The sequence below is a fragment of the Macaca nemestrina genome, chromosome 11, assembly GCF_043159975.1.
Source record: "Macaca nemestrina isolate mMacNem1 chromosome 11, mMacNem.hap1, whole genome shotgun sequence".
Lineage (NCBI taxonomy): Eukaryota > Metazoa > Chordata > Mammalia > Primates > Cercopithecidae > Macaca > Macaca nemestrina.
The window spans coordinates 30,416,098-30,487,843 of record NC_092135.1 but is presented as its reverse complement, the minus strand read 5'-3'; positions in this window follow the sequence as shown (position 1 = coordinate 30,487,843).

The window sequence follows — 71,746 nt, the reverse complement described above, 5'->3', positions numbered from 1 at the left end:
TCTTTGCTAGCCCTATTTCTGTGGAATCTGAGAACAGATATTTCGGATCCCTTTGAAGACTATAGGGCCAAAGGAAAAATCCTCCGATAACAAAGAGAAAGAATCTTTCTGAGAAACTTCTTTGTATTCTGTGAAATCATCTCACAGAGTTACAGCTTTCCCCTCAAGAAGCCTTTCGCTAAGACAGTTCTTGTGGAATTGGCAAAGTGATATTTGGAAGCCCATAGAGGGCTATGGTGAAAAAGGAAATATCGTCAGATGAAATCTGGAAAGAAGCTTTCTGCGAAACTGCTTAGGGTTTTGTTAATTCATCTCACAGAGTTACATGTGTATTTCGAGGATCTCTTTGCTAGCTCTATTTCTGTGGAATCTGAGAACAGATATTTCGGATCCCTTTGAAGACTATAGAGCTAAAGGAAATATCCTCGGATAACAAAGAAAAAGAATCTTTCTGAGAAACTTCTTTGTGTTCTGTGAAATCATCTCACAGAGTTACAGCTTTCCCCTCAAGAAGCCTTTCGCTAAGACAGTTCTTGTGGAATAGGCAAAGTGATATTTGGAAGCCCATAGAGGGCTATGGTGAAAAAGGAAATATCGTCAGATGAAATCTGGAAAGAAGCTTTCTGAGAAACTACTTAGTGTTCTGTGAATTCATCTCACAGAGTTCCATGTGTATTTCGAGAATCTCTTTGCTAGCCCTATTTCTGTGGAATCTGATAACAGATATTTCGGATCCCTTTGAAGACTATAGGGCCAAAGGAAATATCCTCCGATAACAAAGAGAAAGAAGCTTTCTGAGAAACTTCTTTGTTTTCTGTGAAATCATCTCACAGAGTTACAGCTCTCCCCTGAAGAAGCCTTTCGCTAAGACAGTTCTTGTGGAATTGGCAAAGTGATATTTGGAAGCCCATAGAGGGCTATGGTGAAAAAGGAAATATCCTCAGATGAAATCTGGAAAGAAGCTTTCTGAGAAACTGCTTAGTGTTCTGTTAATTCATCTCACAGAGTTACATGTGTATTTCGAGGATCTCTTTGCTAGCCCTATTTCTGTGGAAACTGAGAAAAGATATTTCGGATCCCTTTGAAGACTATAGGGCCAAAGGAAAAATCCTCCGATAACAAAGAGAAAGAAGCTTTCTGAGAAACTTCTTTGTGTTCTGTGAAATCATCTCACAGAGTTACAGCTTTCCCCTGAAGAAGCCTTTCGCTAAGACAGTTCTTGTGGAATTGGCAAAGTGATATTTGGAAGCCCATAGAGGGCTATGGTGAAAAAGGAAATATCGTCAGATGAAATCTGGAAAGAAGCTTTCTGCGAAACTGCTTAGTGTTCTGTTAATTCATCCCACAGAGTTACATGTGTATTTCGAGGATCTCTTTGCTAGTCCTATTTCTGTGGAATCTGAAAACAGATATTTCGGATCCCTTTGAAGACTATAGGGCCAAAGGAAAAATCCTCCGATAACAAAGAGAAAGAAGCTTTCTGAGAAAGTTCTTTGTTTTCTGTGAAATCATCTCACAGAGTTACAGCTTTCCCCTCAAGAAGCCTTTCGCTAAGACAGTTCTTGTGGAACTGGCAAAGTGATATTTGGAAGCCCATAGAGGGCTATGGTGAAAAAGGAAATATCGTCAGATGAAATCTGAAAAGAAGTTTTCTGAGAAACTGCTTAGTGTTCTGTTAATTCATCTCACAGAGTTACATGTGTATTTCGAGGATGTCTTTGCTAGCCCTATTTCTGTGGAATCTGAGAACAGATATTTCGGATCCCTTTGAAGACTATAGGGCCAAAGGAAATATCCTCGGATAACAAAGAGAAAGAAGCTTTCTGAGAAACTTCTTTGTGTTCTGTGAAATCATCTCACAGAGTTACAGCTTTCCCCTCAAGAAGCCTTTCGCTAAGACAGTTCTTGTGGAATTGGCAAAGTGATATTTGGAAGCCCATAGAGGACTATGGTGAAAAAGGAAATATCGTCAGATGAAATCTGGAAAGAAGCTTTCTGCGAAACTGCTTAGTGTTTTTTTAATTCATCTCACAGAGTTACATGTGTATTTCGAGGATCTCTTTGCTAGCCCTATTTCTGTGGAATCTGAAAACAGATATTTCGGATCCCTTTGAAGACTATAGTGCCTAAGGAAATATCCTCGGATAACAAAGAGAAAGAAGCTTTCTGAGAAACTTCTTTGTGTTCTGTGAAATCATCTCACAGAGTTACAGCTTTCCCCTCAAGAAGCCTTTCGCTAAGACAGTTCTTGTGGAATTGGCAAAGTGATATTTGGAAGCCCATAGAGGGCTATGGTGAAATAGGAAATATCGTCAGATGAAATCTGGAAAGAAGCTTTCTGAGAAACTGCTTAGTGTTCTGTGAATTCATCTCACAGAGTTACATGTGTATTTCGAGGATCTCTTTGCTAGCCCTATTTCTGTGGAAACTGAGAAAAGATATTTCGGATCCCTTTGAAGACTATAGGGCCAAAGGAAAAATCCTCCGATAACAAAGAGAAAGAAGCTTTCTGAGAAACTTCTTTGTGTTCTGTGAAATCATCTCACAGAGTTACAGCTTTCCCCTCAAGAAGCCTTTCGCTAAGACAGTTCTTGTGGAATTGGCAAAGTGATATTTGGAAGCCGATAGAGGGCTATGGTGAAAAAGGAAATATCCTCAGATGAAATCTGGAAAGAAGCTTTCTGAGAAACTGCTTAGTGTTCTGTGAATTCATCTCACAGAGATACATGTGTATTTCGAGGATCTCTTTGCTAGCCCTATTTCTGTGGAATCTGAGAACAAATATTTCGGATCCCTTTGAAGACTATAGGGCCAAAGGAAATATCCTCCGATAACAAAGAGAAAGAAGCTTTCTGAGAAACTTCTTTGTGTTCTGTGAAATCATCTCACAGAGTTACAGCTTTCCCCTGAAGAAGCCTTTCGCTAAGACAGTTCTTGTGGAATTGGCAAAGTGATATTTGGAAGCCCATAGAGGGCTATGGTGAAATAGGAAATATCGTCAGATGAAATCTGGAAAGAAGCTTTCTGAGAAACTGCTTAGTGTTCTGTTAATTCATCTCACAGAGTTCCATGTTTATTTCGAGGATCTCTTTGCTAGCCCTCTTTCTGTGGAAACTGAGAAAAGATATTTCGGATCCCTTTGAAGACTATAGGGCCAAAGGAAAAATCCTCCGATAACAAAGAGAAAGAAGCTTTCTGAGAAACTTCTTTGTGTTCTGTGAAATCATCTCACAGAGTTACAGCTTTCCCCTGAAGAAGCCTTTCGCTAAGACAGTTCTTGTGGAATTGGCAAAGTGATATTTGGAAGCCCATAGTGGGCTATGGTGAAAAAGGAAATATCGTCAGATGAAATCTGGAAAGAAGCTTTCTAAGAAACTGCTTAGTGTTCTGTTAATTCATCTCACAGAGTTACATGTGTATTTTGAAGATGTCTTTGCTAGCCCTATTTCTGTGGAATCTGAGAACAGATATTACGGATCCCTTTGAAGACTATAGGGCCAAAGGAAATATCCTCGGATAACAAAGAGAAAGAAGCTTTCTGAGAAACTTCTTTGTGTTCTGTGAAATCATCTCACAGAGTTACAGCTTTCCCCTCAAGAAGCATTTCGCTAAGACAGTTCTTGTGGAATTGGCAAAGTGATATTTGGAAGCCGATAGAGGGCTATGGTGAAAAAGGAAATATCCACAGATGAAATCTGGAAAGAAGCTTTCTGAGAAACTGCTTAGTGTTCTGTGAATTCATCTCACAGAGTTACATGTGTATTTCGAGGATCTCTTTGCTAGCCCTATTTCTGTGGAATCTGAGAACAAATATTTCGGATCCCTTTGAAGACTATAGGGCCAAAGGAAATATCCTCCGATAACAAAGAGAAAGAAGCTTTCTGAGAAACTTCTTTGTGTTCTGTGAAATCATCTCACAGAGTTACAGCTTTCCCCTGAAGAAGCCTTTCGCTAAGACAGTTCTTGTGGAATTGGCAAAGTGATATTTGGAAGCCCATAGAGGGCTATGGTGAAAAAGGAAATATCGTCAGATGAAATCTGGAAAGAAGCTTTCTGCGAAACTGCTTAGTGTTCTGTTAATTCATCCCACAGAGTTACATGTGTATTTCGAGGATCTCTTTGCTAGTCCTATTTCTGTGGAATCTGAAAACAGATATTTCGGATCCCTTTGAAGACTATAGTGCCTAAGGAAATATCCTCGGATAACAAAGAGAAAGAAGCTTTCTGACAAACTTCTTTGTGTTCTGTGAAATCATCTCACAGAGTTACAGCTTTCCCGTCAAGAAGCCTTTCGCTAAGACAGTTCTTGTGGAATTGGCAAAGTGATATTTGGAATCCCATAGAGGGCTATGGTGAAATAGGAAATATCGTCAGATGAAATCTGGAAAGAAGCTTTCTGAGAAACTGCTTAGTGTTCTGTGAATTCATCTCACAGAGTTCCATGTGTATTTCGAGGATCTCTTTGCTAGCCCTATTTCTGTGGAAACTGAGAAAAGATATTTCGGATCCCTTTGAAGACTATAGGGCCAAAGGAAAAATCCTCCGATAACAAAGAGAAAGAAGCTTTCTGAGAAACTTCTTTGTGTTCTGTGAAATCATCTCACAGAGTTACAGCTTTCCCCTCAAGAAGCCTTTCGCTAAGACAGTTCTTGTGGAATTGGCAAAGTGATATTTGGAACCCCATAGAGGGCTATGGTGAAAAAGGAAATATCGTCAGATGAAATCTGGAAAGAAGCTTTCTGCGAAACTGCTTAGTGTTCTGTTAATTCATCTCACAGAGTTACATGTGTATTTCGAGGTTCTCTTTGCTAGTCCTATTTCTGTGGAATCTGAAAACAGATATTTCGGATCCCTTTGAAGACTATAGGGCCAAAGGAAATATCCTCGGATAACAAAGAGAAAGAAGCTTTCTGAGAAACTTCTTTGTGTTCTGTGAAATCATCTCACAGAGTTACAGCTTTCCCCTCAAGAAGCCTTTCGCTAAGACAGTTTTTGTGGAATTGGCAAAGTGATATTTGGAAGCCCATAGAGGGCTATGGTGAAAAAGGAAATATCGTCAGATGAAATCTGGAAAGAAGCTTTCTGAGAAACTGCTTAGTGTTCTGTTAATTCATCTCACAGAGTTACATGTGTATTTCGAGGATCTCTTTGCTAGCCCTATTTCTGTGGAATCTGAGAACAGATATTTCGGATCCCTTTGAAGACTATAGAGCCAAAGGAAATATCCTCGGATAACAAAGAGAAAGAAGCTTTCTGAGAAACTTCTTTGTGTTCTGTGAAATCATCTCACAGAGTTACAGCTTTCCCCTGAAGAAGCCTTTCGCTAAGACAGTTCTTGTGGAATTGGCAAAGTGATATTTGGAAGCCCATAGAGGGCTATGGTGAAAAAGGAAATATCCTCAGATGAAATCTGGAAAGAAGCTTTCTGAGAAACTGCTTAGTGTTCTGTTAATTCATCTCACAGAGTTACATGTGTATTTCGAGGATCTCTTTGCTAGCCCTATTTCTGTGGAAACTGAGAAAAGATATTTCGGATCCCTTTGAAGACTATAGGGCCAAAGGAAAAATCCTCCGATAACAAAGAGAAAGAAGCTTTCTGAGAAACTTCTTTGTGTTCTGTGAAATCATCTCACAGAGTTACAGCTTTCCCCTCAAGAAGCCTTTCGCTAAGACAGTTCTTGTGGAATTGGCAAAGTGATATTTGGAAGCCGATAGAGGGCTATGGTGAAAAAGGAAATATCCTCAGATGAAATCTGGAAAGAAGCTTTCTGAGAAACTGCTTAGTGTTCTGTGAATTCATCTCACAGAGATACATGTGTATTTCGAGGATCTCTTTGCTAGCCCTTTTTCTGTGGAATCTGAGGACAAATATTTCGGATCCCTTTGAAGACTATAGGGCCAAAGGAAATATCCTCCGATAACAAAGAGAAAGAAGCTTTCTGAGAAACTTCTTTGTGTTCTGTGAAATCATCTCACAGAGTTACAGCTTTCCCCTGAAGAAGCCTTTCGCTAAGACAGTTCTTGTGGAATTGGCAAAGTGATATTTGGAAGCCCATAGAGGGCTATGGTGAAATAGGAAATATCGTCAGATGAAATCTGGAAAGAAGCTTTCTGAGAAACTGCTTAGTGTTCTGTTAATTCATCTCACAGAGTTCCATGTGTATTTCGAGGATCTCTTTGCTAGCCCTCTTTCTGTGGAAACTGAGAAAAGATATTTCGGATCCCTTTGAAGACTATAGGGCCAAAGGAAAAATCCTCCGATAACAAAGAGAAAGAAGCTTTCTGAGAAACTTCTTTGTGTTCTGTGAAATCATCTCACAGAGTTACAGCTTTCCCCTGAAGAAGCCTTTCGCTAAGACAGTTCTTGTGGAATTGGCAAAGTGATATTTGGAAGACCATAGTGGGCTACGGTGAAAAAGGAAATATCGTCAGATGAAATCTGGAAAGAAGCTTTCTAAGAAACTGCTTAGTGTTCTGTTAATTCATCTCACAGAGTTACATGTGTATTTTGAAGATGTCTTTCCTAGCCCTATTTCTGTGGAATCTGAGAACAGATATTACGGATCCCTTTGAAGACTATAGGGCCAAAGGAAATATCCTCGGATAACAAAGAGAAAGAAGCTTTCTGAGAAACTTCTTTGTGTTCTGTGAAATCATCTCACAGAGTTACAGCTTTCCCCTCAAGAAGCCTTTCGCTAAGACAGTTCTTGTGGAATTGGCAAAGTGATATTTGGAAGCCGATAGAGGGCTATGGTGAAAAAGGAAATATCCACAGATGAAATCTGGAAAGAAGCTTTCTGAGAAACTGCTTAGTGTTCTGTGAATTCATCTCACAGAGTTACATGTGTATTTCGAGGATCTCTTTGCTAGCCCTATTTCTGTGGAATCTGAGAACAAATATTTCGGATCCCTTTGAAGACTATAGGGCCAAAGGAAATATCCTCCGATAACAAAGAGAAAGAAGCTTTCTGAGAAACTTCTTTGTGTTCTCTGAAATCATCTCACAGAGTTACAGCTTTCCCCTGAAGAAGCCTTTCGCTAAGACAGTTCTTGTGGAATTGGCAAAGTGATATTTGGAAGCCCATAGAGGGCTATGGTGAAAAAGGAAATATCGTCAGATGAAATCTGGAAAGAAGCTTTCTGCGAAACTGCTTAGTGTTCTGTTAATTCATCCCACAGAGTTACATGTGTATTTCGAGGATCTCTTTGCTAGTCCTATTTCTGTGGAGTCTGAAAACAGATATTTCGGATCCCTTTGAAGACTATAGTGCCTAAGGAAATATCCTCGGATAACAAAGAGAAAGAAGCTTTCTGAGAAACTTCTTTGTGTTCTGTGAAATCATCTCACAGAGTTACAGCTTTCCCGTCAAGAAGCCTTTCGCTAAGACAGTTCTTGTGGAATTGGCAAAGTGATATTTGGAATCCCATAGAGGGCTATGGTGAAATAGGAAATATCGTCAGATGAAATCTGGAAAGAAGCTTTCTGAGAAACTGCTTAGTGTTCTGTGAATTCATCTCACAGAGTTCCATGTGTATTTCGAGGATCTCTTTGCTAGCCCTATTTCTGTGGAAACTGAGAAAAGATATTTCGGATCCCTTTGAAGACTATAGGGCCAAAGGAAAAATCCTCCGATAACAAAGAGAAAGAAGCTTTCTGAGAAACTTCTTTGTGTTCTGTGAAATCATCTCACAGAGTTACAGCTTTCCCCTCAAGAAGCCTTTCGCTAAGACAGTTCTTGTGGAATTGGCAAAGTGATATTTGGAACCCCATAGAGGGCTATGGTGAAAAAGGAAATATCGTCAGATGAAATCTGGAAAGAAGCTTTCTGCGAAACTGCTTAGTGTTCTGTTAATTCATCTCACAGAGTTACATGTGTATTTCGAGGTTCTCTTTGCTAGTCCTATTTCTGTGGAATCTGAAAACAGATATTTCGGATCCCTTTGAAGACTATAGGGCCAAAGGAAATATCCTCGGATAACAAAGAGAAAGAAGCTTTCTGAGAAACTTCTTTGTGTTCTGTGAAATCATCTCACAGAGTTACAGCTTTCCCCTCAAGAAGCCTTTCGCTAAGACAGTTTTTGTGGAATTGGCAAAGTGATATTTGGAAGCCCATAGAGGGCTATGGTGAAAAAGGAAATATCGTCAGATGAAATCTGGAAAGAAGCTTTCTGAGAAACTGCTTAGTGTTCTGTTAATTCATCTCACAGAGTTACATGTGTATTTCGAGGATCTCTTTGCTAGCCCTATTTCTGTGGAATCTGAGAACAGATATTTCGGATCCCTTTGAAGACTATAGGGCCAAAGGAAATATCCTCGGATAACAAAGAGAAAGAAGCTTTCTGAGAAACTTCTTTGTGTTCTGTGAAATCATCTCACAGAGTTACAGCTTTCCCCTGAAGAAGCCTTTCGCTAAGACAGTTCTTGTGGAATTGGCAAAGTGATATTTGGAAGCCCATAGAGGGCTATGGTGAAAAAGGAAATATCCTCAGATGAAATCTGGAAAGAAGCTTTCTGAGAAACTGCTTAGTGTTCTGTGAATTCATCTCACAGAGTTACATGTGTATTTCGAGGATCTCTTTGCTAGCCCTATTTCTGTGGAATCTGAGAACAGATATTTCGGATCCCTTTGAAGACTATAGGGCCAAAGGAAAAATCCTCCGATAACAAAGAGAAAGAATCTTTCTGAGAAACTTCTTTGTATTCTGTGAAATCATCTCACAGATTTACAGCTTTCCCCTCAAGAAGCCTTTCGCTAAGACAGTTCTTGTGGAATTGGCAAAGTGATATTTGGAAGCCCATAGAGGGCTATGGTGAAAAAGGAAATATCGTCAGATGAAATCTGGAAAGAAGCTTTCTGCGAAACTGCTTAGGGTTTTGTTAATTCATCTCACAGAGTTACATGTGTATTTCGAGGATCTCTTTGCTAGCTCTATTTCTGTGGAATCTGAGAACAGATATTTCGGATCCCTTTGAAGACTATAGTGCCAAAGGAAATATCCTCCGATAACAAAGAAAAAGAAGCTTTCTGAGAAACTTCTTTGTGTTCTGTGAAATCATCTCACAGAGTTACAGCTTTCCCCTCAAGAAGCCTTTCGCTAAGACAGTTCTTGTGGAATAGGCAAAGTGATATTTGGAAGCCCATAGAGGGCTATGGTGAAAAAGGAAATATCGTCAGATGAAATCTGGAAAGAAGCTTTCTGAGAAACTACTTAGTGTTCTGTGAATTCATCTCCCAGAGTTCCATATGTATTTCGAGAATCTCTTTGCTAGCCCTATTTCTGTGGAATCTGATAACAGATATTTCGGATCCCTTTGAAGACTATAGGGCCAAAGGAAATATCCTCCGATAACAAAGAGAAAGAAGCTTTCTGAGAAACTTCTTTGTGTTCTGTGAAATCATCTCACAGAGTTACAGCTTTCCCCTCAAGAAGCCTTTCGCTAAGACAGTTCTTGTGGAATTGGCAAAGTGATATTTGGAAGCCCATAGAGGGCTACGGTGAAAAAGGAAATATCGTCAGATGAAATCTGGAAAGAAGCTTTCTGAGAAACTGCTTAGTGTTCTGTTAATTCATCTCACAGAGTTACATGTGTATTTCGAGGATCTCTTTGCTAGCCCTATTTCTGTGGAATCTGAGAACAGATATTTCGGATCCCTTTGAAGACTATAGGGCCAAAGGAAATATCCTCGGATAACAAAGAGAAAGAAGCTTTCTGAGAAACTTCTTTGTTTTCTGTGAAATCATCTCACAGAGTTACAGCTCTCCCCTGAAGAAGCCTTTCGCTAAGACAGTTCTTGTGGAATTGGCAAAGTGATATTTGGAAGCCCATAGAGGGCTATGGTGAAAAAGGAAATATCCTCAGATGAAATCTGGAAAGAAGCTTTCTGAGAAACTGCTTAGTGTTCTGTTAATTCATCTCACAGAGTTACATGTGTATTTCGAGGATCTCTTTGCTAGCCCTATTTCTGTGGAAACTGAGAAAAGATATTTCGGATCCCTTTGAAGACTATAGGGCCAAAGGAAAAATCCTCCGATAACAAAGAGAAAGAAGCTTTCTGAGAAACTTCTTTGTGTTCTGTGAAATCATCTCACAGAGTTACAGCTTTCCCCTGAAGAAGCCTTTCGCTAAGACAGTTTTTGTGGAATTGGCAAAGTGATATTTGGAAGCCCATAGAGGGCTATGGTGAAAAAGGAAATATCGTCAGATGAAATCTGGAAAGAAGCTTTCTGCGAAACTGCTTAGTGTTCTGTTAATTCATCCCACAGAGTTACATGTGTATTTCGAGGATCTCTTTGCTAGTCCTATTTCTGTGGAATCTGAAAACAGATATTTCGGATCCCTTTGAAGACTATAGGGCCAAAGGAAAAATCCTCCGATAACAAAGAGAAAGAAGCTTTCTGAGAAAGTTCTTTGTTTTCTGTGAAATCATCTCACAGAGTAACAGCTTTCCCCTCAAGAAGCCTTTCGCTAAGACAGTTCTTGTGGAACTGGCAAAGTGATATTTGGAAGCCCATAGAGGGCTATGGTGAAAAAGGAAATATCGTCAGATGAAATCTGAAAAGAAGTTTTCTGAGAAACTGCTTAGTGTTCTGTTAATTCATCTCACAGAGTTACATGTGTATTTCGAGGATGTCTTTGCTAGCCCTATTTCTGTGGAATCTGAGAACAGATATTTCGGATCCCTTTGAAGACTATAGGGCCAAAGGAAATATCCTCGGATAACAAAGAGAAAGAAGCTTTCTGAGAAACTTCTTTGTGTTCTGTGAAATCATCTCACAGAGTTACAGCTTTCCCCTCAAGAAGCCTTTCGCTAAGACAGTTCTTGTGGAATTGGCAAAGTGATATTTGGAAGCCCATAGAGGACTATGGTGAAAAAGGAAATATCGTCAGATGAAATCTGGAAAGAAGCTTTCTGCGAAACTGCTTAGTGTTTTTTTAATTTATCTCACAGAGTTACATGTGTATTTCGAGGATCTCTTTGCTAGCCCTATTTCTGTGGAATCTGAAAACAGATATTTCGGATCCCTTTGAAGACTATAGTGCCTAAGGAAATATCCTCGGATAACAAAGAGAAAGAAGCTTTCTGAGAAACTTCTTTGTGTTCTGTGAAATCATCTCACAGAGTTACAGCGTTCCCGTCAAGAAGCCTTTCGCTAAGACAGTTCTTGTGGAATTGGCAAACTGATATTTGGAAGCCTATAGAGGGCTATGGTGAAATAGGAAATATCGTCAGATGAACTCTGGAAAGAAGCTTTCTGAGAAACTGCTTAGTGTTCTGTGAATTCATCTCACAGAGTTACATGTGTATTTCGAGGATCTCTTTGCTAGCCCTATTTCTGTGGAAACTGAGAAAAGATATTTCGGATCCCTTTGAAGACTATAGGGCCAAAGGAAAAATCCTCCGATAACAAAGAGAAAGAAGCTTTCTGAGAAACTTCTTTGTGTTCTGTGAAATCATCTCACAGAGTTACAGCTTTCCCCTGAAGAAGCCTTTCGCTAAGACAGTTCTTGTGGAATTGGCAAAGTGATATTTGGAAGCCTATAGAGGGCTATGGTGAAAAAGGAAATATCGTCAGATGAAATCTGGAAAGAAGCTTTCTGAGAAACTGCTTAGTGTTCTGTTAATTCATCTCACAGAGTTACATGTGTATTTCGAGGATTTCTTTGCTAACCCTATTTCTGTGGAATCTGAGAACAGATATTTCGGATCCCTTTGAAGACTATAGGGCCAAAGGAAATATCCTCGGATAACAAAGAGAAAGAAGCTTTCTGAGAAACTTCTTTGTGTTCTGTGAAATCATCTCACAGAGTTACAGCTTTTCCCTCAAGAAGACTTTCGCTAAGACAGTTCTTGTGGAATTGGCAAAGTGATATTTGGAAGCCCATAGAGGGCTATGGTGAAAAAGGAAATATCGTCAGATGAAATCTGGAAAGAAGCTTTCTGCGAAACTGCTTAGTGTTCTGTTAATTCATCTCACAGAGTTCCATGTGTATTTCGAGGATCTCTTTGCTAGCCCTATTTCTGTGGAATCTGAAAACAGATATTTCGGATCCCTTTGAAGACTATAGGGCCAAAGGAAATATCCTCCGATAACAAAGAGAAAGAAGCTTTCTGAGAAACTTCTTTGTGTTCTGTGAAATCATCTCACAGAGTTACAGCTTTCCCCTCAAGAAGCCTTTCGCTAAGACAGTTCTTGTGGAATTGGCAAAGTGATATTTGGAAGCCCATAGAGGGCTATGGTGAAATAGGAAATATCGTCAGATGAAATCTGGAAAGAAGCTTTCTGAGAAACTGCTTAGTGTTCTGTTAATTCATCTCACAGAGTTCCATGTGTATTTCGAGGATCTCTTTGCTAGCCCTCTTTCTGTGGAAACTGAGAAAAGATATTTCGGATCCCTTTGAAGACTATAGGGCCAAAGGAAAAATCCTCCGATAACAAAGAGAAAGAAGCTTTCTGAGAAACTTCTTTGTGTTCTGTGAAATCATCTCACAGAGTTACAGCTTTCCCCTCAAGAAGCCTTTCGCTAAGACAGTTCTTGTGGAATTGGCAAAGTGATATTTGGAAGCCCATAGTGGGCTACGGTGAAAAAGGAAATATCGTCAGATGAAATCTGGAAAGAAGCTTTCTAAGAAACTGCTTAGTGTTCTGTTAATTCATCTCACAGAGTTACATGTGTATTTTGAAGATGTCTTTCCTAGCCCTATTTCTGTGGAATCTGAGAACAGATATTACGGATCCCTTTGAAGACTATAGGGCCAAAGGAAATATCCTCGGATAACAAAGAGAAAGAAGCTTTCTGAGAAACTTCTTTGTGTTCTGTGAAATCATCTCACAGAGTTACAGCTTTCCCCTCAAGAAGCCTTTCGCTAAGACAGTTCTTGTGGAATTGGCAAAGTGATATTTGGAAGCCGATAGAGGGCTATGGTGAAAAAGGAAATATCCACAGATGAAATCTGGAAAGAAGCTTTCTGAGAAACTGCTTAGTGTTCTGTGAATTCATCTCACAGAGTTACATGTGTATTTCGAGGATCTCTTTGCTAGCCCTATTTCTGTGGAATCTGAGAACAAATATTTCGGATCCCTTTGAAGACTATAGGGCCAAAGGAAATATCCTCCGATAACAAAGAGAAAGAAGCTTTCTGAGAAACTTCTTTGTGTTCTGTGAAATCATCTCACAGAGTTACAGCTTTCCCCTGAAGAAGCCTTTCGCTAAGACAGTTCTTGTGGAATTGGCAAAGTGATATTTGGAAGCCCATAGAGGGCTATGGTGAAAAAGGAAATATCGTCAGATGAAATCTGGAAAGAAGCTTTCTGCGAAACTGCTTAGTGTTCTGTTAATTCATCCCACAGAGTTACATGTGTATTTCGAGGATCTCTTTGCTAGTCCTATTTCTGTGGAATCTGAAAACAGATATTTCGGATCCCTTTGAAGACTATAGTGCCTAAGGAAATATCCTCGGATAACAAAGAGAAAGAAGCTTTCTGAGAAACTTCTTTGTGTTCTGTGAAATCATCTCACAGAGTTACAGCTTTCCCGTCAAGAAGCCTTTCGCTAAGACAGTTCTTGTGGAATTGGCAAAGTGATATTTGGAATCCCATAGAGGGCTATGGTGAAATAGGAAATATCGTCAGATGAAATCTGGAAAGAAGCTTTCTGAGAAACTGCTTAGTGTTCTGTGAATTCATCTCACAGAGTTCCATGTGTATTTCGAGGATCTCTTTGCTAGCCCTATTTCTGTGGAAACTGAGAAAAGATATTTCGCATCCCTTTGAAGACTATAGGGCCAAAGGAAAAATCCTCCGATAACAAAGAGAAAGAAGCTTTCTGAGAAACTTCTTTGTGTTCTGTGAAATCATCTCACAGAGTTACAGCTTTCCCCTCAAGAAGCCTTTCGCTAAGACAGTTCTTGTGGAATTGGCAAAGTGATATTTGGAACCCCATAGAGGGCTATGGTGAAAAAGGAAATATCGTCAGATGAAATCTGGAAAGAAGCTTTCTGCGAAACTGCTTAGTGTTCTGTTAATTCATCTCACAGAGTTACATGTGTATTTCGAGGTTCTCTTTGCTAGTCCTATTTCTGTGGAATCTGAGAACAGATATTTCGGATCCCTTTGAAGACTATAGGGCCAAAGGAAATATCCTCGGATAACAAAGAGAAAGAAGCTTTCTGAGAAACTTCTTTGTGTTCTGTGAAATCATCTCACAGAGTTACAGCTTTCCCCTGAAGAAGCCTTTCGCTAAGACAGTTTTTGTGGAATTGGCAAAGTGATATTTGGAAGCCCATAGAGGGCTATGGTGAAAAAGGAAATATCGTCAGATGAAATCTGGAAAGAAGCTTTCTGAGAAACTGCTTAGTGTTCTGTTAATTCATCTCACAGAGTTACATGTGTATTTCGAGGATCTCTTTGCTAGCCCTATTTCTGTGGAATCTGAGAACAGATATTTCGGATCCCTTTGAAGACTATAGGGCCAAAGGAAATATCCTCGGATAACAAAGAGAAAGAAGCTTTCTGAGAAACTTCTTTGTGTTCTGTGAAATCATCTCACAGAGTTACAGCTTTCCCCTGAAGAAGCCTTTCGCTAAGACAGTTCTTGTGGAATTGGCAAAGTGATATTTGGAAGCCCATAGAGGGCTATGGTGAAAAAGGAAATATCCTCAGATGAAATCTGGAAAGAAGCTTTCTGAGAAACTGCTTAGTGTTCTGTGAATTCATCTCACAGAGTTACATGTGTATTTCGAGGATCTCTTTGCTAGCCCTATTTCTGTGGAATCTGAGAACAGATATTTCGGATCCCTTTGAAGACTATAGGGCCAAAGGAAAAATCCTCCGATAACAAAGAGAAAGAATCTTTCTGAGAAACTTCTTTGTATTCTGTGAAATCATCTCACAGATTTACAGCTTTCCCCTCAAGAAGCCTTTCGCTAAGACAGTTCTTGTGGAATTGGCAAAGTGATATTTGGAAGCCCATAGAGGGCTATGGTGAAAAAGGAAATATCGTCAGATGAAATCTGGAAAGAAGCTTTCTGCGAAACTGCTTAGGGTTTTGTTAATTCATCTCACAGAGTTACATGTGTATTTCGAGGATCTCTTTGCTAGCTCTATTTCTGTGGAATCTGAGAACAGATATTTCGGATCCCTTTGAAGACTATAGTGCCAAAGGAAATATCCTCGGATAACAAAGAAAAAGAAGCTTTCTGAGAAACTTCTTTGTGTTCTGTGAAATCATCTCACAGAGTTACAGCTTTCCCCTCAAGAAGCCTTTCGCTAAGACAGTTCTTGTGGAATAGGCAAAGTGATATTTGGAAGCCCATAGAGGGCTATGGTGAAAAAGGAAATATCGTCAGATGAAATCTGGAAAGAAGCTTTCTGAGAAACTACTTAGTGTTCTGTGAATTCATCTCACAGAGTTCCATGTGTATTTCGAGAATCTCTTTGCTAGCCCTATTTCTGTGAAATCTGATAACAGATATTTCGGATCCCTTTGAAGACTATAGGGCCAAAGGAAATATCCTCCGATAACAAAGAGAAAGAAGCTTTCTGAGAAACTTCTTTGTGTTCTGTGAAATCATCTCACAGAGTTACAGCTTTCCCCTCAAGAAGCCTTTCGCTAAGACAGTTCTTGTGGAATTGGCAAAGTGATATTTGGAAGCCCATAGAGGGCTACGGTGAAAAAGGAAATATCGTCAGATGAAATCTGGAAAGAAGCTTTCTGAGAAACTGCTTAGTGTTCTGTTAATTCATCTCACAGAGTTACATGTGTATTTCGAGGATCTCTTTGCTAGCCCTATTTCTGTGGAATCTGAGAACAGATATTTCGGATCCCTTTGAAGACTATAGGGCCAAAGGAAATATCCTCGGATAACAAAGAGAAAGAAGCTTTCTGAGAAACTTCTTTGTTTTCTGTGAAATCATCTCACAGAGTTACAGCTCTCCCCTGAAGAAGCCTTTCGCTAAGACAGTTCTTGTGGAATTGGCAAAGTGATATTTGGAAGCCCATAGAGGGCTATGGTGAAAAAGGAAATATCCTCAGATGAAATCTGGAAAGAAGCTTTCTGAGAAACTGCTTAGTGTTCTGTTAATTCATCTCACAGAGTTACATGTGTATTTCGAGGATCTCTTTGCTAGCCCTATTTCTGTGGAAACTGAGAAAAGATATTTCGGATCCCTTTGAAGACTGTAGGGCCAAAGGAAAAATCCTCCGATAACAAAGAGAAAGAAGCTTTCTGAGAAACTTCTTTGTGTTCTGTGAAATCATCTCACAGAGTTACAGCTTTCCCCTGAAGAAGCCTTTCGCTAAGACAGTTTTTGTGGAATTGGCAAAGTGATATTTGGAAGCCCATAGAGGGCTATGGTGAAAAAGGAAATATCGTCAGATGAAATCTGGAAAGAAGCTTTCTGCGAAACTGCTTAGTGTTCTGTTAATTCATCCCACAGAGTTACATGTGTATTTCGAGGATCTCTTTGCTAGTCCTATTTCTGTGGAATCTGAAAACAGATATTTCGGATTCCTTTGAAGACTATAGGGCCAAAGGAAAAATCCTCCGATAACAAAGAGAAAGAAGCTTTCTGAGAAAGTTCTTTGTTTTCTGTGAAATCATCTCACAGAGTAACAGCTTTCCCCTCAAGAAGCCTTTCGCTAAGACAGTTCTTGTGGAACTGGCAAAGTGATATTTGGAAGCCCATAGAGGGCTATGGTGAAAAAGGAAATATCGTCAGATGAAATCTGAAAAGAAGTTTTCTGAGAAACTGCTTAGTGTTCTGTTAATTCATCTCACAGAGTTACATGTGTATTTCGAGGATGTCTTTGCTAGCCCTATTTCTGTGGAATCTGAGAACAGATATTTCGGATCCCTTTGAAGACTATAGGGCCAAAGGAAATATCCTCGGATAACAAAGAGAAAGAAGCTTTCTGAGAAACTTCTTTGTGTTCTGTGAAATCATCTCACAGAGTTACAGCTTTCCCCTCAAGAAGCCTTTCGCTAAGACAGTTCTTGTGGAATTGGCAAAGTGATATTTGGAAGCCCATAGAGGACTATGGTGAAAAAGGAAATATCGTCAGATGAAATCTGGAAAGAAGCTTTCTGCGAAACTGCTTAGTGTTTTTTTAATTTATCTCACAGAGTTACATGTGTATTTCGAGGATCTCTTTGCTAGCCCTATTTCTGTGGAATCTGAAAACAGATATTTCGGATCCCTTTGAAGACTATAGTGCCTAAGGAAATATCCTCGGATAACAAAGAGAAAGAAGCTTTCTGAGAAACTTCTTTGTGTTCTGTGAAATCATCTCACAGAGTTACAGCGTTCCCGTCAAGAAGCCTTTCGCTAAGACAGTTCTTGTGGAATTGGCAAAGTGATATTTGGAAGCCTATAGAGGGCTATGGTGAAATAGGAAATATCGTCAGATGAACTCTGGAAAGAAGCTTTCTGAGAAACTGCTTAGTGTTCTGTGAATTCATCTCACAGAGTTACATGTGTATTTCGAGGATCTCTTTGCTAGCCCTATTTCTGTGGAAACTGAGAAAAGATATTTCGGATCCCTTTGAAGACTATAGGGCCAAAGGAAAAATCCTCCGATAACAAAGAGAAAGAAGCTTTCTGAGAAACTTCTTTGTGTTCTGTGAAATCATCTCACAGAGTTACAGCTTTCCCCTGAAGAAGCCTTTCGCTAAGACAGTTCTTGTGGAATTGGCAAAGTGATATTTGGAAGCCTATAGAGGGCTATGGTGAAAAAGGAAATATCGTCAGATGAAATCTGGAAAGAAGCTTTCTGAGAAACTGCTTAGTGTTCTGTTAATTCATCTCACAGAGTTACATGTGTATTTCGAGGATTTCTTTGCTAACCCTATTTCTGTGGAATCTGAGAACAGATATTTCGGATCCCTTTGAAGACTATAGGGCCAAAGGAAATATCCTCGGATAACAAAGAGAAAGAAGCTTTCTGAGAAACTTCTTTGTGTTCTGTGAAATCATCTCACAGAGTTACAGCTTTTCCCTCAAGAAGACTTTCGCTAAGACAGTTCTTGTGGAATTGGCAAAGTGATATTTGGAAGCCCATAGAGGGCTATGGTGAAAAAGGAAATATCGTCAGATGAAATCTGGAAAGAAGCTTTCTGCGAAACTGCTTAGTGTTCTGTTAATTCATCTCACAGAGTTCCATGTGTATTTCGAGGATCTCTTTGCTAGCCCTATTTCTGTGGAATCTGAAAACAGATATTTCGGATCCCTTTGAAGACTATAGGGCCAAAGGAAATATCCTCCGATAACAAAGAGAAAGAAGCTTTCTGAGAAACTTCTTTGTGTTCTGTGAAATCATCTCACAGAGTTACAGCTTTCCCCTCAAGAAGCCTTTCGCTAAGACAGTTCTTGTGGAATTGGCAAAGTGATATTTGGAAGCCCATAGAGGGCTCTGGTGAAATAGGAAATATCGTCAGATGAAATCTGGAAAGAAGCTTTCTGAGAAACTGCTTAGTGTTCTGTGAATTCATCTCACAGAGTTACATGTGTATTTCGAGGATCTCTTTGCTAGCCCTATTTCTGTGGAAACTGAGAAAAGATATTTCGGATCCCTTTGAAGACTATAGGGCCAAAGGAAAAATCCTCCGATAACAAAGAGAAAGAAGCTTTCTGAGAAACTTCTTTGTATTCTGTGAAATCATCTCACAGAGTTACAGCTTTCCCCTCAAGAAGCCTTTCGCTAAGACAGTTCTTGTGGAATTGGCAAAGTGATATTTGGAAGCCCATAGAGGGCTATGGTGAAAAAGGAAATATCGTCAGATGAAATCTGGAAAGAAGCTTTCTGCGAAACTTCTTAGGGTTTTGTTAATTCATCTCACAGAGTTACATGTGTATTTCGAGGATCTCTTTGCTAGCTCTATTTCTGTGGAATCTGAGAACAGATATTTCGGATCCCTTTGAAGACTATAGGGCCAAAGGAAATATCCTCGGATAACAAAGAGAAAGAAGCTTTCTGAGAAACTTCTTTGTGTTCTGTGAAATCATCTCACAGAGTTACAGCTTTCCCCTCAAGAAGCCTTTCGCTAAGACAGTTCTTGTGGAATAGGCAAAGTGATATTTGGAAGCCCATAGAGGGCTATGGTGAAAAAGGAAATATCGTCAGATGAAATCTGGAAAGAAGCTTTCTGAGAAACTGCTTAGTGTTCTGTGAATTCATCTCACAGAGTTCCATGTGTATTTCGAGAATCTCTTTGCTAGCCCTATTTCTGTGGAATCTGAAAACAGATATTTCGGATCCCTTTGAAGACTATAGGGCCAAAGGAAATATCCTCGGATAACAAAGAGAAAGAGGCTTTCTGAGAAACTTCTTTGTGTTCTGTGAAATCATCTCACCGAGTTACAGCTTTTCCCTCAAGAAGACTTTCGCTTAGACAGTTCTTGTGGAATTGGCAAAGTGATATTTGGAAGCCCATAGAGGGCTATGGTGAAAAAGGAAATATCGTCAGATGAAATCTGGAAAGAAGCTTTCTGCGAAACTGCTTAGTGTTCTGTTAATTCATCTCACAGAGTTACATGTGTATTTCGAGGATCTCTTTGCTAGTCCTATTTCTGTGGAATCTGAAAACAGATATTTCGGATCCCATTGAAGACTATAGGGCCAAAGGAAATATCCTCCGATAACAAAGAGAAAGAAGCTTTCTGAGAAACTTCTTTGTGTTCTGTGAAATCATCTCACAGAGTTACAGCTTTCCCCTCAAGAAGCCTTTCGCTAAGACAGTTCTTGTGGAATTGGCAAAGTGATATTTGGAAGCCCATAGAGGGCTATGGTGAAAAAGGAAATATCCTCAGATGAAATCTGGAAAGAAGCTTTCTGAGAAACTGCTTAGTGTTCTGTTAATTCATCTCACAGAGTTCCATGTGTATTTCGAGGATCTCTTTGCTAGCCCTATTTCTGTGGAATCTGAAAACAGATATTTCGGATCCCTTTGAAGACTATAGGGCCAAAGGAAATATCCTCCGATTACAAAGAGAAAGAAGCTTTCTGAGAAACTTCTTTGTGTTCTGTGAAATCATCTCACAGAGTTACAGCTTTCCCGTCAAGAAGCCTTTCGCTAAGACAGTTCTTGTGGAATTGGCAAAGTGATATTTGGAAGCCCATAGAGGGCTATGGTGAAATAGGAAATATCGTCAGATGAAATCTGGAAAGAAGCTTTCTGAGAAACTGCTTAGTGTTCTGTGAATTCATCTCACAGAGTTACATGTGTATTTCGAGGATCTCTTTGCTAGCCCTATTTCTGTGGAAACTGAGAAAAGATATTTCGGATCCCTTTGAAGACTATAGGGCCAAAGGAAAAATCCTCGGATAACAAAGAGAAAGAAGCTTTCTGAGAAACTACTTTGTGTTCTGTGAAATCATCTCACAGAGTTACAGCTTTCCCCTCAAGAAGCCTTTCGCTAAGACAGTTCTTGTGGAATTGGCAAAGTGATATTTGGAAGCCCATAGAGGGCTGTGGTGAAAAAGGAAATATCGTCAGATGAAATGTGGAAAGAAGCTTTCTGCGAAACTGCTTAGTGTTCTGTTAATTCATCTCACAGAGTTACCTGTGTATTTCGAGGATCTCTTTGCTAGCCCTATTTCTGTGGAATCTGAGAACAGATATTTCGGATCCCTTTGAAGACTATAGGGCCAAAGGAAATATCCTCCGATAACAAAGAGAAAGAAGCTTTCTGAGAAACTTCTTTGTGTTCTGTGAAATCATCTCACAGAGTTACAGCTTTCCCCTCAAGAAGCCTTTCGCTAAGACAGTTCTTGTGGAATTGGCAAAGTGATATTTGGAAGCCCATAGAGGGCTATGGTGAAAAAGGAAATATCGTCAGATGAAATCTGGAAAGAAGCTTTCTGAGAAACTGCTTCGTGTTCTGTTAATTCATCTCACAGAGTTACATGTGTATTTCGAGGATCTCTTTGCTAGCCCTATTTCTGTGGAATCTGAGAACAGATATTTCGGATCCCTTTGAAGACTATAGGGCCAAAGGAAAAATCCTCCGATAACAAAGAGAATGAAGCTTTCTGAGAAACTTCTTTGTGTTCTGTGAAATCATCTCACAGAGTTACAGCTTTCCCCTCAAGAAGCCTTTCGCTAAGACAGTTCTTGTGGAATTGGCAAAGTGATATTTGGAAGCCCATAGAGGGCTATGGTGAAAAAGGAAATATCCTCAGATGAAATCTGGAAAGAAGCTTTCTGAGAAACTGCTTAGTGTTCTGTGAATTCATCTCACAGAGTTACATGTGTATTTCGAGGATCTCTTTCCTAGACCTATTTCTGTGGAAACTGAGAAAAGATATTTCGGATCCGTTTGAGGACTATAGGGCCAAAGGAAAAATCCTCCGATAACAAAGAGAAAGAAGCTTTCTGAGAAACTTCTTTGTGTTCTGTGAAATCATCTCACGGAGTTACAGCTTTCCCCTCAAGAAGCCTTTCGCTAAGACAGTTCTTGTGGAATTGGCAAAGTGATATTTGGAAGCCCATAGAGGGCTATGGTGAAAAAGGAAATATCGTCAGATGAAATCTGGAAAGAAGCTTGCTGCGAAACTGCTTAGTGTTCTGTTAATTCATCTCACAGAGTTACATGTGTATTTCGAGGATCTCTTTGCTAGTCCTATTTCTGTGGAATCTGAAAACAGATATTTCGGATCCCTTTGAAGACTATAGGGCCAAAGGAAATATCCTCCGATAACAAAGAGAAAGAAGCTTTCTGAGAAACTTCTTTGTGTTCTGTGAAATCATCTCACAGAGTTACAGCTTTCCCCTCAAGAAGCCTTTCGCTAAGACAGTTCTTGTGGAATTGGCAAAGTGATATTGGAAGCCCGTAGAGGGCTATGGTGAAAAAGCAAATATCCTCAGATGAAATCTGGAAAGAAGCTTTCTGAGAAACTGCTTAGTGTTCTGTTAATTCATCTCACAGAGTTACATGTGTATTTCGAGGATCTCTTTGCTAGCCCTATTTCTGCGGAATCTGAGAACAGATATTTCGGATCCATTTGAAGACTATAGGGCCAAAGGAAATATCCTCCGATAACAAAGAGAAAGAAGCTTTCTGAGAAACTTCTTTGTGTTCTGTGAAATCATCTCACAGAGTTACAGCTTTCCCCTCAAGAAGCCTTTCGCTAAGACAGTTCTTGTGGAATTGGCAAAGTGATATTTGGAAGCCCATAGAGGGCTACGGTGAAAAAGGAAATATCGTCAGATGAAATCTGGAAAGAAGCTTTCTAAGAAACTGCTTAGTGTTCTGTTAATTCATCTCACAGAGTTACATGTGTATTTCGAGGATCTCTTTGCTAGCTCTATTTGTGTGGAATCTGAGAACAGATATTTCGGATCCCTTTGAAGACTATAGGGCCAAAGGAAAAATCCTCCGATAACAAAGAGAAAGAAGCTTTCTGAGAAACTTCTTTGTGTTCTGTGAAATCATCTCACAGAGTTACAGCTTTCCCCTCAAGAAGCCTTTCGCTAAGACAGTTCTTGTGGAATTCGCAAAGGGATATTTGGAAGCCCATAGAGGGCTATGGTGAAAAAGGAAATATCGTCAGATGAAATCTGGAAAGAAGCTTTCTGAGAAACTGCTTAGTGTTCTGTGAATTCATCTCACAGAGTTACATGTGTATTTCGAGGATCTCTTTGCTAGCCCTATTTCTGTGGAATCTGAGAACAGATATTTCGGATCCCTTTGAAGACTATAGGGCCAAAGGAAATATCCTCCGATAACAAAGAAAAAGAAGCTTTCTGAGAAACTTCTTTGTGTTCTGTGAAATCATCTCACAGAGTTCCAGCTTTCCCCTGAAGAAGCCTTTCGCTAAGACAGTTCTTGTGGAATTGGCAAAGTGATATTTCGAAGCCCATAGAGGGCTATGGTGAAATAGGAAATATCGTCAGATGAAATCTGGAAAGAAGCTTTCTGAGAAACTGCTTAGTGTTCTGTGAATTCATCTCACAGAGTTCCATGTGTATTTCGAGGATCTCTTTGCTAGCCCTATTTCTGTGGAAACTGAGAAAAGATATTTCGGATCCCTTTGAAGACTATAGGGCCAAAGGAAAAATCCTCTGATAACAAAGAGAAAGAAGCTTTCTGAGAAACTTCTTTGTGTTCTGTGAAATCATCTCACAGAGTTACAGCTTTCCCCTCAAGAAGCCTTTCGCTAAGACAGTTTTTGTGGAATTGGCAAAGTGATATTTGGAAGCCCATAGAGGGCTATGGTGAAAAAGGAAATATCGTCAGATGAAATCTGGAAAGAAGCTTTCTGCGAAACTTCTTAGGGTTTCGTTAATTCATCTCACAGAGTTACATGTGCTTTTCGAGGATCTCTTTGCTAGCTCTATTTCTGTGGAATCTGAGAACAGATATTTCGGATCCCTTTGAAGACTATAGGGCCAAAGGAAATATCCTCGGATAACAAAGAGAAAGAAGCTTTCTGAGAAACTTCTTTGTGTTCTGTGAAATCATCTCACAGAGTTACAGCTTTCCCCTCAAGAAGCCTTTCGCTAAGACAGTTCTTGTGGAATAGGCAAAGTGATATTTGGAAGCCCATAGAGGGCTATGGTGAAAAAGGAAATATCGTCAGGTGAAATCTGGAAAGAAGCTTTCTGAGAAACTGCTTAGTGTTCTGTGAATTCATCTCACAGAGTTCCATGTGTATTTCGAGAATCTCTTTGCTAGCCCTATTTCTGTGGAATCTGAGAACAGATATTTCGGATCCCTTTGAAGACTATAGGGCCAAAGGAAATATCCTTCGATAACAAAGAGAAAGAAGCTTTCTGAGAAACTTCTTTGTGTTCTGTGAAATCATCTCACAGAGTTACAGCTTTCCCCTGAAGAAAGCTTTCGCTAAGACAGTTCTTGTGGAATTGGCAAAGTGATATTTGGAAGCCCATAGAGGGCTATGGTGAAAAAGGAAATATCGTCAGATGAAATCTGGAAAGAAGCTTTCTGAGAAACTGCTTCGTGTTCTGTGAATTCATCTCACAGAGTTACATGTGTATTTCGAGGATCTCTTTGCTAGCCCTATTTCTGTGGAATCTGAGAACAGATATTTCGGATCCCTTTGAAGACTATAGGGCCAAAGGAAAAATCCTCCGATAACAAAGAGAATGAAGCTTTCTGAGAAACTTCTTTGTGTTCTGTGAAATCATCTCACAGAGTTACAGCTTTCCCCTCAAGAAGCCTTTCGCTAAGACAGTTCTTGTGGAATTGGCAAAGTGATATTTGGAAGCCCATAGAGGGCTATGGTGAAAAAGGAAATATCCTCAGATGAAATCTGGAAAGAAGCTTTCTGAGAAACTGCTTAGTGTTCTGTGAATTCATCTCACAGAGTTACATGTGTATTTCGAGGATCTCTTTCCTAGACCTATTTCTGTGGAAACTGAGAAAAGATATTTCGGATCCGTTTGAGGACTATAGGGCCAAAGGAAAAATCCTCCGATAACAAAGAGAAAGAAGCTTTCTGAGAAACTTCTTTGTGTTCTGTGAAATCATCTCACGGAGTTACAGCTTTCCCCTCAAGAAGCCTTTCGCTAAGACAGTTCTTGTGGAATTGGCAAAGTGATATTTGGAAGCCCGTAGAGGGCTATGGTGAAAAAGCAAATATCCTCAGATGAAATCTGGAAAGAAGCTTTCTGAGAAACTGCTTAGTGTTCTGTTAATTCACCTCACAGAGTTACATGTGTATTTCGAGGATCTCTTTGCTAGCCCTATTTCTGCGGAATCTGAGAACAGATATTTCGGATCAATTTGAAGACTATAGGGCCAAAGGAAATATCCTCCGATAACAAAGAGAAAGAAGCTTTCTGAGAAACTTCTTTGTGTTCTGTGAAATCATCTCACAGAGTTACAGCTTTCCCCTCAAGAAGCCTTTCGCTAAGACAGTTCTTGTGGAATTGGCAAAGTGATATTTGGAAGCCCGTAGAGGGCTATGGTGAAAAAGCAAATATCCTCAGATGAAATCTGGAAAGAAGCTTTCTGAGAAACTGCTTAGTGTTCTGTTAATTCATCTCACAGAGTTACATGTGTATTTCGAGGATCTCTTTGCTAGCCCTATTTCTGCGGAATCTGAGAACAGATATTTCGGATCCATTTGAAGACTATAGGGCCAAAGGAAATATCCTCCGATAACAAAGAGAAAGAAGCTTTCTGAGAAACTTCTTTGTGTTCTGTGAAATCATCTCACAGAGTTACAGCTTTCCCCTCAAGAAGCCTTTCGCTAAGACAGTTCTTGTGGAATTGGCAAAGTGATATTTGGAAGCCCATAGAGGGCTACGGTGAAAAAGGAAATATCGTCAGATGAAATCTGGAAAGAAGCTTTCTAAGAAACTGCTTAGTGTTCTGTTAATTCATCTCACAGAGTTACATGTGTATTTCGAGGATCTCTTTGCTAGCTCTATTTGTGTGGAATCTGAGAACAGATATTTCGGATCCCTTTGAAGACTATAGGGCCAAAGGAAAAATCCTCCGATAACAAAGAGAAAGAAGCTTTCTGAGAAACTTCTTTGTGTTCTGTGAAATCATCTCACAGAGTTACAGCTTTCCCCTCAAGAAGCCTTTCGCTAAGACAGTTCTTGTGGAATTCGCAAAGGGATATTTGGAAGCCCATAGAGGGCTATGGTGAAAAAGGAAATATCGTCAGATGAAATCTGGAAAGAAGCTTTCTGAGAAACTGCTTAGTGTTCTGTGAATTCATCTCACAGAGTTATATGTGTATTTCGAGGATCTCTTTGCTAGCCCTATTTCTGTGGAATCTGAGAACAGATATTTCGGATCCCTTTGAAGACTATAGGGCCAAAGGAAATATCCTCCGATAACAAAGAAAAAGAAGCTTTCTGAGAAACTTCTTTGTGTTCTGTGAAATCATCTCACAGAGTTACAGCTTTCCCCTGAAGAAGCCTTTCGCTAAGACAGTTCTTGTGGAATTGGCAAAGTGATATTTCGAAGCCCATAGAGGGCTATGGTGAAATAGGAAATATCGTCAGATGAAATCTGGAAAGAAGCTTTCTGAGAAACTGCTTAGTGTTCTGTGAATTCATCTCACAGAGTTCCATGTGTATTTCGAGGATCTCTTTGCTAGCCCTATTTCTGTGGAAACTGAGAAAAGATATTTCGGATCCCTTTGAAGACTATAGGGCCAAAGGAAAAATCCTCTGATAACAAAGAGAAAGAAGCTTTCTGAGAAACTTCTTTGTGTTCTGTGAAATCATCTCACAGAGTTACAGCTTTCCCCTCAAGAAGCCTTTCGCTAAGACAGTTTTTGTGGAATTGGCAAAGTGATATTTGGAAGCCCATAGAGGGCTATGGTGAAAAAGGAAATATCGTCAGATGAAATCTGGAAAGAAGCTTTCTGAGAAACTGCTTAGTGTTCTGTTAATTCATCTCACAGAGTTACATGTGTATTTCGAGGATCTCTTTGCTAGCCCTATTTCTGTGGAATCTGAGAACAGATATTTCGGATCCCTTTGAAGATTATAGGGCCAAAGGAAATATCCTCGGATAACAAAGAGAAAGAAGCTTTCTGAGAAACTTCTTTGTGTTCTGTGAAATCATCTCACAGAGTTACAGCTTTCCCCTCAAGAAGCCTTTCGCTAAGACAGTTCTTGTGGAATTTGCAAAGTGATATTTGGAAGCCCATAGAGGGCTATGGTGAAAAAGGAAATATCCTCAGATGAAATCTGGAAAGAAGCTTTCTGCGAAACTTCTTAGGGTTTCGTTAATTCATCTCACAGAGTTACATGTGTATTTCGAGGATCTCTTTGCTAGCTCTATTTCTGTGGAATCTGAGAACAGATATTTCGGATCCCTTTGAAGACTATAGGGCCAAAGGAAATATCCTCGGATAACAAAGAGAAAGAAGCTTTCTGAGAAACTTCTTTGTGTTCTGTGAAATCATCTCACAGAGTTACAGCTTTCCCCTCAAGAAGCCTTTCGCTAAGACAGTTCTTGTGGAATAGGCAAAGTGATATTTGGAAGCCCATAGAGGGCTATGGTGAAAAAGGAAATATCGTCAGATGAAATCTGGAAAGAAGCTTTCTGAGAAACTGCTTAGTGTTCTGTGAATTCATCTCACAGAGTTCCATGTGTATTTCGAGAATCTCTTTGCTAGCCCTATTTCTGTGGAATCTGAGAACAGATATTTCGGATCCCTTTGAAGACTATAGGGCCAAAGGAAATATCCTCTGATAACAAAGAGAAAGAAGCTTTCTGAGAAACTTCTTTGTGTTCTGTGAAATCATCTCACAGAGTTACAGCTTTCCCCTGAAGAAAGCTTTCGCTAAGACAGTTCTTGTGGAATTGGCAAAGTGATATTTGGAAGCCCACAGAGGGCTATGGTGAAAAAGGAAATATCCTCAGATGAAATCTGGAAAGAAGCTTTCTGAGAAACTGCTTAGTGTTCTGTGAATTCATCTCACAGAGTTACATGTGTATTTCGAGGATCTCTTTGCTAGCCCTATTTCTGTGGAAACTGAGAAAATATATTTCGGATCCCTTTGAAGACTATAGGGCCAAAGGAAAAATCCTCCGATAACAAAGAGAAAGAAGCTTTCTGAGAAACTTCTTTGTATTCTGTGAAATCATCTCACAGAGTTACAGCTTTCCCCTCAAGAAGCCTTTCGCTAAGACAGTTCTTGTGGAATTGGCAAAGTGATATTTGGAAGCCCATAGAGGGCTATGGTGAAAAAGGAAATATCGTCAGATGAAATCTGGAAAGAAGCTTTCTGAGAAACTTCTTAGGGTTTCGTTAATTCATCTCACAGAGTTACATGTGCTTTTCGAGGATCTCTTTGCTAGCTCTATTTCTGTGAAATCTGAGAACAGATATTTCGGATCCCTTTGAAGACTATAGGGCCAAAGGAAATATCCTCGGATAACAAAGAGAAAGAAGCTTTCTGAGAAACTTCTTTGTGTTCTGTGAAATCATCTCACAGAGTTACAGCTTTCCCCTCAAGAAGCCTTTCGCTAAGACAGTTCTTGTGGAATAGGCAAAGTGATATTTGGAAGCCCATAGAGGGCTATGGTGAAAAAGGAAATATCGTCAGGTGAAATCTGGAAAGAAGCTTTCTGAGAAACTGCTTAGTGTTCTGTGAATTCATCTCACAGAGTTCCATGTGTATTTCGAGAATCTCTTTGCTAGCCCTATTTCTGTGGAATCTGAGAACAGATATTTCGGATCCCTTTGAAGACTATAGGGCCAAAGGAAATATCCTCCGATAACAAAGAGAAAGAAGCTTTCTGAGAAACTTCTTTGTGTTCTGTGAAATCATCTCACAGAGTTACAGCTTTCCCCTGAAGAAAGCTTTCGCTAAGACAGTTCTTGTGGAATTGGCAAAGTGATATTTGGAAGCCCACAGAGGGCTATGGTGAAAAAGGAAATATCCTCAGATGAAATCTGGAAAGAAGCTTTCTGAGAAACTGCTTAGTGTTCTGTGAATTCATCTCACAGAGTTACATGTGTATTTCGAGGATCTCTTTGCTAGTCCTATTTCTGTGGAATCTGAAAACAGATATTTCGGATCCCATTGAAGACTATAGGGCCAAAGGAAATATCCTCCGATAACAAAGAGAAAGAAGCTTTCTGAGAAACTTCTTTGTGTTCTGTGAAATCATCTCACAGAGTTACAGCTTTCCCCTCAAGAAGCCTTTCGCTAAGACAGTTCTTGTGGAATTGGCAAAGTTATATTTGGAAGCCCATAGAGGGCTATGGTGAAAAAGGAAATATCGTCAGATGAAATCTGGAAAGAAGCTTTCTGAGAAACTGCTTAGTGTTCTGTGAATTCATCTCACAGAGTTACATGTGTATTTCGAGGATCTCTTTGCTAGCCCTATTTCTGTGGAAACTGAGAAAAGATATTTCGGATCCCTTTGAAGACTATAGGGCCAAAGGAAAAATCCTCCGATAACAAAGAGAAAGAAGCTTTCTGAGAAACTTCTTTGTGTTCTGTGAAATCATCTCACAGAGTTACAGCTTTCCCCTCAAGAAGCCTTTCGCTAAGACAGTTCTTGTGGAATTGGCAAAGTGATATTTGGAAGCCCATAGAGGGCTGTGGTGAAAAAGGAAATATCGTCAGATGAAATGTGGAAAGAAGCTTTCTGCGAAACTGCTTAGTGTTCTGTTAATTCATCTCACAGAGTTACCTGTGTATTTCGAGGATCTCTTTGCTAGCCCTATTTCTGTGGAATCTGAGAACAGATATTTCGGATCCCTTTGAAGACTATAGGGCCAAAGGAAATATCCTCCGATAACAAAGAGAAAGAAGCTTTCTGAGAAACTTCTTTGTGTTCTGTGAAATCATCTCACAGAGTTACAGCTTTCCCCTCAAGAAGCCTTTCGCTAAGACAGTTCTTGTGGAATTGGCAAAGTGATATTTGGAAGCCCATAGAGGGCTATGGTGAAAAAGGAAATATCGTCAGATGAAATCTGGAAAGAAGCTTTCTGAGAAACTGCTTCGTGTTCTGTTAATTCATCTCACAGAGTTACATGTGTATTTCGAGGATCTCTTTGCTAGCCCTATTTCTGTGGAATCTGAGAACAGATATTTCGGATCCCTTTGAAGACTATAGGGCCAAAGGAAAAATCCTCCGATAACAAAGAGAATGAAGCTTTCTGAGAAACTTCTTTGTGTTCTGTGAAATCATCTCACAGAGTTACAGCTTTCCCCTCAAGAAGCCTTTCGCTAAGACAGTTCTTGTGGAATTGGCAAAGTGATATTTGGAAGCCCATAGAGGGCTATGGTGAAAAAGGAAATATCCTCAGATGAAATCTGGAAAGAAGCTTTCTGAGAAACTGCTTAGTGTTCTGTGAATTCATCTCACAGAGTTACATGTGTATTTCGAGGATCTCTTTGCTAGCCCTATTTCTGTGGAATCTGAGAACAGATATTTCGGATCCCTTTGAAGACTATAGGGCCAAAGGAAATATCCTCCGATAACAAAGAGAAAGAAGCTTTCTGAGAAACTTCTTTGTGTTCTGTGAAATCATCTCACAGAGTTACAGCTTTCCCCTCAAGAAGCCTTTCGCTAAGACAGTTCTTGTGGAATTGGCAAAGTGATATTTGGAAGCCCATAGAGGGCTATGGTGAAAAAGGAAATATCGTCAGATGAAATCTGGAAAGAAGCTTTCTGAGAAACTGCTTCGTGTTCTGTTAATTCATCTCACAGAGTTACATGTGTATTTCGAGGATCTCTTTGCTAGCCCTATTTCTGTGGAATCTGAGAACAGATATTTCGGATCCCTTTGAAGACTATAGGGCCAAAGGAAAAATCCTCCGATAACAAAGAGAATGAAGCTTTCTGAGAAACTTCTTTGTGTTCTGTGAAATCATCTCACAGAGTTACAGCTTTCCCCTCAAGAAGCCTTTCGCTAAGACAGTTCTTGTGGAATTGGCAAAGTGATATTTGGAAGCCCATAGAGGGCTATGGTGAAAAAGGAAATATCCTCAGATGAAATCTGGAAAGAAGCTTTCTGAGAAACTGCTTAGTGTTCTGTGAATTCATCTCACAGAGTTACATGTGTATTTCGAGGATCTCTTTCCTAGACCTATTTCTGTGGAAACTGAGAAAAGATATTTCGGATCCGTTTGAGGACTATAGGGCCAAAGGAAAAATCCTCCGATAACAAAGAGAAAGAAGCTTTCTGAGAAACTTCTTTGTGTTCTGTGAAATCATCTCACGGAGTTACAGCTTTCCCCTCAAGAAGCCTTTCGCTAAGACAGTTCTTGTGGAATTGGCAAAGTGATATTTGGAAGCCCGTAGAGGGCTATGGTGAAAAAGCAAATATCCTCAGATGAAATCTGGAAAGAAGCTTTCTGAGAAACTGCTTAGTGTTCTGTTAATTCATCTCACAGAGTTACATGTGTATTTCGAGGATCTCTTTGCTAGCCCTATTTCTGCGGAATCTGAGAACAGATATTTCGGATCAATTTGAAGACTATAGGGCCAAAGGAAATATCCTCCGATAACAAAGAGAAAGAAGCTTTCTGAGAAACTTCTTTGTGTTCTGTGAAATCATCTCACAGAGTTACAGCTTTCCCCTCAAGAAGCCTTTCGCTAAGACAGTTCTTGTGGAATTGGCAAAGTGATATTTGGAAGCCCATAGAGGGCTATGGTGAAAAAGGAAATATCGTCAGATGAAATCTGGAAAGAAGCTTTCTGAGAAACTGCTTAGTGTTCTGTGAATTCATCTCACAGAGTTACATGTGTATTTCGAGGATCTCTTTGCTAGCCCTATTTCTGTGGAAACTGAGAAAATATATTTCGGATCCCTTTGAAGACTATAGGGCCAAAGGAAAAATCCTCCGATAACAAAGAGAAAGAAGCTTTCTGAGAAACTTCTTTGTATTCTGTGAAATCATCTCACAGAGTTACAGCTTTCCCCTCAAGAAGCCTTTCGCTAAGACAGTTCTTGTGGAATTGGCAAAGTGATATTTGGAAGCCCATAGAGGGCTATGGTGAAAAAGGAAATATCGTCAGATGAAATCTGGAAAGAAGCTTTCTGCGAAACTTCTTAGGGTTTCGTTAATTCATCTCACAGAGTTACATGTGTATTTCGAGGATCTCTTTGCTAGCTCTATTTCTGTGGAATCTGAGAACAGATATTTCGGATCCCTTTGAAGACTATAGGGCCAAAGGAAATATCCTCGGATAACAAAGAGAAAGAAGCTTTCTGAGAAACTTCTTTGTGTTCTGTGAAATCATCTCACAGAGTTACAGCTTTCCCCTCAAGAAGCCTTTCGCTAAGACAGTTCTTGTGGAATAGGCAAAGTGATATTTGGAAGCCCATAGAGGGCTATGGTGAAAAAGGAAATATCGTCAGATGAAATCTGGAAAGAAGCTTTCTGAGAAACTGCTTAGTGTTCTGTGAATTCATCTCACAGAGTTCCATGTGTATTTCGAGAATCTCTTTGCTAGCCCTATTTCTGTGGAATCTGAGAACAGATATTTCGGATCCCTTTGAAGACTATAGGGCCAAAGGAAATATCCTCTGATAACAAAGAGAAAGAAGCTTTCTGAGAAACTTCTTTGTGTTCTGTGAAATCATCTCACAGAGTTACAGCTTTCCCCTGAAGAAAGCTTTCGCTAAGACAGTTCTTGTGGAATTGGCAAAGTGATATTTGGAAGCCCACAGAGGGCTATGGTGAAAAAGGAAATATCCTCAGATGAAATCTGGAAAGAAGCTTTCTGAGAAACTGCTTAGTGTTCTGTGAATTCATCTCACAGAGTTACATGTGTATTTCGAGGATCTCTTTGCTAGCCCTATTTCTGTGGAAACTGAGAAAATATATTTCGGATCCCTTTGAAGAGTATAGGGCCAAAGGAAAAATCCTCCGATAACAAAGAGAAAGAAGCTTTCTGAGAAACTTCTTTGTATTCTGTGAAATCATCTCACAGAGTTACAGCTTTCCCCTCAAGAAGCCTTTCGCTAAGACAGTTCTTGTGGAATTGGCAAAGTGATATTTGGAAGCCCATAGAGGGCTATGGTGAAAAAGGAAATATCGTCAGATGAAATCTGGAAAGAAGCTTTCTGCGAAACTTCTTAGGGTTTCGTTAATTCATCTCACAGAGTTACATGTGTTTTTCGAGGATCTCTTTGCTAGCTCTATTTCTGTGGAATCTGAGAACAGATATTTCGGATCCCTTTGAAGACTATAGGGCCAAAGGAAATATCCTCGGATAACAAAGAGAAAGAAGCTTTCTGAGAAACTTCTTTGTGTTCTGTGAAATCATCTCACAGAGTTACAGCTTTCCCCTCAAGAAGCCTTTCGCTAAGACAGTTCTTGTGGAATAGGCAAAGTGATATTTGGAAGCCCATAGAGGGCTATGGTGAAAAAGGAAATATCGTCAGATGAAATCTGGAAAGAAGCTTTCTGAGAAACTGCTTAGTGTTCTGTGAATTCATCTCACAGAGTTCTATGTGTATTTCGAGAATCTCTTTGCTAGCCCTATTTCTGTGGAATCTGAGAACAGATATTTCGGATCCCTTTGAAGACTATAGGGCCAAAGGAAATATCCTCCGATAACAAAGAGAAAGAAGCTTTCTGAGAAACTTCTTTGTGTTCTGTGAAATCATCTCACAGAGTTACAGCTTTCCCCTGAAGAAAGCTTTCGCTAAGACAGTTCTTGTGGAATTGGCAAAGTGATATTTGGAAGCCCACAGAGGGCTATGGTGAAAAAGGAAATATCCTCAGATGAAATCTGGAAAGAAGCTTTCTGAGAAACTGCTTAGTGTTCTGTGAATTCATCTCACAGAGTTACATGTGTATTTCGAGGATCTCTTTGCTAGTCCTATTTCTGTGGAATCTGAAAACAGATATTTCGGATCCCATTGAAGACTATAGGGCCAAAGGAAATATCCTCCGATAACAAAGAGAAAGAAGCTTTCTGAGAAACTTCTTTGTGTTCTGTGAAATCATCTCACAGAGTTACAGCTTTCCCCTCAAGAAGCCTTTCGCTAAGACAGTTCTTGTGGAATTGGCAAAGTGATATTTGGAAGCCCATAGAGGGCTATGGTGAAAAAGGAAATATCGTCAGATGAAATCTGGAAAGAAGCTTTCTGAGAAACTGCTTAGTGTTCTGTGAATTCATCTCACAGAGTTACATGTGTATTTCGAGGATCTCTTTGCTAGCCCTATTTCTGTGGAAACTGAGAAAAGATATTTCGGATCCCTTTGAAGACTATAGGGCCAAAGGAAAAATCCTCCGATAACAAAGAGAAAGAAGCTTTCTGAGAAACTTCTTTGTGTTCTGTGAAATCATCTCACAGAGTTACAGCTTTCCCCTCAAGAAGCCTTTCGCTAAGACAGTTCTTGTGGAATTGGCAAAGTGATATTTGGAAGCCCATAGAGGGCTGTGGTGAAAAAGGAAATATCGTCAGATGAAATGTGGAAAGAAGCTTTCTGCGAAACTGCTTAGTGTTCTGTTAATTCATCTCACAGAGTTACCTGTGTATTTCGAGGATCTCTTTGCTAGCCCTATTTCTGTGGAATCTGAGAACAGATATTTCGGATCCCTTTGAAGACTATAGGGCCAAAGGAAATATCCTCCGATAACAAAGAGAAAGAAGCTTTCTGAGAAACTTCTTTGTGTTCTGTGAAATCATCTCACAGAGTTACAGCTTTCCCCTCAAGAAGCCTTTCGCTAAGACAGTTCTTGTGGAATTGGCAAAGTGATATTTGGAAGCCCATAGAGGGCTATGGTGAAAAAGGAAATATCGTCAGATGAAATCTGGAAAGAAGCTTTCTGAGAAACTGCTTCGTGTTCTGTTAATTCATCTCACAGAGTTACATGTGTATTTCGAGGATCTCTTTGCTAGCCCTATTTCTGTGGAATCTGAGAACAGATATTTCGGATCCCTTTGAAGACTATAGGACCAAAGGAAAAATCCTCCGATAACAAAGAGAATGAAGCTTTCTGAGAAACTTCTTTGTGTTCTGTGAAATCATCTCACAGAGTTACAGCTTTCCCCTCAAGAAGCCTTTCGCTAAGACAGTTCTTGTGGAATTGGCAAAGTGATATTTGGAAGCCCATAGAGGGCTATGGTGAAAAAGGAAATATCCTCAGATGAAATCTGGAAAGAAGCTTTCTGAGAAACTGCTTAGTGTTCTGTAAATTCATCTCACAGAGTTACATGTGTATTTCGAGGATCTCTTTCCTAGACCTATTTCTGTGGAAACTGAGAAAAGATATTTCGGATCCGTTTGAGGACTGTAGGGCCAAAGGAAAAATCCTCCGATAACAAAGAGAAAGAAGCTTTCTGAGAAACTTCTTTGTGTTCTGTGAAATCATCTCACGGAGTTACAGCTTTCCCCTCAAGAAGCCTTTCGCTAAGACAGTTCTTGTGGAATTGGCAAAGTGATATTTGGAAGCCCGTAGAGGGCTATGGTGAAAAAGCAAATATCCTCAGATGAAATCTGGAAAGAAGCTTTCTGAGAAACTGCTTAGTGTTCTGTTAATTCATCTCACAGAGTTACATGTGTATTTCGAGGATCTCTTTGCTAGCCCTATTTCTGCGGAATCTGAGAACAGATATTTCGGATCCATTTGAAGACTATAGGGCCAAAGGAAATATCCTCCGATAACAAAGAGAAAGAAGCTTTCTGAGAAACTTCTTTGTGTTCTGTGAAATCATCTCACAGAGTTACAGCTTTCCCCTCAAGAAGCCTTTCGCTAAGACAGTTCTTGTGGAATTGGCAAAGTGATATTTGGAAGCCCATAGAGGGCTATGGTGAAAAAGGAAATATCGTCAGATGAAATCTGGAAAGAAGCTTTCTGAGAAACTGCTTAGTGTTCTGTTAATTCATCTCACAGAGTTACATGTGTATTTCGAGGATCTCTTTGCTAGCCCTATTTCTGTGGAAACTGAGAAAATATATTTCGGATCCCTTTGAAGACTATAGGGCCAAAGGAAATATCCTCTGATAACAAAGAGAAAGAAGCTTTCTGAGAAACTTCTTTGTGTTCTGTGAAATCATCTCACAGAGTTACAGCTTTCCCCTGAAGAAAGCTTTCGCTAAGACAGTTCTTGTGGAATTGGCAAAGTGATATTTGGAAGCCCACAGAGGGCTATGGTGAAAAAGGAAATATCCTCAGATGAAATCTGGAAAGAAGCTTTCTGAGAAACTGCTTAGTGTTCTGTGAATTCATCTCACAGAGTTACATGTGTATTTCGAGGATCTCTTTGCTAGCCCTATTTCTGTGGAAACTGAGAAAATATATTTCGGATCCCTTTGAAGAGTATAGGGCCAAAGGAAAAATCCTCCGATAACAAAGAGAAAGAAGCTTTCTGAGAAACTTCTTTGTATTCTGTGAAATCATCTCACAGAGTTACAGCTTTCCCCTCAAGAAGCCTTTCGCTAAGACAGTTCTTGTGGAATTGGCAAAGTGATATTTGGAAGCCCATAGAGGGCTATGGTGAAAAAGGAAATATCGTCAGATGAAATCTGGAAAGAAGCTTTCTGCGAAACTTCTTAGGGTTTCGTTAATTCATCTCACAGAGTTACATGTGTTTTTCGAGGATCTCTTTGCTAGCTCTATTTCTGTGGAATCTGAGAACAGATATTTCGGATCCCTTTGAAGACTATAGGGCCAAAGGAAATATCCTCGGATAACAAAGAGAAAGAAGCTTTCTGAGAAACTTCTTTGTGTTCTGTGAAATCATCTCACAGAGTTACAGCTTTCCCCTCAAGAAGCCTTTCGCTAAGACAGTTCTTGTGGAATAGGCAAAGTGATATTTGGAAGCCCATAGAGGGCTATGGTGAAAAAGGAAATATCGTCAGATGAAATCTGGAAAGAAGCTTTCTGAGAAACTGCTTAGTGTTCTGTGAATTCATCTCACAGAGTTCTATGTGTATTTCGAGAATCTCTTTGCTAGCCCTATTTCTGTGGAATCTGAGAACAGATATTTCGGATCCCTTTGAAGACTATAGGGCCAAAGGAAATATCCTCCGATAACAAAGAGAAAGAAGCTTTCTGAGAAACTTCTTTGTGTTCTGTGAAATCATCTCACAGAGTTACAGCTTTCCCCTGAAGAAAGCTTTCGCTAAGACAGTTCTTGTGGAATTGGCAAAGTGATATTTGGAAGCCCACAGAGGGCTATGGTGAAAAAGGAAATATCCTCAGATGAAATCTGGAAAGAAGCTTTCTGAGAAACTGCTTAGTGTTCTGTGAATTCATCTCACAGAGTTACATGTGTATTTCGAGGATCTCTTTGCTAGTCCTATTTCTGTGGAATCTGAAAACAGATATTTCGGATCCCATTGAAGACTATAGGGCCAAAGGAAATATCCTCCGATAACAAAGAGAAAGAAGCTTTCTGAGAAACTTCTTTGTGTTCTGTGAAATCATCTCACAGAGTTACAGCTTTCCCCTCAAGAAGCCTTTCGCTAAGACAGTTCTTGTGGAATTGGCAAAGTGATATTTGGAAGCCCATAGAGGGCTATGGTGAAAAAGGAAATATCGTCAGATGAAATCTGGAAAGAAGCTTTCTGAGAAACTGCTTAGTGTTCTGTGAATTCATCTCACAGAGTTACATGTGTATTTCGAGGATCTCTTTGCTAGCCCTATTTCTGTGGAAACTGAGAAAAGATATTTCGGATCCCTTTGAAGACTATAGGGCCAAAGGAAAAATCCTCCGATAACAAAGAGAAAGAAGCTTTCTGAGAAACTTCTTTGTGTTCTGTGAAATCATCTCACAGAGTTACAGCTTTCCCCTCAAGAAGCCTTTCGCTAAGACAGTTCTTGTGGAATTGGCAAAGTGATATTTGGAAGCCCATAGAGGGCTGTGGTGAAAAAGGAAATATCGTCATATGAAATGTGGAAAGAAGCTTTCTGCGAAACTGCTTAGTGTTCTGTTAATTCATCTCACAGAGTTACCTGTGTATTTCGAGGATCTCTTTGCTAGCCCTATTTCTGTGGAATCTGAGAACAGATATTTCGGATCCCTTTGAAGACTATAGGGCCAAAGGAAATATCCTCCGATAACAAAGAGAAAGAAGCTTTCTGAGAAACTTCTTTGTGTTCTGTGAAATCATCTCACAGAGTTACAGCTTTCCCCTCAAGAAGCCTTTCGCTAAGACAGTTCTTGTGGAATTGGCAAAGTGATATTTGGAAGCCCATAGAGGGCTATGGTGAAAAAGGAAATATCGTCAGATGAAATCTGGAAAGAAGCTTTCTGAGAAACTGCTTCGTGTTCTGTTAATTCATCTCACAGAGTTACATGTGTATTTCGAGGATCTCTTTGCTAGCCCTATTTCTGTGGAATCTGAGAACAGATATTTCGGATCCCTTTGAAGACTACAGGACCAAAGGAAAAATCCTCCGATAACAAAGAGAGTGAAGCTTTCTGAGAAACTTCTTTGTGTTCTGTGAAATCATCTCACAGAGATACAGCTTTCCCCTCAAGAAGCCTTTCGCTAAGACAGTTCTTGTGGAATTGGCAAAGTGATATTTGGAAGCCCATAGAGGGCTATGGTGAAAAAGGAAATATCCTCAGATGAAATCTGGAAAGAAGCTTTCTGAGAAACTGCTTAGTGTTCTGTAAATTCATCTCACAGAGTTACATGTGTATTTCGAGGATCTCTTTCCTAGACCTATTTCTGTGGAAACTGAGAAAAGATATTTCGGATCCGTTTGAGGACTATAGGGCCAAAGGAAAAATCCTCCGATAACAAAGAGAAAGAAGCTTTCTGAGAAACTTCTTTGTGTTCTGTGAAATCATCTCACGGAGTTACAGCTTTCCCCTCAAGAAGCCTTTCGCTAAGACAGTTCTTGTGGAATTGGCAAAGTGATATTTGGAAGCCCGTAGTGGGCTATAGTGAAAAAGCAAATATCCTCAGATGAAATCTGGAAAGAAGCTTTCTGAGAAACTGCTTAGTGTTCTGTTAATTCATCTCACAGAGTTACATGTGTATTTCGAGGATCTCTTTGCTAGCCCTATTTCTGCGGAATCTGAGAACAGATATTTCGGATCCATTTGAAGACTATAGGGCCAAAGGAAATATCCTCCGATAACAAAGAGAAAGAAGCTTTCTGAGAAACTTCTTTGTGTTCTGTGAAATCATCTCACAGAGTTACAGCTTTCCCCTCAAGAAGCCTTTCGCTAAGACAGTTCTTGTGGAATTGGCAAAGTGATATTTGGAAGCCCATAGAGGGCTATGGTGAAAAAGGAAATATCGTCAGATGAAATCTGGAAAGAAGCTTTCTGAGAAACTGCTTAGTGTTCTGTGAATTCATCTCACAGAGTTACATGTGTATTTCGAGGATCTCTTTGCTAGCCCTATTTCTGTGGAATCTGAGAACAGATATTTCGGATCCCTTTGAAGACTATAGGGCCAAAGGAAATATCCTCCGATAACAAAGAAAAAGAAGCTTTCTGAGAAACTTCTTTGTGTTCTGTGAAATCATCTCACAGAGTTACAGCTTTCCCCTGAAGAAGCCTTTCGCTAAGACAGTTCTTGTGGAATTGGCAAAGTGATATTTCGAAGCCCATAGAGGGCTATGGTGAAATAGGAAATATCGTCAGATGAAATCTGGAAAGAAGCTTTCTGAGAAACTGCTTAGTGTTCTGTGAATTCATCTCACAGAGTTCCATGTGTATTTCGAGGATCTCTTTGCTAGCCCTATTTCTGTGGAAACTGAGAAAAGATATTTCGGATCCCTTTGAAGACTATAGGGCTAAAGGAAAAATCCTCTGATAACAAAGAGAAAGAAGCTTTCTGAGAAACTTCTTTGTGTTCTGTGAAATCATCTCACAGAGTTACAGCTTTCCCCTCAAGAAGCCTTTCGCTAAGACAGTTTTTGTGGAATTGGCAAAGTGATATTTGGAAGCCCATAGAGGGCTATGGTGAAAAAGGAAATATCGTCAGATGAAATCTGGAAAGAAGCTTTCTGAGAAACTGCTTAGTGTTCTGTTAATTCATCTCACAGAGTTACATGTGTATTTCGAGGATCTCTTTGCTAGCCCTATTTCTGTGGAAACTGAGAAAATATATTTCGGATCCCTTTGAAGACTATAGGGCCAAAGGAAAAATCCTCCGATAACAAAGAGAAAGAAGCTTTCTGAGAAACTTCTTTGTATTCTGTGAAATCATCTCACAGAGTTACAGCTTTCCCCTCAAGAAGCCTTTCGCTAAGACAGTTCTTGTGGAATTGGCAAAGTGATATTTGGAAGCCCATAGAGGGCTATGGTGAAAAAGGAAATATCGTCAGATGAAATCTGGAAAGAAGCTTTCTGCGAACCTTCTTAGGGTTTCGTTAATTCATCTCACAGAGTTACATGTGTATTTCGAGGATCTCTTTGCTAGCTCTATTTCTGTGGAATCTGAGAACAGATATTTCGGATCCCTTTGAAGACTATAGGGCCAAAGGAAATATCCTCGGATAACAAAGAGAAAGAAGCTTTCGAGAAACTTCTTTGTGTTCTGTGAAATCATCTCACAGAGTTACAGCTTTCCCCTCAAGAAGCCTTTCGCTAAGACAGTTCTTGTGGAATAGGCAAAGTGATATTTGGAAGCCCATAGAGGGCTATGGTGAAAAAGGAAATATCGTCAGATGAAATCTGGAAAGAAGCTTTCTGAGAAACTGCTTAGTGTTCTGTTAATTCATCTCACAGAGTTCCATGTGTATTTCGAGAATCTCTTTGCTAGCCCTATTTCTGTGGAATCTGAGAACAGATATTTCGGATCCCTTTGAAGACTATAGGGCCAAAGGAAATATACTCCGATAACAAAGAGAAAGAAGCTTTCTGAGAAACTTCTTTGTGTTCTGTGAAATCATCTCACAGAGTTACAGCTTTCCCCTGAAGAAAGCTTTCGCTAAGACAGTTCTTGTGGAATTGGCAAAGTGATATTTGGAAGCCCACAGAGGGCTATGGTGAAAAAGGAAATATCCTCAGATGAAATCTGGAAAGAAGCTTTCTGAGAAACTGCTTAGTGTTCTGTGAATTCATCTCACAGAGTTACATGTGTATTTCGAGGATCTCTTTGCTAGCCCTATTTCTGTGGAAACTGAGAAAATATATTTCGGATCCCTTTGAAGACTATAGGGCCAAAGGAAAAATCCTCCGATAACAAAGAGAAAGAAGCTTTCTGAGAAACTTCTTTGTATTCTGTGAAATCATCTCACAGAGTTACAGCTTTCCCCTCAAGAAGCCTTTCGCTAAGACAGTTCTTGTGGAATTGGCAAAGTGATATTTGGAAGCCCATAGAGGGCTATGGTGAAAAAGGAAATATCGTCAGATGAAATCTGGAAATAAGCTTTCTGCGAAACTTCTTAGGGTTTCGTTAATTCATCTCACAGAGTTACATGTGTATTTCGAGGATCTCTTTGCTAGCTCTATTTCTGTGGAATCTGAGAACAGATATTTCGGATCCCTTTGAAGACTATAGGGCCAAAGGAAATATCCTCGGATAACAAAGAGAAAGAAGCTTTCTGAGAAACTTCTTTGTGTTCTGTGAAATCATCTCACAGAGTTACAGCTTTCCCCTCAAGAAGCCTTTCGCTAAGACAGTTCTTGTGGAATAGGCAAAGTGATATTTGGAAGCCCATAGAGGGCTATGGTGAAAAAGGAAATATCGTCAGATGAAATCTGGAAAGAAGCTTTCTGAGAAACTGCTTAGTGTTCTGTGAATTCATCTCACAGAGTTCCATGTGTATTTCGAGAATCTCTTTGCTAGCCCTATTTCTGTGGAATCTGAGAACAGATATTTCGGATCCCTTTGAAGACTATAGGGCCAAAGGAAATATCCTCGGATAACAAAGAGAAAGAAGCTTTCTGAGAAACTTCTTTGTGTTCTGTGAAATCATCTCACAGAGTTACAGCTTTCCCCTCAAGAAGCCTTTCGCTAAGACAGTTCTTGTGGAATAGGCAAAGTGATATTTGGAAGCCCATAGAGGGCTATGGTGAAAAAGGAAATATCGTCAGATGAAATCTGGAAAGAAGCTTTCTGAGAAACTGCTTAGTGTTCTGTGAATTCATCTCACAGAGTTCTATGTGTATTTCGAGAATCTCTTTGCTAGCCCTATTTCTGTGGAATCTGAGAACAGATATTTCGGATCCCTTTGAAGACTATAGGGCCAAAGGAAATATCCTCCGATAACAAAGAGAAAGAAGCTTTCTGAGAAACTTCTTTGTGTTCTGTGAAATCATCTCACAGAGTTACAGCTTTCCCCTGAAGAAAGCTTTCGCTAAGACAGTTCTTGTGGAATTGGCAAAGTGATATTTGGAAGCCCACAGAGGGCTATGGTGAAAAAGGAAATATCCTCAGATGAAATCTGGAAAGAAGCTTTCTGAGAAACTGCTTAGTGTTCTGTGAATTCATCTCACAGAGTTACATGTGTATTTCGAGGATCTCTTTGCTAGTCCTATTTCTGTGGAATCTGAAAACAGATATTTCGGATCCCATTGAAGACTATAGGGCCAAAGGAAATATCCTCCGATAACAAAGAGAAAGAAGCTTTCTGAGAAACTTCTTTGTGTTCTGTGAAATCATCTCACAGAGTTACAGCTTTCCCCTCAAGAAGCCTTTCGCTAAGACAGTTCTTGTGGAATTGGCAAAGTGATATTTGGAAGCCCATAGAGGGCTATGGTGAAAAAGGAAATATCGTCAGATGAAATCTGGAAAGAAGCTTTCTGAGAAACTGCTTAGTGTTCTGTGAATTCATCTCACAGAGTTACATGTGTATTTCGAGGATCTCTTTGCTAGCCCTATTTCTGTGGAAACTGAGAAAAGATATTTCGGATCCCTTTGAAGACTATAGGGCCAAAGGAAAAATCCTCCGATAACAAAGAGAAAGAAGCTTTCTGAGAAACTTCTTTGTGTTCTGTGAAATCATCTCACAGAGTTACAGCTTTCCCCTCAAGAAGCCTTTCGCTAAGACAGTTCTTGTGGAATTGGCAAAGTGATATTTGGAAGCCCATAGAGGGCTGTGGTGAAAAAGGAAATATCGTCATATGAAATGTGGAAAGAAGCTTTCTGCGAAACTGCTTAGTGTTCTGTTAATTCATCTCACAGAGTTACCTGTGTATTTCGAGGATCTCTTTGCTAGCCCTATTTCTGTGGAATCTGAGAACAGATATTTCGGATCCCTTTGAAGACTATAGGGCCAAAGGAAATATCCTCCGATAACAAAGAGAAAGAAGCTTTCTGAGAAACTTCTTTGTGTTCTGTGAAATCATCTCACAGAGTTACAGCTTTCCCCTCAAGAAGCCTTTCGCTAAGACAGTTCTTGTGGAATTGGCAAAGTGATATTTGGAAGCCCATAGAGGGCTATGGTGAAAAAGGAAATATCGTCAGATGAAATCTGGAAAGAAGCTTTCTGAGAAACTGCTTCGTGTTCTGTTAATTCATCTCACAGAGTTACATGTGTATTTCGAGGATCTCTTTGCTAGCCCTATTTCTGTGGAATCTGAGAACAGATATTTCGGATCCCTTTGAAGACTACAGGACCAAAGGAAAAATCCTCCGATAACAAAGAGAGTGAAGCTTTCTGAGAAACTTCTTTGTGTTCTGTGAAATCATCTCACAGAGATACAGCTTTCCCCTCAAGAAGCCTTTCGCTAAGACAGTTCTTGTGGAATTGGCAAAGTGATATTTGGAAGCCCATAGAGGGCTATGGTGAAAAAGGAAATATCCTCAGATGAAATCTGGAAAGAAGCTTTCTGAGAAACTGCTTAGTGTTCTGTAAATTCATCTCACAGAGTTACATGTGTATTTCGAGGATCTCTTTCCTAGACCTATTTCTGTGGAAACTGAGAAAAGATATTTCGGATCCGTTTGAGGACTATAGGGCCAAAGGAAAAATCCTCCGATAACAAAGAGAAAGAAGCTTTCTGAGAAACTTCTTTGTGTTCTGTGAAATCATCTCACGGAGTTACAGCTTTCCCCTCAAGAAGCCTTTCGCTAAGACAGTTCTTGTGGAATTGGCAAAGTGATATTTGGAAGCCCGTAGTGGGCTATAGTGAAAAAGCAAATATCCTCAGATGAAATCTGGAAAGAAGCTTTCTGAGAAACTGCTTAGTGTTCTGTTAATTCATCTCACAGAGTTACATGTGTATTTCGAGGATCTCTTTGCTAGCCCTATTTCTGCGGAATCTGAGAACAGATATTTCGGATCCATTTGAAGACTATAGGGCCAAAGGAAATATCCTCCGATAACAAAGAGAAAGAAGCTTTCTGAGAAACTTCTTTGTGTTCTGTGAAATCATCTCACAGAGTTACAGCTTTCCCCTCAAGAAGCCTTTCGCTAAGACAGTTCTTGTGGAATTGGCAAAGTGATATTTGGAAGCCCATAGAGGGCTATGGTGAAAAAGGAAATATCGTCAGATGAAATCTGGAAAGAAGCTTTCTGAGAAACTGCTTAGTGTTCTGTGAATTCATCTCACAGAGTTACATGTGTATTTCGAGGATCTCTTTGCTAGCCCTATTTCTGTGGAATCTGAGAACAGATATTTCGGATCCCTTTGAAGACTATAGGGCCAAAGGAAATATCCTCCGATAACAAAGAAAAAGAAGCTTTCTGAGAAACTTCTTTGTGTTCTGTGAAATCATCTCACAGAGTTACAGCTTTCCCCTGAAGAAGCCTTTCGCTAAGACAGTTCTTGTGGAATTGGCAAAGTGATATTTCGAAGCCCATAGAGGGCTATGGTGAAATAGGAAATATCGTCAGATGAAATCTGGAAAGAAGCTTTCTGAGAAACTGCTTAGTGTTCTGTGAATTCATCTCACAGAGTTCCATGTGTATTTCGAGGATCTCTTTGCTAGCCCTATTTCTGTGGAAACTGAGAAAAGATATTTCGGATCCCTTTGAAGACTATAGGGCTAAAGGAAAAATCCTCTGATAACAAAGAGAAAGAAGCTTTCTGAGAAACTTCTTTGTGTTCTGTGAAATCATCTCACAGAGTTACAGCTTTCCCCTCAAGAAGCCTTTCGCTAAGACAGTTTTTGTGGAATTGGCAAAGTGATATTTGGAAGCCCATAGAGGGCTATGGTGAAAAAGGAAATATCGTCAGATGAAATCTGGAAAGAAGCTTTCTGAGAAACTGCTTAGTGTTCTGTTAATTCATCTCACAGAGTTACATGTGTATTTCGAGGATCTCTTTGCTAGCCCTATTTCTGTGGAAACTGAGAAAATATATTTCGGATCCCTTTGAAGACTATAGGGCCAAAGGAAAAATCCTCCGATAACAAAGAGAAAGAAGCTTTCTGAGAAACTTCTTTGTATTCTGTGAAATCATCTCACAGAGTTACAGCTTTCCCCTCAAGAAGCCTTTCGCTAAGACAGTTCTTGTGGAATTGGCAAAGTGATATTTGGAAGCCCATAGAGGGCTATGGTGAAAAAGGAAATATCGTCAGATGAAATCTGGAAAGAAGCTTTCTGCGAACCTTCTTAGGGTTTCGTTAATTCATCTCACAGAGTTACATGTGTATTTCGAGGATCTCTTTGCTAGCTCTATTTCTGTGGAATCTGAGAACAGATATTTCGGATCCCTTTGAAGACTATAGGGCCAAAGGAAATATCCTCGGATAACAAAGAGAAAGAAGCTTTCGAGAAACTTCTTTGTGTTCTGTGAAATCATCTCACAGAGTTACAGCTTTCCCCTCAAGAAGCCTTTCGCTAAGACAGTTCTTGTGGAATAGGCAAAGTGATATTTGGAAGCCCATAGAGGGCTATGGTGAAAAAGGAAATATCGTCAGATGAAATCTGGAAAGAAGCTTTCTGAGAAACTGCTTAGTGTTCTGTTAATTCATCTCACAGAGTTCCATGTGTATTTCGAGAATCTCTTTGCTAGCCCTATTTCTGTGGAATCTGAGAACAGATATTTCGGATCCCTTTGAAGACTATAGGGCCAAAGGAAATATACTCCGATAACAAAGAGAAAGAAGCTTTCTGAGAAACTTCTTTGTGTTCTGTGAAATCATCTCACAGAGTTACAGCTTTCCCCTGAAGAAAGCTTTCGCTAAGACAGTTCTTGTGGAATTGGCAAAGTGATATTTGGAAGCCCACAGAGGGCTATGGTGAAAAAGGAAATATCCTCAGATGAAATCTGGAAAGAAGCTTTCTGAGAAACTGCTTAGTGTTCTGTGAATTCATCTCACAGAGTTACATGTGTATTTCGAGGATCTCTTTGCTAGCCCTATTTCTGTGGAAACTGAGAAAATATATTTCGGATCCCTTTGAAGACTATAGGGCCAAAGGAAAAATCCTCCGATAACAAAGAGAAAGAAGCTTTCTGAGAAACTTCTTTGTATTCTGTGAAATCATCTCACAGAGTTACAGCTTTCCCCTCAAGAAGCCTTTCGCTAAGACAGTTCTTGTGGAATTGGCAAAGTGATATTTGGAAGCCCATAGAGGGCTATGGTGAAAAAGGAAATATCGTCAGATGAAATCTGGAAATAAGCTTTCTGCGAAACTTCTTAGGGTTTCGTTAATTCATCTCACAGAGTTACATGTGTATTTCGAGGATCTCTTTGCTAGCTCTATTTCTGTGGAATCTGAGAACAGATATTTCGGATCCCTTTGAAGACTATAGGGCCAAAGGAAATATCCTCGGATAACAAAGAGAAAGAAGCTTTCTGAGAAACTTCTTTGTGTTCTGTGAAATCATCTCACAGAGTTACAGCTTTCCCCTCAAGAAGCCTTTCGCTAAGACAGTTCTTGTGGAATAGGCAAAGTGATATTTGGAAGCCCATAGAGGGCTATGGTGAAAAAGGAAATATCGTCAGATGAAATCTGGAAAGAAGCTTTCTGAGAAACTGCTTAGTGTTCTGTGAATTCATCTCACAGAGTTCCATGTGTATTTCGAGAATCTCTTTGCTAGCCCTATTTCTGTGGAATCTGAGAACAGATATTTCGGATCCCTTTGAAGACTATAGGGCCAAAGGAAATATCCTCCGATTACAAAGAGAAAGAAGCTTTCTGAGAAACTTCTTTGTGTTCTGTGAAATCATCTCACAGAGTTACAGCTTTCCCCTGAAGAAAGCTTTCGCTAAGACAGTTCTTGTGGAATTGGCAAAGTGATATTTGGAAGCCCACAGAGGGCTATGGTGAAAAAGGAAATATCGTCAGATGAAATCTGGAAAGAAGCTTTCTGAGAAACTGCTTAGTGTTCTGTGAATTCATCTCACAGAGTTACATGTGTATTTCGAGGATCTCTTTGCTAGCCCTATTTCTGTGGAATCTGAAAACAGATATTTCGGATCCCTTTGAAAACTATAGGGCCAAAGGAAATATCCTCCGATAACAAAGAGAAAGAAGCTTTCTGAGAAACTTCTTTGTGTTCTGTGAAATCATCTCACAGAGTTACAGCTTTCCCCTCAAGAAGCCGTTCGCTAAGACAGTTCTTGTGGAATTGGCAAAGTGATATTTGGAAGCCCATAGAGGGCTATGGTGAAATAGGAAATATCGTCAGATGAAATCTGGAAAGAAGCTTTCTGAGAAACTGCTTAGTGTTCTGTTAATTCATCTCACAGAGTTACATGTGTATTTCGAGGATCTCTTTGCTAGCCCTATTTCTGTGGAAACTGAGAAAAGATATTTCGGATCCCTTTGAAGACTATAGGGCCAAAGGAAAAATCCTCCGATAACAAAGAGAAAGAAGCTTTCTGAGAAACTTCTTTGTGTTCTGTGAAATCATCTCACAGAGTTACAGCTTTCCCCTGAAGAAGCCTTTCGCTAAGACAGTTCTTGTGGAATTGGCAAAGTGATATTTGGAAGCCCATAGAGGGCTATGGTGAAAAAGGAAATATCGTCAGATGAAATCTGGAAAGAAGCTTTCTGAGAAACTGCTTAGTGTTCTGTTAATTCATCTCACAGAGTTACATGTGTATTTCGAAGATGTCTTTGCTAGCCCTATTTCTGTGGAATCTGAGAACAGATATTACGGATCCCTTTGAAGACTATAGGGCCAAAGGAAATATCCTCGGATAACAAAGAGAAAGAAGCTTTCTGAGAAACTTCTTTCTGTTCTGTGAAATCATCTCACAGAGTTACAGCTTTCCCCTCAAGAAGCCTTTCGCTAAGACAGTTCTTGTGGAATTGGCAAAGTGATATTTTGAAGCCGATAGAGGGCTATGGTGAAAAAGGAAATATCCTCAGATGAAATCTGGAAAGAAGCTTTCTGAGAAACTGCTTAGTGTTCTGTGAATTCATCTCACAGAGTTACATGTGTATTTCGAGGATCTCTTTGCTAGCCCTATTTCTGTGGAATCTGAGAACAAATATTTCGGATCCCTTTGAAGACTATAGGGCCAAAGGAAATATCCTCCGATAACAAAGAGAAAGAAGCTTTCTGAGAAACTTCTTTGTGTTCTGTGAAATCATCTCACAGAGTTACAGCTTTCCCCTGAAGAAGCCTTTCGCTAAGACAGTTCTTGTGGAATTGTCAAAGTGATATTTGGAAGCCCATAGAGGGCTATGGTGAAAAAGGAAATATCGTCAGATGAAATCTGGAAAGAAGCTTTCTGCGAAACTGCTTAGTGTTCTGTTAATTCATCCCACAGAGTTACATGTGTATTTCGAGGATCTCTTTGCTAGTCCTATTTCTGTGGAATCTGAAAACAGATATTTCGGATCCCTTTGAAGACTATAGGGCCAAAGGAAATATCCTCCGATAACAAAGAGAAAGAAGCTTTCTGAGAAACTTCTTTGTGTTCTGTGAAATCATCTCACAGAGTTACAGCTTTTCCCTCAAGAAGCCTTTCGCTAAGACAGTTCTTGTGGAATTGGCAAAGTGATATTTGAAGGCCGATAGAGGGCTATGGTGAAAAAGGAAATATCCTCAGATGAAATCTGGAAAGAAGCTTTCTGAGAAACTGCTTAGTGTTCTGTGAATTCATCTCACAGAGTTACATGTGTATTTCGAGGATCTCTTTGCTAGCCCTATTTCTGTGGAATCTTAGAACAGATATTTCGGATCCCTTTGAAGACTATAGGGCCAAAGGAAAAATCCTCCGATAACAAAGAGAAAGAAGCTTTCTGAGAAACTTCTTTGTGTTCTGTGAAATCATCTCACAGAGTTACAGCTTTCCCCTGAAGAAGCCTTTCGCTAAGACAGTTCTTGTGGAATTGGCAAAGTGATATTTGGAAGCCCATAGAGGGCTATGGTGAAAAAGGAAATATCGTCAGATGAAATCTGGAAAGAAGCTTTCTGAGAAACTGCTTAGTGTTCTGTTAATTCATCTCACAGAGTTACATGTGTATTTCGAGGATCTCTTTGCTAGCCCTATTTCTGTGGAATCTGAAAACAGATATTTCGGATCCCTTTGAAGACTATAGGGCCAAAGGAAATATACTCCGATAACAAAGAGAAAGAAGCTTTCTGAGAAACTTCTTTGTGTTCTGTGAAATCATCTCACAGAGTTACAGCTTTCCCGTCAAGAAGCCTTTCGCTAGACAGTTCTTGTGGAATTGGCAAAGTGATATTTGGAAGCCTATAGAGGGCTATGGTGAAATAGGAAATATCGACAGATGAAATCTGGAAAGAAGCTTTCTGAGAAACTGCTTAGTGTTCTGTGAATTCATCTCACAGAGTTACATCTGTATTTCGAGGATCTCTTTGCTAGCCCTATTTCTGTGGAAACTGAGAAAAGATATTTCGGATCCCTTTGAAGACTATAGGGCCAAAGGAAAAATCCTCCGATAACAAAGAGAAAGAAGCTTTCTGAGAAACTTCTTTGTGTTCTGTGAAATCATCTCACAGAGTTACAGCTTTCCCCTCAAGAAGCCTTTCGCTAAGACAGTTCTTGTGGAATTGGCAAAGTGATATTTGGAAGCCCATAGAGGGCTATGGTGAAAAAGGAAATATCGTCAGATGAAATCTGGAAAGAAGCTTTCTGAGAAACTGCTTAGTGTTCTGTTAATTCATCTCACAGAGTTACATGTGTATTTCGAGGATCTCTTTGCTAGCCCTATTTCTGTGGAATCTGAGAACAGATATTTCGGATCCCTTTGAAGACTATAGGGCCAAAGGAAATATCCTCGGATAACAAAGAGAAAGAAGATTTCTGAGAAACTTCTTTGTGTTCTGTGAAATCATCTCACAGAGTTACAACTTTTCCCTCAAGAAGCCTTTCGCTAAGACAGTTCTTGTGGAATTGGCAAAGTGATATTTGGAAGCCCATAGAGGGCTATGGTGAAATAGGAAATATCATCAGATGAAATCTGGAAAGAAGCTTTCTGCGAAACTGCTTAGTGTTCTGTTAATTCATCTCACAGAGTTACATGTGTATTTCGAGGATCTCTTTGCTAGTCCTATTTCTGTGGAATCTGAAAACAGATATTTCGGATCCCTTTGAAGACTATAGGGCCAAAGGAAATATCCTCGGATAACAAAGAGAAAGAAGCTTTCTGAGAAACTTCTTTGTGTTCTGTGAAATCATCTCACAGAGTTACAGCTTTCCCCTCAAGAAGCCTTTCGCTAAGACAGTTCTTGTGGAATTGGCAAAGTGATATTTGGAAGCCCATAGAGGGCTATGGTGAAAAAGGAAATATCCTCAGATGAAATCTGGAAAGAAGCTTTCTGAGAAACTGCTTAGTGTTCTGTGAATTCATCTCACAGAGTTCCATGTGTATTTCGAGGATCTCTTTGCTAGCCCTATTTCTGTGGAATCTGAAAACTGATATTTCGGATCCCTTTGAAAACTATAGGGCCAAAGGAAATATCCTCCGATAACAAAGAGAAAGAAGCTTTCTGAGAAACTTCTTTGTGTTCTGTGAAATCATCTCACAGACTTACAGCTTTCCCCTCAAGAAGCCTTTCGCTAAGACAGTTCTTGTGGAATTGGCAAAGTGATATTTGGAAGCCCATAGTGGGCTATGGTGAAATAGGAAATATCGTCAGATGAAATCTGGAAAGAAGCTTTCTGAGAAACTGCTTAGTGTTCTGTTAATTCATCTCACAGAGTTACATGTGTATTTCGAGGATCTCTTTGCTAGCCCTATTTCTGTGGAAACTGAGAAAAGATATTTCGGATCCCTTTGAAGACTATAGGGCCAAAGGAAAAATCCTCCGATAACAAAGAGAAAGAAGCTTTCTGAGAAACTTCTTTGTGTTCTGTGAAATCATCTCACAGAGTTACAGCTTTCCCCTCAAGAAGCCTTTCGCTAAGACAGTTCTTGTGGAATTGGCAAAGTGATATTTGGAAGCCCATAGAGGGCTATGGTGAAAAAGGAAATATCGTCAGATGAAATCTGGAAAGAAGCTTTCTGAGAAACTGCTTAGTGTTCTGTTAATTCATCTCACAGAGTTACATGTGTATTTCGAAGATGTCTTTGCTAGCCCTATTTCTGTGGAATCTGAGAACAGATATTACGGATCCCTTTGAAGACTATAGGGCCAAAGGAAATATCATCGGATAACAAAGAGAAAGAAGCTTTCTGAGAAACTTCTTTGTGTTCTGTGAAATCATCTCACAGAGTTACAGCTTTCCCCTCAAGAAGCCTTTCGCTAAGACAGTTCTTGTGGAATTGGCAAAGTGATATTTGGAAGCCGATAGAGGGCTATGGTGAAAAAGGAAATATCCTCAGATGAAATCTGGAAAGAAGCTTTCTGAGAAACTGCTTAGTGTTCTGTGAATTCATCTCACAGAGTTACATGTGTATTTTGAGGATCTCTTTGCTAGCCCTATTTCTGTGGAATCTTAGAACAAATATTTCGGATCCCTTTGAAGACTATAGGGCCAAAGGAAATATCCTCCGATAACAAAGAGAAAGAAGCTTTCTGAGAAACTTCTTTGTGTTCTGTGAAATCATCTCACAGAGTTACAGCTTTCGCCTCAAGAAGCCTTTCGCTAAGACAGTTCTTGTGGAATTGGCAAAGTGATATTTGGAAGCCCATAGAGGGCTATGGTGAAATAGGAAATATCCTCAGATGAAATCTGGAAAGAAGCTTTCTGAGAAACTGCTTAGTGTTCTGTGAATTCATCTCACAGAGTTCCATGTGTTTTTCGAGGATCTCTTTGCTAGTCCTATTTCTGTGGAAACTGAGAAAAGATATTTCGGATCCCTTTGAAGACTATAGGGCCAAAGGAAAAATCCTCCGATAACAAAGAGAAAGAAGCTTTCTGAGAAACTTCTTTGTGTTCTGTGAAATCATCTCACAGAGTTACAGCTTTCCCCTCAAGAAGCCTTTCGCTAAGACAGTTTTTTTGGAATTGGCAAAGTGATATTTGGAAGCCCATAGAGGGCTATGGTGAAAAAGGAAATATCGTCAGATGAAATCTGGAAAGAAGCTTTCTGAGAAACTGCTTAGTGTTCTGTTAATTCATCTCACAGAGTTACATGTGTATTTCGAGGATCTCTTTGCTAGCCCTATTTCTGTGGAATCTGAGAACAGATATTTCGGATCCCTTTGAAGACTATAGGGCCAAAGGAAATATCCTCGGATAACAAAGAGAAAGAAGCTTTCTGAGAAACTTCTTTGTGTTCTGTGAAATCATCTCACAGAGTTACAGCTTTCCCCTGAAGAAGCCTTTCGCTAAGACAGTTCTTGTGGAATTGGCAAAGTGATATTTGGAAGCCCATAGAGGGCTATGGTGAAAAAGGAAATATCCTCAGATGAAATCTGGAAAGAAGCTTTCTGAGAAACTGCTTAGTGTTCTGTTAATTCATCTCACAGAGTTACATGTGTATTTCGAAGATGTCTTTGCTAGCCCTATTTCTGTGGAATCTGAGAACAGATATTACGGATCCCTTTGAAGACTATAGGGCAAAGGAAATATCATCGGATAACAAAGAGAAAGAAGCTTTCTGAGAAACTTCTTTGTGTTCTGTGAAATCATCTCACAGAGTTACAGCTTTCCCCTCAAGAAGCCTTTCGCTAAGACAGTTCTTGTGGAATTGGCAAAGTGATATTTGGAAGCCGATAGAGGGCTATGGTGAAAAAGGAAATATCCTCAGATGAAATCTGGAAAGAAACTTTCTGAGAAACTGCTTAGTGTTCTGTTAATTCATCTCACAGATTTACATGTGTATTTCGAGGATCTCTTTGCTAGCCCTATTTCTGTGGAATCTGAGAACAGATATTTCGGATCCCTTTGAAGACTATAGGGCCAAAGGAAATATCCTCCGATAACAAAGAGAAAGAAGCTTTCTGAGAAACTTCTTTGTGTTCTGTGAAATCATCTCACAGAGTTACAGCTTTCCCCTGAAGAAGCCTTTCGCTAAGACAGTTCTTGTGGAATTGGCAAAGTGATATTTGGAAGCCCATAGAGGGCTATGGTGAAAAAGGAAATATCGTCATTTGAAATCTGGAAAGAAGCTTTCTGCGAAACTGCTTAGTGTTCTGTTATTTCATCTCACAGAGTTCCATGTGTATTTCGAGGATCTCTTTGCTAGCCCTATTTCTGTGGAATCTGAGAACAGATATTTCGGATCCCTTTGAAGACTATAGGGCCAAAGGAAAAATCCTCCGATAACAAAGAGAATGAAGCTTTCTGAGAAACTTCTTTGTGTTCTGTGAAATCATCTCACAGAGTTACAGCTTTCCCCTCAAGAAGCCTTTCGCTAAGACAGTTCTTGTGGAATTGGCAAAGTGATATTTGGAAGCCCATAGAGGGCTATGGTGAAAAAGGAAATATCCTCAGATGAAATCTGGAAAGAAGCTTTCTGAGAAACTGCTTAGTGTTCTGTGAATTCATCTCACAGAGTTACATGTGTATTTCGAGGATCTCTTTCCTAGACCTATTTCTGTGGAAACTGAGAAAAGATATTTCGGATCCGTTTGAGGACTATAGGGCCAAAGGAAAAATCCTCCGATAACAAAGAGAAAGAAGCTTTCTGAGAAACTTCTTTGTGTTCTGTGAAATCATCTCACGGAGTTACAGCTTTCCCCTCAAGAAGCCTTTCGCTAAGACTGTTCTTGTGGAATTGGCAAAGTGATATTTGGAAGCCCGTAGAGGGCTATGGTGAAAAAGCAAATATCCTCAGATGAAATCTGGAAAGAAGCTTTCTGAGAAACTGCTTAGTGTTCTGTGAATTCATCTCACAGAGTTACATGTGTATTTCGAGGATCTCTTTGCTAGCCCTATTTCTGCGGAATCTGAGAACAGATATTTCGGATCCATTTGAAGACTATAGGGCCAAAGGAAATATCCTCCGATAACAAAGAGAAAGAAGCTTTCTGAGAAACTTCTTTGTGTTCTGTGAAATCATCTCACAGAGTTACAGCTTTCCCCTCAAGAAGCCTTTCGCTAAGACAGTTCTTGTGGAATTGGCAAAGTGATATTTGGAAGCCCATAGAGGGCTATGGTGAAAAAGGAAATATCGTCAGATGAAATCTGGAAAGAAGCTTTCTGAGAAACTGCTTAGTGTTCTGTGAATTCATCTCACAGAGTTACATGTGTATTTCGAGGATCTCTTTGCTAGCCCTATTTCTGTGGAATCTGAGAACAGATATTTCGGATCCATTTGAAGACTATAGGGCCAAAGGAAATATCCTCCGATAACAAAGAAAAAGAAGCTTTCTGAGAAACTTCTTTGTGTTCTGTGAAATCATCTCACAGAGTTACAGCTTTCCCCTGAAGAAGCCTTTCGCTAAGACAGTTCTTGTGGAATTGGCAAAGTGATATTTCGAAGCCCATAGAGGGCTATGGTGAAATAGGAATTATCGTCAGATGAAATCTGGAAAGAAGCTTTCTGAGAAACTGCTTAGTGTTCTGTAAATTCATCTCACAGAGTTACATGTGTATTTCGAAGATGTCTTTGCTAGCCCTATTTCTGTGGAATCTGAGAACAGATATTACGGATCCCTTTGAAGACTATAGGGCCAAAGGAAATATCCTCGGATAACAAAGAGAAAGAAGCTTTCTGAGAAACTTCTTTGTGTTCTGTGAAATCATCTCACAGAGTTACAGCTTTCCCCTCAAGAAGCCTTTCGCTAAGACAGTTCTTGTGGAATTGTCAAAGTGATATTTGGAAGCCCATAGAGGGCTATGGTGAAAAAGGAAATATCGTCAGATGAAATCTGGAAAGAAGCTTTCTGCGAAACTGCTTAGTGTTCTGTTAATTCATCCCACAGAGTTACATGTGTATTTCGAGGATCTCTTTGCTAGTCCTATTTCTGTGGAATCTGAAAACAGATATTTCGGATCCCTTTGAAGACTATAGGGCCAAAGGAAATATACTCCGATAACAAAAAGAAAGAAGCTTTCTGAGAAACTTCTTTGTGTTCTGTGAAATCATCTCACAGAGTTACAGCTTTCCCGTCAAGAAGCCTTTCGCTAAGACAGTTCTTGTGGAATTGGCAAAGTGATATTTGGAAGCCTATAGAGGGCTATGGTGAAATAGGAAATATCGACAGATGAAATCTGGAAAGAAGCTTTCTGAGAAACTGCTTAGTGTTCTGTGAATTCATCTCACAGAGTTACATCTGTATTTCGAGGATCTCTTTGCTAGCCCTATTTCTGTGGAAACTGAGAAAAGATATTTCGGATCCCTTTGAAGACTATAGGGCCAAAGGAAAAATCCTCCGATAACAAAGAGAAAGAAGCTTTCTGAGAAACTACTTTGTGTTCTGTGAAATCATCTCACAGAGTTACAGCTTTCCCCTCAAGAAGCCTTTCGCTAAGACAGTTCTTGTGGAATTGGCAAAGTGATATTTGGAAGCCCATAGAGGGCTATGGTGAAAAAGGAAATATCGTCAGATGAAATCTGGAAAGAAGCTTTCTGAGAAACTGCTTAGTGTTCTGTGAATTCATCTCACAGAGTTCCATGTGTATTTCGAGGATCTCTTTGCTAGCCCTATTTCTGTGGAATCTGAGAACAGATATTTCGGATCCCTTTGAAGACTATAGGGCCAAAGGAAATATCCTCGGATAACAAAGAGAAAGAAGATTTCTGAGAAACTTCTTTGTGTTCTGTGAAATCATCTCACAGAGTTACAGCTTTTCCCTCAAGAAGCCTTTCGCTAAGACAGTTCTTGTGGAATTGGCAAAGTGATATTTGGAAGCCCATAGAGGGCTATGGTGAAATAGGAAATATCATCAGATGAAATCTGGAAAGAAGCTTTCTGCGAAACTGCTTAGTGTTCTGTTAATTCATCTCACAGAGTTACATGTGTATTTCGAGGATCTCTTTGCTAGTCCTATTTCTGTGGAATCTGAAAACAGATATTTCGGATCCCTTTGAAGACTATAGGGCCAAAGGAAATATCCTCGGATAACAAAGAGAAAGAAGCTTTCTGAGAAACTTCTTTGTGTTCTGTGAAATCATCTCACAGAGTTACAGCTTTCCCCTCAAGAAGCCTTTCGCTAAGACAGTTCTTGTGGAATTGGCAAAGTGATATTTGGAAGCCCATAGAGGGCTATGGTGAAAAAGGAAATATCGTCAGATGAAATCTGGAAAGAAGCTTTCTGAGAAACTGCTTAGTGTTCTGTGAATTCATCTCACAGAGTTCCATGTGTATTTCGAGGATCTCTTTGCTAGCCCTATTTCTGTGGAATCTGAAAACAGATATTTCGGATCCCTTTGAAAACTATAGGGCCAAAGGAAATATCCTCCGATAACAAAGAGAAAGAAGCTTTCTGAGAAACTTCTTTGTGTTCTGTGAAATCATCTCACAGAGTTACAGCTTTCCCCTCAAGAAGCCTTTCGCTAAGACAGTTCTTGTGGAATTGGCAAAGTGATATTTGGAAGCCCATAGTGGGCTATGGTGAAATAGGAAATATCGTCAGATGAAATCTGGAAAGAAGCTTTCTGAGAAACTGCTTAGTGTTCTGTTAATTCATCTCACAGAGTTACATGTGTATTTCGAGGATCTCTTTCCTAGCCCTATTTCTGTGGAAACTGAGAAAAGATATTTCGGATCCCTTTGAAGACTATAGGGCCAAAGGAAAAATCCTCCGATAACAAAGAGAAAGAAGCTTTCTGAGAAACTTCTTTGTGTTCTGTGAAATCATCTCACAGAGTTACAGCTTTCCCCTCAAGAAGCCTTTCGCTAAGACAGTTCTTGTGGAATTGGCAAAGTGATATTTGGAAGCCCATAGAGGGCTATGGTGAAAAAGGAAATATCGTCAGATGAAATCTGGAAAGAAGCTTTCTGAGAAACTGCTTAGTGTTCTGTTAATTCATCTCACAGAGTTACATGTGTATTTCGAAGATGTCTTTGCTAGCCCTATTTCTGTGGAATCTGAGAACAGATATTACGGATCCCTTTGAAGACTATAGGGCCAAAGGAAATATCATCGGATAACAAAGAGAAAGAAGCTTTCTGAGAAACTTCTTTGTGTTCTGTGAAATCATCTCACAGAGTTACAGCTTTCACCTCAAGAAGCCTTTCGCTAAGACAGTTCTTGTGGAATTGGCAAAGTGATATTTGGAAGCCGATAGAGGGCTATGGTGAAAAAGGAAATATCCTCAGATGAAATCTGGAAAGAAACTTTCTGAGAAACTGCTTAGTGTTCTGTGAATTCATCTCACAGAGTTACATGTGTATTTCGAGGATCTCTTTGCTAGCCCTATTTCTGTGGAATCTGAGAACAGATATTTCGGATCCCTTTGAAGACTATAGGGCCAAAGGAAATAACCTCCGATAACAAAGAGAAAGAAGCTTTCTGAGAAACTTCTTTGTGTTCTGTGAAATCATCTCACAGAGTTACAGCTTTCCCCTGAAGAAGCCTTTCGCTAAGACAGTTCTTGTGGAATTGGCAAAGTGATATTTGGAAGCCCATAGAGGGCTATGGTGAAAAAGGAAATATCGTCAGATGAAATCTGGAAAGAAGCTTTCTGCGAAACTGCTTAGTGTTCTGTTATTTCATCCCACAGAGTTACATGTGTATTTTGAAGATGTCTTTGCTAGTCCTATTTCTGTGGAATCTGAAAACAGATATTTCGGATCCCTTTGAAGACTATAGGGCCAAAGGAAATATCCTCGGATAACAAAGAGAAAGAAGCTTTCTGAGAAACTTCTTTGTGTTCTGTGAAATCATCTCACAGAGTTACAGCTTTCCCCTCAAGAAGCCTTTCGCTAAGACAGTTCTTGTGGAATTGGCAAAGTGATATTTGGAAGCCGATAGAGGGCTATGGTGAAAAAGGAAATATCCTCAGATGAAATCTGGAAAGAAGCTTTCTGAGAAACTGCTTAGTGTTCTGTGAATTCATCTCACCGAGTTACATGTGTATTTCGAGGATCTCTTTGCTAGCCCTATTTCTGTGGAATCTGAGAACAGATATTTCGGATCCCTTTGAAGACTATAGGGCCAAAGGAAATATCCTCCGATAACAAAGAGAAAGAAGCTTTCTGAGAAACTTCTTTGTGTTCTGTGAAATCATCTCACAGAGTTACAGCTTTCCCCTCAAGAAGCCTTTCGCTAAGACAGTTCTTGTGGAATTGGCAAAGTGATATTTGGAAGCCCATAGAGGGCTATGGTGAAAAAGGAAATATCGTCAGATGAAATCTGGAAAGAAGCTTTCTGAGAAACTGCTTAGTGTTCTGTTAATTCATCTCACAGAGTTACATGTGTATTTCGAGGATCTCTTTGCTAGCCCTATTTCTGTGGAATCTGAAAACAGATATTTCGGATCCCTTTGAAGAGTATAGTGCCTAAGGAAATATCCTCGGATAACAAAGAGAAAGAAGCTTTCTGAGAAACTTCTTTGTGTTCTGTGAAATCATCTCACAGAGTTACAGCTTTCCCGTCAAGAAGCCTTTCGCTAAGACAGTTCTTGTGGAATTGGCAAAGTGATATTTGGAAGCCCATAGAGGGCTATGGTGAAAAAGGAAATATCCTCAGATGAAATCTGGAAAGAAGCTTTCTGAGAAACTGCTTAGTGTTCTGTGAATTCATCTCACAGAGTTCCATGTGTATTTCGAGGATCTCTTTGCTAGCCCTATTTCTGTGGAAACTGAGAAAAGATATTTCGGATCCCTTTGAAGACTATAGGGCCAAAGGAAATATCCTCCGATAACAAAGAGAAAGAAGCTTTCTGAGAAACTTCTTTGTGTTCTGTGAAATCATCTCACAGAGTTACAGCTTTTCCCTCAAGAAGCCTTTCGCTAAGACAGTTCTTGTGGAATTGGCAAAGTGATATTTGGAAGCCGATAGAGGGCTATGGTGAAAAAGGAAATATCCTCAGATGAAATCTGGAAAGAAGCTTTCTGAGAAACTGCTTAGTGTTCTGTGAATTCATCTCACAGAGTTACATGTGTATTTTGAGGATCTCTTTGCTAGCCCTATTTCTGTGGAATCTTAGAACAGATATTTCGGATCCCTTTGAAGACTATAGGGCCAAAGGAAATATCCTCCGATAACAAAGAGAAAGAAGCTTTCTGAGAAACTTCTTTGTGTTCTGTGAAATCATCTCACAGAGTTACAGCTTTCGCCTCAAGAAGCCTTTCGCTAAGACAGTTCTTGTGGAATTGGCAAAGTGATATTTGGAAGCCCATAGAGGGCTATGGTGAAAAAGGAAATATCGTCAGATGAAATCTGGAAAGAAGCTTTCTGAGAAACTGCTTAGTGTTCTGTTAATTCATCTCACAGAGTTCCATGTGTATTTCGAGGATCTCTTTGCTAGCCCTATTTCTGTGGAATCTGAAAACAGATATTTCGGATCCCTTTGAAGACTATAGTGCCTAAGGAAATATCCTCGGATAACAAAGAGAAAGAAGCTTTCTGAGAAACTTCTTTGTGTTCTGTGAAATCATCTCACAGAGTTACAGCTTTCCCGTCAAGAAGCCTTTCGCTAAGACAGTTCTTGTGGAATTGGCAAAGTGATATTTGGAAGCCCATAGAGGGCTATGGTGAAATAGGAAATATCCTCAGATGAAATCTGGAAAGAAGCTTTCTGAGAAACTGCTTAGTGTTCTGTGAATTCATCTCACAGAGTTCCATGTGTATTTCGAGGATCTCTTTGCTAGCCCTATTTCTGTGGAAACTGAGAAAAGATATTTCGGATCCCTTTGAAGACTATAGGGCCAAAGGAAAAATCCTCCGATAACAAAGAGAAAGAAGCTTTCTGAGAAACTTCTTTGTGTTCTGTGAAATCATCTCACAGAGTTACAGCTTTCCCCTCAAGAAGCCTTTCGCTAAGACAGTTCTTGTGGAATTGACAAAGTGATATTTGGAACCCCATAGAGGGCTATGGTGAAAAAGGAAATATCGTCAGATGAAATCTGGAAAGAAGCTTTCTGCGAAACTGCTTAGTGTTCTGTTAATTCATCTCACAGAGTTACATGTGTATTTCGAGGTTCTCTTTGCTAGTCCTATTTCTGTGGAATCTGAAAACAGATATTTCGGATCCCTTTGAAGACTATAGGGCCAAAGGAAATATCCTCGGATAACAAAGAGAAAGAAGCTTTCTGAGAAACTTCTTTGTGTTCTGTGAAATCATCTCACAGAGTTACAGCTTTCCCCTCAAGAAGCCTTTCGCTAAGACAGTTTTTGTGGAATTGGCAAAGTGATATTTGGAAGCCCATAGAGGGCTATGGTGAAAAAGGAAATATCGTCAGATGAAATCTGGAAAGAAGCTTTCTGAGAAACTGCTTAGTGTTCTGTTAATTCATCTCACAGAGTTACATGTGTATTTCGAGGATCTCTTTTCTAGCCCTATTTCTGTGGAATCTGAGAACAGATATTTCGGATCCCTTTGAAGACTATAGGGCCAAAGGAAATATCCTCGGATAACAAAGAGAAAGAAGCTTTCTGAGAAACTTCTTTGTGTTCTGTGAAATCATCTCACAGAGTTACAGCTTTCCCCTCAAGAAGCCTTTCGCTAAGACAGTTCTTGTGGAATTGGCAAAGTGATATTTGGAAGCCCATAGAGGGCTATGGTGAAAAAGGAAATATCCTCAGATGAAATCTGGAAAGAAGCTTTCTGAGAAACTGCTTAGTGTTCTGTTAATTCATCTCACAGAGTTACATGTGTATTTCGAGGATCTCTTTGCTAGCCCTATTTCTGTGGAATCTGATAACAGATATTTCGGATCCCTTTGAAGACTATAGGGCCAAAGGAAAAATCCTCTGATAACAAAGAGAAAGAAGCTTTCTGAGAAACTTCTTTGTATTCTGTGAAATCATCTCACAGAGTTACAGCTTTCCCCTCAAGAAGCCTTTCGCTAAGACAGTTCTTGTGGAATTGGCAAAGTGATATTTGGAAGCCCATAGAGGGCTATGGTGAAAAAGGAAATATCGTCAGATGAAATCTGGAAAGAAGCTTTCTGCGAAACTTCTTAGGGTTTTGTTAATTCATCTCACAGAGTTACATGTGTATTTCGAGGATCTCTTTGCTAGCTCTATTTCTGTGGAATCTGAGAACAGATATTTCGGATCCCTTTGAAGACTATAGTGCCAAAGGAAATATCCTCGGATAACAAAGAGAAAGAAGCTTTCTGAGAAACTTCTTTGTGTTCTGTGAAATCATCTCACAGAGTTACAGCTTTCCCCTCAAGAAGCCTTTCGCTAAGACAGTTCTTGTGGAATAGGCAAAGTGATATTTGGAAGCCCATAGAGGGCTATGGTGAAAAAGGAAATATCGTCAGATGAAATCTGGAAAGAAGCTTTCTGAGAAACTACTTAGTGTTCTGTGAATTCATCTCACAGAGTTCCATGTGTATTTCGAGAATCTCTTTGCTAGCCCTATTTCTGTGGAATCTGATAACAGATATTTCGGATCCCTTTGAAGACTATAGGGCCAAAGGAAATATCCTCCGATAACAAAGAGAAAGAAGCTTTCTGAGAAACTTCTTTGTGTTCTGTGAAATCATCTCACAGAGTTACAGCTTTCCCCTCAAGAAGCCTTTCGCTAAGACAGTTCTTGTGGAATTGGCAAAGTGATATTTGGAAGCCCATAGAGGGCTATGGTGAAAAAGGAAATATCGTCAGATGAAATCTGGAAAGAAGCTTTCTGAGAAACTGCTTAGTGTTCTGTTAATTCATCTCACAGAGTTACATGTGTATTTCGAGGATCTCTTTGCTAGCCCTATTTCTGTGGAATCTGAGAACAGATATTTCGGATCCCTTTGAAGACTATAGGGCCAAAGGAAATATCCTCGGATAACAAAGAGAAAGAAGCTTTCTGAGAAACTTCTTTGTGTTCTGTGAAATCATCTCACAGAGTTACAGCTTTCCCCTCAAGAAGCCTTTCGCTAAGACAGTTCTTGTGGAATAGGCAAAGTGATATTTGGAAGCCCATAGAGGGCTATGGTGAAAAAGGAAATATCGTCAGATGAAATCTGGAAAGAAGCTTTCTGAGAAACTGCTTAGTGTTCTGTTAATTCATCTCACAGAGTTCCATGTGTATTTCGAGGATCTCTTTGCTAGCCCTATTTCTGTGGAATCTGAAAACAGATATTTCGGATCCCTTTGAAAACTATAGGGCCAAAGGAAATATCCTCCGATAACAAAGAGAAAGAAGCTTTCTGAGAAACTTCTTTGGTGTTCTGTGAAATCATCTCACAGAGTTACAGCTTTCCCCTCAAGAAGCCTTTCGCTAAGACAGTTCTTGTGGAATTGGCAAAGTGATATTTGGAAGCCCATAGAGGGCTATGGTGAAATAGGAAATATCGTTAGATGAAATCTGGAAAGAAGCTTTCTGAGAAACTGCTTAGTGTTCTGTTAATTCATCTCACAGAGTTCCATGTGTATTTCGAGGATATCTTTGCTAGCCCTATTTCTGTGGAATCTGAAAACAGATATTTCGGATCCCTTTGAAAACTATAGGGCCAAAGGAAATATCCTCCGATAACAAAGAGAAAGAAGCTTTCTGAGAAACTTCTTTGTGTTCTGTGAAATCATCTCACAGAGTTACAGCTTTCCCCTCAAGAAGCCTTTCGCTAAGACAGTTCTTGTGGAATTGGCAAAGTGATATTTGGAAGCCCATGGAGGGCTATGGTGAAATAGGAAATATCGTCAGATGAAATCTGGAAAGAAGCTTTCTGAGAAACTGCTTAGTGTTCTGTTAATTCATCTCACAGAGTTACATGTGTATTTCGAGGATCTCTTTGCTAGCCCTATTTCTGTGGAAACTGAGAAAAGATATTTTGGATCCCTTTGAAGACTATAGGGCCAAAGGAAAAATCCTCCGATAACAAAGAGAAAGAAGCTTTCTGAGAAACTTCTTTGTGTTCTGTGAAATCATCTCACAGAGTTACAGCTTTCCCCTCAAGAAGCCTTTCGCTAAGACAGTTCTTGTGGAATTGGCAAAGTGATATTTGGAAGCCCATAGAGGGCTATGGTGAAAAAGGAAATATCGTCAGATGAAATCTGGAAAGAAGCTTTCTGCGCAACTGCTTAGTGTTTTTTTAATTCATCTCACAGAGTTACATGTGTATTTCGAGGATCTCTTTGCTAGCCCTATTTCTGTGGAATCTGAAAACAGATATTTCGGATCCCTTTGAAGACTATAGGGCCAAAGGAAATATCCTCGGATAACAAAGAGAAAGAAGCTTTCTGAGAAACTTCTTTGTGTTCTGTGAAATCATCTCACAGAGTTACAGCTTTCCCCTCAAGAAGCCTTTCGCTAAGACAGTTTTTGTGGAATTGGCAAAGTGATATTTGGAAGCCCATAGAGGGCTATGGTGAAAAAGGAAATATCGTCAGATGAAATCTGGAAAGAAGCTTTCTGAGAAACTGCTTAGTGTTCTGTGAATTCATCTCACAGAGTTACATGTGTATTTCGAGGATCTCTTTGCTAGCCCTATTTCTGTGGAATCTGAGAACAGATATTTCGGATCCCTTTGAAGACTATAGGGCCAAAGGAAAAATCCTCTGATAACAAAGAGAAAGAAGCTTTCTGAGAAACTTCTTTGTATTCTGTGAAATCATCTCACAGAGTTACAGCTTTCCCCTCAAGAAGCCTTTCGCTAAGACAGTTCTTGTGGAATTGGCAAAGTGATATTTGGAAGCCCATAGAGGGCTATGGTGAAAAAGGAAATATCGTCAGATGAAATCTGGAAAGAAGCTTTCTGCGCAACTGCTTAGTGTTTTTTTAATTCATCTCACAGAGTTACATGTGTATTTCGAGGATCTCTTTGCTAGCCCTATTTCTGTGGAATCTGAAAACAGATATTTCGGATCCCTTTGAAGACTGTAGTGCCTAAGGAAATATCCTCGGATAACAAAGAGAAAGAAGCTTTCTGAGAAACTTCTTTGTGTTCTGTGAAATCATCTCACAGAGTTACAGCTTTCCCGTCAAGAAGCCTTTCGCTAAGATAGTTCTTGTGGAATTGGCAAAGTGATATTTGGAAGCCTATAGAGGGCTATGGTGAAATAGGAAATATCGTCAGATGAAATCTGGAAAGAAGCTTTCTGAGAAACTGCTTAGTGTTCTGTTAATTCATCTCACAGAGTTACATGTGTATTTCGAGGATCTCTTTGCTAGCCCTATTTCTGTGGAATCTGAGAACAGATATTTCGGATCCCTTTGAAGACTATAGGGCCAAAGGAAATATCTTCGGATAACAAAGAGAAAGAAGCTTTCTGAGAAACTTCTTTGTTTTCTGTGAAATCATCTCACAGAGTTACAGCTCTCCCCTGAAGAAGCCTTTCGCTAAGACAGTTCTTGTGGAATTGGCAAAGTGATATTTGGAAGCCCATAGAGGTCTATGGTGAAAAAGGAAATATCGTCAGATGAAATCTGGAAAGAAGCTTTCTGAGAAACTGCTTAGTGTTCTGTTAATTCATCTCACAGAGTTACATGTGTATTTCGAGGATCTCTTTGCTAGCCCTATTTCTGTGGAAACTGAGAAAAGATATTTCGGATCCCTTTGAAGACTATAGGGCCAAAGGAAAAATCCTCCGATAACAAAGAGAAAGAAGCTTTCTGAGAAACTTCTTTGTGTTCTGTGAAATCATCTCACAGAGTTACAGCTTTCCCCTGAAGAAGCCTTTCGCTAAGACAGTTCTTGTGGAATTGGCAAAGTGATATTTGGAAGCCCATAGAGGGCTATGGTGAAAAAGGAAATATCGTCAGATGAAATCTGGAAAGAAGCTTTCTGCGAAACTGCTTAGTGTTCTGTTAATTCATCCCACAGAGTTACATGTGTATTTCGAGGATCTCTTTGCTAGTCCTATTTCTGTGGAATCTGAAAACAGATATTTCGGATCCCTTTGAAGACTATAGGGCCAAAGGAAAAATCCTCCGATAACAAAGAGAAAGAAGCTTTCTGAGAAACTTCTTTGTTTTCTGTGAAATCATCTCACAGAGTTACAGCTTTCCCCTCAAGAAGCCTTTCGCTAAGACAGTTCTTGTGGAACTGGCAAAGTGATATTTGGAAGCCCATAGAGGGCTATGGTGAAAAAGGAAATATCGTCAGATGAAATCTGGAAAGAAGCTTTCTGAGAAACTGCTTAGTGTTCTGTTAATTCATCTCACAGAGTTACATGTGTATTTCGAGGATGTCTTTGCTAGCCCTATTTCTGTGGAATCTGAGAACAGATATTTCGGATCCCTTTGAAGACTATAGGGCCAAAGGAAATATCCTCGGATAACAAAGAGAAAGAAGCTTTCTGAGAAACTTCTTTGTGTTCTGTGAAATCATCTCACAGAGTTACAGCTTTCTCCTCAAGAAGCCTTTCGCTAAGACAGTTCTTGTGGAATAGGCAAAGTGATATTTGGAAGCCCATAGAGGGCTATGGTGAAAAAGGAAATATCGTCAGATGAAATCTGGAAAGAAGCTTTCTGAGAAACTGCTTAGTGTTCTGTTAATTCATCTCACAGAGTTCCATGTGTATTTCGAGGATCTCTTTGCTAGCCCTATTTCTGTGGAAACTGAGAAAAGATATTTCGGATCCCTTTGAAGACTATAGGGCCAAAGGAAAAATCCTCCGATAACAAAGAGAAAGAAGCTTTCTGAGAAACTTCTTTGTGTTCTGTGAAATCATCTCACAGAGTTACAGCTTTCCCCTGAAGAAGCCTTTCGCTAAGACAGTTCTTGTGGAATTGGCAAAGTGATATTTGGAAGCCCATAGAGGGCTATGGTGAAAAAGGAAATATCGTCAGATGAAATCTGGAAAGAAGCTTTCTGAAAAACTGCTTAGTGTTCTGTTAATTCATCTCACAGAGTTACATGTGTATTTCGAAGATGTCTTTGCTAGCCCTATTTCTGTGGAATCTGAGAACAGATATTACGGATCCCTTTGAAGACTATAGGGCCAAAGGAAATATCCTCGGATAACAAAGAGAAAGAAGCTTTCTGAGAAACTTCTTTGTGTTCTGTGAAATCATCTCACAGAGTTACAGCTTTCCCCTCAAGAAGCCTTTCGCTAAGACAGTTCTTGTGGAATTGGCAAAGTGATATTTGGAAGCCCATAGAGGGCTATGGTGAAAAAGGAAATATCGTCAGATGAAATCTGGAAAGAAGCTTTCTGAGAAACTGCTTAGTGTTCTGTGAATTCATCTCACAGAGTTACATGTGTATTTCGAGGATCTCTTTGCTAGCCCTATTTCTGTGGAATCTGAGAACAAATATTTCGGATCCCTTTGAAGACTATAGGGCCAAAGGAAATATCCTCCGATAACAAAGAGAAAGAAGCTTTCTGAGAAACTTCTTTGTGTTCTGTGAAATCATCTCACAGAGTTACAGCTTTCCCCTCAAGAAGCCTTTCGCTAAGACAGTTCTTGTGGAATTGGCAAAGTGATATTTGGAAGCCCATAGAGGGCTATGGTGAAAAAGGAAATATCGTCAGATGAAATCTGGAAAGAAGCTTTCTGAGAAACTGCTTAGTGTTCTGTTAATTCAACTCACAGAGTTCCATGTGTATTTCGAGGATCTCTTTGCTAGCCCTATTTCTGTGGAATCTGAAAACAGATATTTCGGATCCCTTTGAAGACTATAGTGCCTAAGGAAATATCCTCGGATAACAAAGAGAAAGAAGCTTTCTGAGAAACTTCTTTGTGTTCTGTGAAATCATCTCACAGAGTTACAGCTTTCCCGTCAAGAAGCCTTTCGCTAAGACAGTTCTTGTGGAATTGGCAAAGTGATATTTGGAAGCCCATAGAGGGCTATGGTGAAATAGGAAATATCGTCAGATGAAATCTGGAAAGAAGCTTTCTGAGAAACTGCTTAGTGTTCTGTGAATTCATCTCACAGAGTTCCATGTGTATTTCGAGGATCTCTTTGCTAGCCCTATTTCTGTGGAAACTGAGAAAAGATATTTCGGATCCCTTTGAAGACTATAGGGCCAAAGGAAATATCCTCTGATAACAAAGAGAAAGAAGCTTTCTGAGAAACTTCTTTGTGTTCTGTGAAATCATCTCACAGAGTTACAGCTTTCCCCTCAAGAAGTTTTCGCTAAGACAGTTCTTGTGGAATTGGCAAAGTGATATTTGGAAACCCATAGAGGGCTATGGTGAAAAAGGAAATATCGTCAGATGAAATCTGGAAAGAAGCTTTCTGCGAAACTGCTTAGTGTTCTGTTAATTCATCTCACAGAGTTACATGTGTATTTCGAGGTTCTCTTTGCTAGTCCTATTTCTGTGGAATCTGAGAACAGATATTTCGGATCCCTTTGAAGACTATAGGGCCAAAGGAAATATCCTCGGATAACAAAGAGAAAGAAGCTTTCTGAGAAACTTCTTTGTGTTCTGTGAAATCATCTCACAGAGTTACAGCTTTCCCCTCAAGAAGCCTTTCGCTAAGACAGTTTTTGTGGAATTGGCAAAGTGATATTTGGAAGCCCATAGAGGGCTATGGTGAAAAAGGAAATATCGTCAGATGAAATCTGGAAAGAAGCTTTCTGAGAAACTGCTTAGTGTTCTGTGAATTCATCTCACAGAGTTACATGTGTATTTCGAGGATCTCCTTGCTAGCCCTATTTCTGTGGAATCTGAGAACAGATATTTCGGATCCCTTTGAAGACTATAGGGCCAAAGGAAAAATCCTCTGATAACAAAGAGAAAGAAGCCTTCTGAGAAACTTCTTTGTATTCTGTGAAATCATCTCACAGAGTTACAGCTTTCCCCTCAAGAAGCCTTTCGCTAAGACAGTTCTTGTGGAATTGGCAAAGTGATATTTGGAAGCCCATAGAGGGCTATGGTGAAAAAGGAAATATCGTCAGATGAAATCTGGAAAGAAGCTTTCTGCGAAACTTCTTAGGGGTTTGTTAATTCATCTCACAGAGTTACATGTGTATTTCGAGGATCTCTTTGCTAGCTCTATTTCTGTGGAATCTGAGAACAGATATTTCGGATCCCTTTGAAGACTATAGGGCCAAAGGAAATATCCTCGGATAACAAAGAGAAAGAAGCTTTCTGAGAAACTTCTTTGTGTTCTGTGAAATCATCTCACAGAGTTACAGCTTTCCCCTCAAGAAGCCTTTCGCTAAGACAGTTCTTGTGGAATAGGCAAAGTGATATTTGGAAGCCCATAGAGGGCTATGGTGAAAAAGGAAATATCGTCAGATGAAATCTGGAAAGAAGCTTTCTGAGAAACTGCTTAGTGTTCTGTTAATTCATCTCACAGAGTTACATGTGTATTTCGAGGATCTCTTTGCTAGCCCTATTTCTGTGGAATCTGAAAACAGATATTTCGGATCCCTTTGAAGACTATGGTGCCTAAGGAAATATCCTCGGATAACAAAGAGAAAGAAGCTTTCTGAGAAACTTCTTTGTGTTCTGTGAAATCATCTCACAGAGTTACAGCTTTCCCGTCAAGAAGCCTTTCGCTAAGACAGTTCTTGTGGAATTGGCAAAGTGATATTTGGAAGCCCATAGAGGGCTATGGTGAAAAAGGAAATATCGTCAGATGAAATCTGGAAAGAAGCTTTCTGAGAAACTGCTTAGTGTTCTGTTAATTCATCTCACAGAGTTCCATGTGTATTTCGAGGATCTCTTTGCTAGCCCTATTTCTGTGGAATCTGAGGACAGATATATCGGATCCCTTTGAAGACTATAGGGCCAAAGGAAATATCCTCGGATAACAAAGAGAAAGAAGCTTTCTGAGAAACTTCTTTGTGTTCTGTGAAATCATCTCACAGAGTTACAGCTTTCCCGTCAAGAAGCCTTTCGCTAAGACAGTTCTTGTGGAATTGGCAAAGTGATATTTGGAAGCCCATAGAGGGCTATGGTGAAAAAGGAAATATCGTCAGATGAAATCTGGAAAGAAGCTTTCTGCGAAACTGCTTAGTGTTCTGTTAATTCATCTCACAGAGTTACATGTGTATTTCGAGGATCTCTTTGCTAGTCCTATTTCTGTGGAATCTGAAAACAGATATTTCGGATCCCTTTGAAGACTATAGGGCCAAAGGAAATATCCTCGGATAACAAAGAGAAAGAAGCTTTCTGAGAAACTTCTTTGTGTTCTGTGAAATCATCTCACAGAGTTACAGCTTTCCCGTCAAGAAGCCTTTCGCTAAGACAGTTCTTGTGGAATTGGCAAAGTGATATTTGGAAGCCCATAGAGGGCTATGGTGAAAAAGGAAATATCGTCAGATGAAATCTGGAAAGAAGCTTTCTGAGAAACTGCTTAGTGTTCTGTTAATTCATCTCACAGAGTTCCATGTGTATTTCGAGGATCTCTTTGCTAGCCCTATTTCTGTGGAATCTGAGGACAGATATATCGGATCCCTTTGAAGACTATAGGGCCAAAGGAAATATCCTCGGATAACAAAGAGAAAGAAGCTTTCTGAGAAACTTCTTTGTGTTCTGTGAAATCATCTCACAGAGTTACAGCTTTCCCCTCAAGAAGCCTTTCGCTAAGACAGTTCTTGTGGAATTGGCAAAGTGATATTTGGAAGCCCATAGAGGGCTATGGTGAAAAAGGAAATATCGTCAGATGAAATCTGGAAAGAAGCTTTCTGCGAAACTGCTTGGTGTTCTGTTAATTCATCTCACAGAGTTACATGTGTATTTCGAGGATCTCTTTGCTAGTCCTATTTCTGTGGAATCTGAAAACAGATATTTCGGATCCCTTTGAAGACTATAGGGCCAAAGGAAATATCCTCGGATAACAAAGAGAAAGAAGCTTTCTGAGAAACTTCTTTGTGTTCTGTGAAATCATCTCACAGAGTTACAGCTTTCCCCTGAAAAAGGCTTTCGCTAAGACAGTTCTTGTGGAATTGGCAAAGTGATATTTGGAAGCCCATAGAGGGCTATGGTGAAAAAGGAAATATCCTCAGATGAAATCTGGAAAGAAGCTTTCTGAGAAACTGCTTAGTGTTCTGTTAATTCATCTCACAGAGTTCCATTGGTATTTCGAGGATCTCCTTGCTAGCCCTATTTCTGTGGAATCTGAAAACAGATATTTAGGATCCCTTTGAAGACTAAAGGGCCAAAGGAAAAATCCTCCGATAACAAAGAGAAGGAAGCGTTCTGAGAAACTTCTTTGTGTTCTGTGAAATCATCTCACAGAGTTACAGCTTTCCCCTCAAGAAGCCTTTCGCTAAGACAATTCTTGTGGAATTGGCAAAGTGATATATGGAAGCCCATAGAGGACTATGGTGAAAAAGGAAATATCGTCAGATGAAATCTGGAAAGAAGCTTTCTGCGAAACTGCTTAGTGTTTTTTTAATTCATCTCTCAGAGTTACATGTGTATTTCGAGGATCTCTTTGCTAGCTCTATTTCTGTGGAATCTGAGAACAGATATTTCGGATACTTTTGAAGACTATAGGGCCAAAGGAAATATCCTCGGATAACAAAGAGAAAGAAGCTTTCTGAGAAACTTCTTTGTGTTCTGTGAAATCATCTCACAGAGTTACAGCTTTCCCCTCAAGAAGCCTTTCGCTAATACAGTTCTTGTGGAATTGGCAAAGTGATATTTGGAAGCCCATAGAGGGCTATGGGGAAAAAGGAAATATCGTCAGATGAAATCTGGAAAGAAGCTTTCTGAGAAACTGCTTAGTGTTCTGTTAATTCATCTCACAGAGTTACATGTGTATTTCGAGGATCTCTTTGCTAGCCCTATTTCTGTGGAATCTGAGAACAGATATTTCGGATCCCTTTGAAGACTATAGGGCCAAAGGAAATATACTCCGATAACAAAGAGAAAGAAGCTTTCTGAGAAACTTCTTTGTGTTCTGTGAAATCATCTCACAGAGTTACAGCTTTCCCCTGAAAAAGGATTTCGCTAAGACAGTTCTTGTGGAATTGGCAAAGTGATATTTGGAAGCCCATAGAGGGCTATGGTGAAAAAGGAAATATCCTCAGATGAAATCTGGAAAGAAGCTTTCTGAGAAACTGCTTAGTGTTCTGTTAATTCATCTCACAGAGTTACATGTGTATTTCGAGGATCTCTTTGCTAGCCCTATTTCTGTGGAATCTGATAACAGATATTTCGGATCCCTTTGAAGACTATAGGGCCAAAGGAAAAATCCTCTGATAACAAAGAGAAAGAATCTTTCTGAGAAACTTCTTTGTATTCTGTGAAATCATCTCACAGAGTTACAGCTTTCCCCTCAAGAAGCCTTTCGCTAAGACAGTTCTTGTGGAATTGGCAAAGTGATATTTGGAAGCCCATAGAGGGCTATGGTGAAAAAGGAAATATCGTCAGATGAAATCTGGAAAGAAGCTTTCTGCGAAACTTCTTAGGGTTTTGTTAATTCATCTCACAGAGTTACATGTGTATTTCGAGGATCTCTTTGCTAGCTCTATTTCTGTGGAATCTGAGAACAGATATTTCGGATCCCTTTGAAGACTATAGTGCCAAAGGAAATATCCTCGGATAACAAAGAGAAAGAAGCTTTCTGAGAAACTTCTTTGTGTTCTGTGAAATCATCTCACAGAGTTACAGCTTTCCCCTCAAGAAGCCTTTCGCTAAGACAGTTCTTGTGGAATAGGCAAAGTGATATTTGGAAGCCCATAGAGGGCTATGGTGAAAAAGGAAATATCGTCCGATGAAATCTGGAAAGAAGCTTTCTGAGAAACTACTTAGTGTTCTGTGAATTCATCTCACAGAGTTCCATGTGTATTTCGAGAATCTCTTTGCTAGCCCTATTTCTGTGGAATCTGATAACAGATATTTCGGATCCCTTTGAAGACTATAGGGCCAAAGGAAATATCCTCCGATAACAAAGAGAAAGAAGCTTTCTGAGAAACTTCTTTGTGTTCTGTGAAATCATCTCACAGAGTTACAGCTTTCCCCTCAAGAAGCCTTTCGCTAAGACAGTTCTTGTGGAATTGGCAAAGTGATATTTGGAAGCCCATAGAGGGCTATGGTGAAAAAGGAAATATCGTCAGATGAAATCTGGAAAGAAGCTTTCTGAGAAACTGCTTAGTGTTCTGTTAATTCATCTCACAGAGTTACATGTGTATTTCGAGGATCTCTTTGCTAGCCCTATTTCTGTGGAATCTGAGAACAGATATTTCGGATCCCTTTGAAGACTATA